Below are 72,089 nucleotides of genomic sequence, written 5' to 3'. Positions count from 1 at the left end.
AAAGATATTCTCACAGGTACATGGAAAGGTCCAGATCCAGTTCTTCGGTGGGTCCGAGGGTCTGTTTGTGTCTTCCCACAGGATCAGCAAACACCAATTTGGATACCTGAAAGGTTGACCAGACTGGTGCATCAAAGTAACGATGAAGAACATCGTGCTGATAAGCGCCCTGCTAATGATGATGTTGACACTGGTGAAGACACGAGAATTATGGGCGATAGTTAAAGCCTGGCCATATCCTTTACCGTTAACTAATACTTGCTCTTTACTTCCTCCATTGTTCACCACCAATGCGGCTCCAGAATTACCCACCACGTCTTTTGATCCAGATACTCATCTATATAATTTTTCCACTTTCTCCCTCCCTGGAACCTTGTGCTTTGATATACCTGAAGATAATGCTATTAGTAGTAATGACTTTAACCCTTGTATTGTTCTCCAAAAGCAGGTACAGGGTTTCTTTACATCCAAGGATTCTCCTGATGATCTACCCCAAGGCTATAATACGTTTGGTGTTCACTTTGGTAATGGTACACAAATAACCACATCAATGGAATATAGGGAAGGGGCAGCCACTTTGATTACAGGACTTATACCTCAAAGATTACCACTTCCCACTAATGGATTTAAAACTCCTAGACTTTTTCCTCCATGTAAACCAAAATTTTCCACACTTCCTACCTGGACAGGTTGTCAAGATGCTGAGCAAGCAGCCCCAGTTCAACATGGATTTTTCTTCACACCAAATTTTACTTCTCAGCGTACTACTGATGACTTTCATGATTATGACGGCAAATTTGGCGGAAGGCGCACTAACCCCTTTGATAATTGGTTGCTATTTACCTCGACTTCAGGATATACTAACTTACAACCCTTTTTTGCTCTTAAAGGAGGTTCTTTCAGACAATGCGAATGGACTTCTAGGAAGTGGACTGGAATTGACAAGAGTGGAGCCAAGACTACTACTAATTGTACTCAAAATCTTTCATTCTTGTCCACCCCAGTCTGTGTGTTCCCTCCTTTTATGTTTTTACTAACTAACACTAATAGCACAAATCTTAATTGCTCTCAATCTAGATGCTACCTTTCTCAATGTTGGAATGCTACCAATTTCTCCCGAGCGGTCATCATGCGAATTCCTACTTTTCTGCCTATGCCAGTCTCTGTTACAGATGATGAATTGCCAGTATTGCTTTCCAGAAATAAGAGGGACTTTGGAATCACCGTAGCAGTCATTACCACCATAGTTGCATCAGCAGCAGGAGCCGCCGCAGCAGCTGTAGCCTTGACGACATCAGTACAGTCAGCAACTAAGCTTAATGAAGTGGTCCAGCAGACAGCTACTGCTCTGTCTACTCAACAAACAGTGGATCAACACCTAAAAGCAGGACTACTTTTGGTGAACCAGCGTGTGGACTTACTTCAAGAACAGATGGACCTTTTACAAGAACTGTTAAGCGTGGGGTGTATTTATCATCTGCCGGGACTGTGCGTTACACCTGTAGCTTATCATAATCTTAGTTATGCAGCAAATTTGTCTAAAATCATATCTACTCAGCTACGTGCCAATTGGTCTTATAAATTTGATAATCTTACTGCCATTCTTAGATCACAAATTGTTAGCCTTAATTCTACTAGAGTTAATGTAGCCCTTATATCTGAAATGCAAAATTGGTTATCTTCTTCCTTCAGTTTTGTAAAGCAATGGGCAGGAATGGGAGCATTGTGTGTGTTAATGATCATTGCAATTATCTTCCTCACACGCTTTATCATGCGTATACGCCAAGTTCATGCCAGAGATCGCATCATTTTCCATCAAGCCATGATGGCCTTAGAGGCTGGCAGCTCTCCTCAAGTCTGGCTGAGCATGCTGGATCGGTAGTCAATGACGGGTAAGGAAGGAGGTAACCGCGTACTGACCTAAGACAGGAGCTGTAGCATGCTCTGCAGTTATCCGATGACGGGTAAGGACGATGGTTGACCACTCCGCCTAAGACAGGCACGATCCCAAGCCAGCATTCTTTTAATAAATAAAAAAGGGGGAGCTGTCGGGGTACTGCAGGCCCCCAGCCCTTCGGCGTGGCCAAGATGGCGCCTGGCAAGGTGCCAAGGAAGTGCTGAGAACAAAACCAGGTACCTCCAGCAGACTAATACTCTCTGCCAACAAGTGGCGTTATTTGAGGAAGTTAATGTGATTGGTTATGGGTCCTCGTGGACACTGCATGATTGCTATATCCACACTGTTGTGCTCCATTACTGTCCATGCTTTTCCCTCGTGATCTATAAGCTGATTGGTTGATGTATGTAATGTAAGGCGCTTGCAAGAGCGGCCAGTGCTGGCCAGCCAGAAGAGCAGACTGCAGAAAATAAAGAACTTGCCCTGATCCGGTTTCGTGTTTCTCTGCGGGCAGGGGACGCGATACTACCTTGTATTCTATGAGATCATAATGGATTGAAGTTAGAAACAAATGAAAGAGTAAAAAAAAGAAACTACTCCAACACCTGGAGATTAAACAATATGCTACTCTATGATGAATGGATAACAGAAGAGATTAAGAAGGAAATTAAAAAATTCTTAGAGGTAAATGAGAACAAAGAAACATCATATCAAAATCTCTGGGACACTATGAAAGCAGTACTTAGAGGAAAATTTATTTCATGGCACATTCAATAAAAGAAGTAAACCTCAACAAATAAATGACCAAACACTACAGCTCAAAGCCCAAAAAAAAGAACAGACCAACACCAAAAGTAGTAGAAGACAAGAAATAGTTAAACTCAGAGCTGAAATCAACAAAATTGAAACAAAAAAAAACAATACAAAAAATTGACAAAATAAATAGTTGGTTCTTCGAAAAATAAACAAAATTGATAAACCTTTAGCCACACTAACAAAGAGAAGATGAGAGAAAACCCAAATCACCAAAATTCGGAAATAACAAGGAAATATCACAACAGACATGATTGAAATACAAAACATAATTAGAAGCTATTTTGAAAACCTGTACTCCAACAAAATAGAAAATTTCGAAGATATCAACAAGTTTCTAGAGACATATGAATTGCCTAAACTGAATGAGGAGGACATACACAATTTAAATAGACCGATTTCAAGTAATGAAATAGAAGAAGTCATCAAAAGCCTACCAACAAAGAAAAGTCCAGGACCTGATGGGTTCTCAGCTGAGTTCTACAAAACCTTTAAAGAAGAGCTCATTCCAATACTTTTCAAAGCATTCCATGAAATAGAAGAGGAGGGAACTCTCCCAAACTCATTCTATGAAGCCAATATCACCCTGATACCTAAACTAGACAGAGACACATTGAGGAAAGAAAATGTCAGACCAATATCCTTAATGAACCTCGACGCAAAAATTCTTAACAAAATTTTAGCAAATCGCATACAAAAACATATTAAGAAGATAGTGCACCATGATCAAGTGGGTTTCATCCCAGGGATGCAAGGTAGGTTCAATATCAGGAAATCAATAATTCACCATATCAACAGACTTAAAGTTAAGAATCACATGATTATTTTAATAGATGCAGAAAAAGCATTTGATAAATTACAGCACCCCTTCAGGATCAAAACACTAGAAAAAATAGGGATAGTGGGAACATTCCTTAACATTGTAAAGGCCATCTATGCTAAATCCATGGCTAATATCATTCCAAATGGTGAAAAACTGAAAGCATTCCCCCTAAAAACTCGAATAAGGCAGGGATGCCCTCTTTCACCACTCCTATTCAATATCATCCTTGAAACTCTAACCAGAGCAATTAGACAGACCAAAGAAATTAAAGGGATGTGAATAGGAAAAGAAGAACTCAAACTATCCCTATTTGCTGATGATATGATTATATACTTAGAGGAACCAGGATCTTCCACCAGAAAACTTTTAGAACTCATAAGTGAATTTAGTAAAGTAGCGGGATATAAGATCAATGCTCATAAATCTATTGTATTTTTATACATAAGTGATGAATCTTCAGAAAGATAAGTCAGGAAAACTACCCCATTCACAATAGCCTGGAAAAAAAATAAAATACTTGGGAATCAATCTCACAAAAGAGGTGAAAGACCTCTACAATGAGAACTACAGAACACTAAAGAAAGAAATCAAAAAACACCTTAGAAGATGGAAAGATCTCCCATGTTCCTGGATAGGCAGAATTAATATTGTCAAAATGACCATACTACCAAAAGTGCTATACAGATTCAATGCAATTCCAATTAAAATCCCAATGACGTACCTTACAGAAATAGAGCAATCAATCATGAAATTCATCTAGAAGAATAAAAACCCAGAATAGCTAAAGCAATCCTTGGCAGAAAGAGTGAAGCAGGAGGTATCGCAATACCAGATCTTCAACTCTACTACAAAGCAATAGTAACAAAAATGGCATGGTATTGGTACCAAAATAGACAAGTAGATCAATGGTACAGAATAGAGGACATGGACACAAACCCAAATAAATAAAATTTTCTCATACTAGAAAAAGGGGCCAAAAATATGCAATGGAGAAAAGACAACCTCTTCAACAAATGGTGCTGGGAAAATTGGAAATCAATATGCAACAGAATGAAACTAAACCCATATCTCTCACTGTGCACGAAACTAAACTCAAAATGGATTAAGGACCTCAGAATCAGACCAGAGACCCTGCATCTTATAGAAGAAAAAGTAGGTCCAGTTCTTCAACATGTTGGCTTAGGACCAGACTTCCTCAACAGGACTCCCATAGCACAAGAAATAAAAGCAAGAATCAACAACTGGGATAGATTCAAACTAAAAAGCTTTCTCTCAGCAAAGGAAACTATCAGCAATGCAAAGAAAGAGCCTACAGAGTGGGAGAAAATCTTTGCTAATCATACTTCAGATAGAGCACTAATCTCCAGAATCTATAAAGAACTCAAAAAACTCAACACCAAGACTACAAATAACCCAATCGACAAATGGTCTAAGGAAATGAATAGATACCTCACGGAAGAAGACCTACAAGCAATCAACAAACATATGGAAAAATGTTCATCATCTCTAGTAATAAGAGAAATGCAAATCAAAACCACCCTAAGATTCCATCTCACCCCAATTAGAATGGCGATTATCAAGAATGTGGGGAAAAAGGTACACTCATACATTGCTGGTGGGGTTGCAAATTAGTGCAGCCCCTCTGGAAAGCAGTATGGAGATTCCTTAGATAACTTGGAATGGAACTACCATTTTACCCAGCTACCCCACTCCTTGGCCTATACCCAAAGGACTTAAAATCAGCATACTACAGAGATACAGCCACATCAATGTTCATTGCTGCTCAATTCACCATAGCCAAATTGTGGAACCAACCTAGATGCCCTTCAGTTGATGAATGGATAAAGAAACTGTGGCATATATATTCAATGGAGTATTACTCCACCATAAAGAATGATAAAATTATGGCATTTGCAGGCAAATGGATGAAATTGGAGGATATCATGCTAAGTGAGATAAGCCAATCTCAAAAAACCAAATGAAGAATGAGCTCACTGATAAGTGGATGATGACACATAATGGGGCATGGGAGGGGTTAGTTTTAGGGTTAGAGTTAGGGTTAGGGAGGGGGGCAACAATGTGGGAAGGAAGGACTGTATAGAGGGAAAAGAGGGATGGGAGGGGTGGGGGGAAGGGAAAAAATAACAGAATGAATCAAACATTACCCTATGTAAATTTATGATTACACAAATGTTATGCCTTACTCCATGTACAGAGAAACAACATGTATCCCATTTGTTTACAATAAAAAAAAATAGAGTGCAAGATTTTAGTTATAAAAATACCATATTCCATTATGTTACTTACAGATGGTGCTGCATGTAAACAGATAAAAGCTATTAATAAATTCTGTCATTAAAAATAAAAAAAAATAAAATTATGGCATTTGCAGGAAAATGGATGAAATTGGAGAATATCATGCTAAGTGAGATAAGCCAATCTAAAAATCCAAAGGACAAATGATCTCACTGATAAGAGGATGATGAAATATAATGGGGAGTCTGAGGGGGCAAGATTGGAGGAAGGAGGGACTGTATAGAGGGAAAAGTGAGGAGGGAGGGATGGGGGAAGGAAGAAATAAAAGAATGAATCAAACACCATTACCCTATGTAAATGTATGATAAAACAAATGGTATGCATTTACTTCATGTACAACCAGAGAAACAATATGTATCCCATTTGTTTACAATGAAAAAAAATGATAGTCTACAGTTTCATCCATTTACCACCAAAAGCCATACTTTGCATTCTTCTTTCTGGCTGAGTAATATTTCATTGTATATATATACCACATTTTATATGCCTTTCATTCATATTTTGAAGAGCACCTGGGTTAGTTCCATAGCTTGGCTATTGTGAATTGTGTTGCTATAAAGATTGATGTGACTGTGTCAGTATAGTATGCTGATTTTAGATCTTGTGATTATATATTGAGGAGTACGATAACTGGTTCACATGGTAGTTCTATTTCTTGTTTTTGTTTTTTTTTTGAGAAAATTCCGTACTGTTTTCCAGAGTCGTTGTACTAATTTGTAGTCCCACTAAATATATATGAGTGTACCTTTTTTCCCACATCCTCATCAATACTTTGTATTCTTGATAATTGCCATTCTGATGGGAGTGAGATGAAATCTCAGTGTAGTTTTGATTTGCATTTCCTGACTGCTAGAGATGTTGTACATTTTTCACATTTGTTGGTCAATTGTATTTCTTCTTTTAAGAAACATCTGTTTAGCTCTTTTGCTCATTTATTAATTGGATTGTTTTTTGGTGTCCAGTTTTTGAGTTCTTGATATATTTTGGATATGCCCTGAGGAGCAGGTGGCATATAGTTTTAAATCATAACTACTTTGTCTAACAAAACATGTAACAAATCATTAATGTCATCTAATATACAATCCATTTCAAGTTTTCTCAATTTTCACAAAAATATCTTTGTAGTTTTTTCCCTACTTGTTTCTTATTCTTAGGAGGAGTTCAAATTTTTAAAATTTAAACTTATTTGTTGATATTATTATCAAATTCAAGTTTTCTTAGATTGTGATTAGAGTGTGTTAAAGAATGTACCATTTCCGTTTTTGAAAATTTATTCTGGTTCAATGTATGCTCATCTGTGTTCTCAATGGGTTCTTGAAAATAAGAAAATAATCTCTGCTTTAGTTTTCAGACTATGATGCCACTTAGGTTGACCTTCTTATTTATATGTGTTTTGTCTTTTATATCCTAACATTTTTGATCTCCTCTCCCTTTACTCCCTCTTTATGACTCTCATACAGCTTCCTCCATCGACTTGCCAGGATTCTGGTGACAATTCCCTTGGACAGATATTTTTGATCCCAAGGCTCAAGTTGGTGATCCTGTCTCTGCAGTGTCATTTGGTCAGTATTCCCCTGTGTTCCAATTAGTTCTGTCTCCTACAAAAATAGCAGTTTTATAGAGTTTGTGCATAAAGTAATGCTAGATCTGACCAGGGGAAGGTTGAATGTGGTTAGGTTTTGGAAAGAGTTACACCTTTGGTCTTTAGATGAGGAGATGGCAAATACAGAAATAGCTTAGGGATATTGTATCACAGTGTTAAAGTCCCTAAGGACAATTTTTATTAAATAGATGTTTCTAGTGACAGTATTATTTTGTAAAGGAATCAATTAAATATTACCTTGCACAAGGGAAGCAGCTTTAGCTGAGCTTAATGAGCAAGCATCAATAAAACAAGAAGAGAAAGGACACAGAAACTGGGATTTCTTTCTTGGTTTTTAGACATTGATATCAATTAGAGGTTGAAGTCAGAAAGGGGGGATTAGAATGTTAAGGAGAAAGTCTTGGAGGTGTGAATAGAACCTACTTGCATTAGTGCTGGAGTTCATTTTGACATAGAGACATGTTGTAGGTGTGCTAAAAACGTAAAAGCCTTAAGGGAAGTGAATATTTTAATACTTCAAAAAGTTCAGTGTGTCCATTGGGCATGATGGGCATACAGTAAATGTTCATTGATTGAGTACAAATTATTATAATAAATACAAAATAAATGATTCAGCATATTTGCAATGATATGTTAATTGAGTCACAAAATGAATTACAGAAAAGAGAGATTTGCATAATCAATGTGAAGAGAGAGCCTTCTACAGGGTATGGAGACAGAGGGCCTTTGCTTCTTTATCCACTCACTAGAGAAGGTAAGAACTAAGTCTCTTCAGTGAAATGCTAAATGGTTCTTTGGGGATCAAGACATTAGCGTTCTGAAAGCACAGTCAGGATGCTCTGAACTGCAGGTAGTGTATGGATTCACATTCTCCTACCATGTTTATTTAAAGAGCCAGAAAAAAAATCATGGATCCATTTGAAGTAGCTTAAGAAACCCTCATGCTTTGAATGTTGGAGGACAAATCTGTCTTCTTTCTCACTTAGATTTGCCCAGAGTGCTGAGAGTAGAACACGGGGCACTCAGAAAGGGTCTAAGGTATGTGCAACAACTGGAAAGTCATAAGAAAAAGCTGTCTATTACATGTTGGATGAGAGCAGCCAGGAGGATCAAATCAGGTCTACCACTCCCTGATCTGGCACCTCACTTCTTCTTGATCTTAATTACTGTTAACTATAAAAAGGAGTCAATAATACCCTTTTTCATGGTTTTCATAGATATCAAACAAGATAGTGTCTGTAAAGGTGTAATTATATCTTACACATGGCGGTCACTATTTTTGTTTTTGTTTTTTATCATTATTTCCATAGATAACTCAACAACCATTGTGGTAGACTGGGGGTGATTCAGCAATTTTTTAAAAATATTTTTTGAGTTGTAGATGGACACAATATATTTATTTTACTTATTTATTTTTATGTGGTGCTGAGGATCTAACCCAGTGCCTCAAACGTGCTGGGTAAGCACCACTGAGCTATGACCCCAGTCCCATGATTCATCAATTCTTTAGTATCATCCCCTCAGACTTGAGAAATGATTTGGTAATTCTTTAAACTTTGATATGATGCTGTATGTTGAACTAGATTAGATCCATTTCTTTTACTGCAGCACAGGTTATGATTTCACTCTCAAGACAGCCCTAATCATCTAGATTCATGGGTATCTTTTATGTTTTAAAAATCCCATGATCATATTACTCATTTGACATTTTTCTTTTTGTCCTGAGGATTGAACCCAGCAGTGTTTAACCACTGAGCTACATCCCCAGCCCTCCATAATTTTTTTAAATTTTGAGATAGGGTCTCACTAAGTTGCTCAGGAACTTGCTAAGTTGCTGAGGCTGGCTTTGAACTTGTGATCCTCCTGCTTCAATCACCAAAATTGCTGGGATTACAGGTGTGTGCTACCATCCTGGGCCTTTTTTTTTTTTTTGACATTTTAAAATAGTTTATTTTATTATTTATTAGTGCAAAAGTCTTAAATGGTACTTCAGGAAGTTCAGAGTGTGCACTGGGCATGATGGGCTTTTAAAAGATGTTTGTTGATTGATTTAAATTGATTCCAAGAAATGACAAAATAAATGATATAGCATATTTGCAATCTTGTTAAATGAGTCACAGAATGAATAGAGATAAGGGAGATTAATTTGAAGAGAGGGCTTTCTATGGGATATGAGATACAGCCAACTGCAAATAAGGGAAAAGATGCCAATATAGTAGCAGTGGAATGAAGAGACTATCAACATTGTGGTGAGCTCCATTACACTAGACTGTGTGTGTGTGTGTGTGATTTGAAATCTATTTATCTTTGTATGGTTGATACAAAGCACTGAATGATAAAATAATAGAAAAGTTGCACTTGAAAGGATTCCTTAACATCACCTGCCTCAGCCCCTTTATTTCACAGATGATGAAACTGGGTTCAAGAAGTGAGTTGAGTTTGGAGGGATGGGAGAAAGAACTTGAGCACTTGAGTTCCCTCAGGTCAGGGTAGGACTTGTTCACATTCTTTTGATTTGAAGTCCGAAGTGCTTTCCATCATTCCAGGAATGCTGGAAAGTTAATGTGGCATGGATGGTGATCTACAAGAATCATTCTTGTGTATTTTTGTTTGTTACCTTGTTTGTACTGCATCCAGGTTTAGATTCTGCATTATGAATCTCTTTTCTGACTTTTCACTTTACCAGAATGCTGTCATAGCCCAGGCTGTGTAATCCCTCTACGCCTTGGACTGAGTGACCAAAGTGGGAAACTTTAGGGCTTCTACATTATCTCCTCCCTCATGAGGAAAAAGGGAATATGATGTGACAAAACATGAAGCTAACCATGAGAGAGTATTAAGGAGAGTGAGAGTAAAGAGATGAGGAAAATCAAGGCTATGAGAAATTGCTGGAGGCTTGGGAACTACATACGCAGGAGTAATAAACTGTGAGGAAGAAATCAGAGTTCATTTCCATTTCCTTTCCCCCCTCATCGTATTATTGCAGAGAATTCCTAATCCTCCCATAATCTTGTGATTCATAATTTTTTTTGCCTAATCTCTTTTTCAAAGGTGGAGAATTTTAGGGAGTCTAGAAGATAGAAGCAGTGACTTGTTTTTGCAGCTATAGGCAAAAACAAGTAGTTTTTCCTTATAAGTTGAAACTCATGTAGTTTTGACTCCCCACAAAGCTTGATTACTTTTTTTGTTACTTTCCTTTCTCTTTCAGGTAATGTTTGAGACAGTTCTGCTCTCTGAGACAATGGATGGAGCCAACCACTCTGTGGTGTCCGAGTTTGTGTTCCTGGGACTTTCCAACTCTTGGGAGATCCAGCTCTTCCTTTTCCTCTTTTCTTCTGTGTTCTACTTGGCAAGTCTTATGGGAAACCTCCTCATTGTGTTCTCTGTCACTTCTGACTCTAACCTACATTCCCCCATGTACTTCTTGCTGGCGAATCTCTCATTTCTTGATCTGGGAGTCTGCTCTATTGCAGCCCCCAAAATGATTTATGACCTTTTTAGAAAACACAAAGCAATCTCTTTTGGGGGTTGTATAGCTCAGATCTTCTTTATTCATGCTATCGGGGGCACAGAAATGGTGCTGCTCATAGCCATGGCCTTTGACAGGTATGTGGCCATATGCAAGCCTCTGCACTACCTGACCATCATGAGCCCACAAATGTGCATTTTAATTTTGGCTGTTGCCTGGATCCTTGGCCTCATCCACACAGTGGCCCAATTGGCTTTTGTTGTAGACCTGCCCTTTTGTGGCCCGAATGTACTGGACAGCTTTTACTGTGATCTCCCTCAGCTCATTAAACTTGCTTGCACGAAGACCAATAGACTGGAGTTCATGGTCACAGCCAACAGTGGACTCATTTCTGTGGGGTCCTTCTTTATACTTATCCTTTCTTACATCTTCATTCTGGTTACTGTTCAGAAACACTCCTCAGGTGGTTTATCCAAGGACCTCTCTACTTTATCAGCTCATGTCATGGTGGTAGTTTTATTCTTTGGACCATTAATCTTCTTCTACACCTGGCCTTTCCCTTCATCTCACGTGGACAAATTTCTTGCTATCTTTGATGCAGTTCTCACTCCTTTTCTGAATCCAGTGATCTACACATTCAGGAACAAGGAGATGAAGGCAGCAATGTGGAAACTGTTCTATCAGCTTGTGGGTTACAGGAAGATGTCCTAAACACTCTTAAAGATAAACCAAAATGCAACTCTGTCCTCGAAGATGATTGGAAAAATAAAGTCATTGAAATTTTTGATCTCTCTTAATGCAGTGCACTAGGTTACATTTAGGTGTGTTACCGTGCTATTGTGTATTCCTAGTACCCTCACCAAGTAAGGGGACTGGAGCTGGTACTGGAGCTTCCTGTGCTTCAGACCTGAGCTGGATGATAAATCTAAATCATTTAATATTCAAGATAACTACACAGTATTTTTACTTGGATGCTTTTTAAACATAACTTAGAAATGCTTTCTGCTCATTCTCCTTATATTTCAATGTAAAATATTTCAAACCAAAGCTGATTTTCACCTTTATTGCACTACTGCCAATATTCTTATACCTCAATATTCTTATACCTTCACAGTGGAAATGAACTAAAGACAATTTTGACTTACCGATGATTTCCATCAATAGTAAAGCAGTGGTGGTGAAGGTGAGTTCACCATTAATGCATTGTATGACTTAACCTTATAGTAGATAAATGATCAAACTGAATTTCTGTCTACCTGTTAATTGATTTAAAATCAGATATATATGAACATACTCTTATAAATGATGGCAAGTCTGGCAACTTGTGTCTTGCAAATTATAGTTTCAGAGTCTTGATTGTGGCAAGAGGGCTTTGGATTTATTCTAAAAGCATTTGGAGATATTTTGGCATGACCAGTATAATTAGAAATATCTCTTAGACTCACCTGTAAAATCAGCATGTCACATTGTCAGAGTTCTTTTGATGAACATTCTTAGGAATGAAGGCTGAGTGATCTGTAGAATGCTCCCTCTCATCTTCATTATCAGTAGTGGTACACTTAATGAATGTTTTCCATATACAAACTTATTGGTTCCTTACAATTCTATGGAGCAGGCACTATTATTTCTTTATTTCTTTTCTTTTTGGGTAACTGGGGTGGGTAACTGGGGATTGAACCCAGGGATGCTTAACCACTAAGCCACATACCCAGTCCCCTTTTGAATTTGTTTTGAGACAGTTCTTGCCAAATTGTTTAGGGTCTCACTAAGTTGCTCAGACTGGAACTTGCAATCCTCCTGCCTCAGTCTCCAGAGTCATTGGGATTATTGGTGTGAACCACCATGCCCAACTTAATTTATTTTATTTTTGTGATAGGGTCTTGCTGGGTTGCTCATGTTGGAATTAAACTTGGTATGCTCCAGCCTCAGCCTCAGCCTCAGCCTCCCACGGAGCTGGGATTACTAGCATGTTTCACCACATTCACTTTAGAAGTAAAAAAAAAAAAAAAAGTATAACTTGCAGAGGAAAAAATAACTTCATCATTTTAATAGCTTATCTGTTATGGGAGTTATATCCTTTTAGCTGCTGTGAAGGGTGGGACATGAGTTATAGTCATCTTTGTGTTCAGGTCAGCCTGTGCATCCCGATGGAGCATGTAACCCATAGATCTGAGATGATGTTACCTGCTGGAATCAAAGTTTTTTTTTTTTTTTCTTTTTAAAGCTTTGAACATTTTCAAAGTGATAATAAAAGTCTGAAAATTGTACATATTAATGAAATATCATGTAGTGTTATGATGCAAGTACATCTTTAATGTTGGCTCTGCCCCTAAATTTTTCTTCCTATAGTACAGATATTACCATATCACACCTTGCTACAACTCCAGTGCCTCCTTATAACCTTCAGGAGAAAGTTTAAGCTCATTAATGTGGCTATAAATCTCTTCATCATCTGGCCCTTATTTAGTCTTGAACTTTATCTTTTCATATATCCGTCCCCCTTTCAACTCTATGCTGTTATTGGAAATCACTGAAAGGTTTCAAGCAGAGGAATGATAAGATGCTGTTGTCAGCTAAGAATACCACTCTGACTTCTATCTGGAGAACAAAGTACTTTTATTTTTTTTTTTTCTGTGCTGGGGATCCAACCTGGGGCCTTATAGGTACCAGGCTATGCCATACCACTGAGCCACATCTCTAGCACTGAAGAAATGATTTAAGGAAGTAAGAGTAGAAAAAAAAAAATAAGACCTGTTTAGGAGGCTTTTGTAGTAAAGTAGGTGAAAATTGGTAGTATATTTGCCTAGAGTTGTAGCCATGCAGATGCTTCAATATTGATAAATTTGAGATTTATTATGAAAGAAGAGACAAATCCTATGAGTGTGCACTGAGTATAATAGAATGGTCATTTATAAAGTGAGCCTACAATTGGGAAATGAACTTTTCTTGAAATCCTGATGAATTTTTATGGCTACAGTTAATAATCATAACTGTCACATATAATAACAAAGAGTAATCATGCATCTCTGTTGTATAAGGTATCTCTGTTGTATAAGTAGGTGCAATACATCAAATCTAAAATGAAAAGATACTGGCATGCTTTCTTCATAGTGTTTACATGAATGATGACTACAAATGATTTTGGCTTAAATGAAGGGTTTTGTAAGTAAAACCTTCCCCATGTTGATTCATTCATTTTGTAAACTTAGGCCTTGAATATCTTTGGGTTGGTAAAGATGAAGAATAATACTTGGAGTAAGCAAAACTATTTATCTAGTTGTTCAACATTTTAACAAATGTTATGCTTCCCCGCACGTTTGAACATAATCAGCACTGCCACTGGCCATGGGGTAGCTGTTCTTCTTTGAGGACACAAACCATCTGTGACACACGGTTAGGGTTACTTAAGCCATTGCCCACATCTCAAGCTGCTAGCTGTGAGTTGCCCATGTCATGCTGCCTGAAACCTTGTTGACTGCACTGGACTGTCAGTTCTTTGCTTGATTTTTGCTTCTCCTTTTGCCCTTTTCAGTTTTGAGTGCCTAGTTTCACAAGACTTTTCTTTCTATCACAGTCTAACCATTCTCCAAGAGTATAGAAAATTGTAAGAGTCTGGGGCTGCGTGGGGAGGGACAGATAGGCTGTTTCAGAAGGTGGTCATGCACACTCTTGCTCTGTTACTGCCTGTTCTGTCACCAGGTCTTATTGCTTAGTGTGGCTTATTCTGCTTGATATCTTATGCTTAACATCCCCAGCCCCTTTTATTTGTTATTTTGAAACAGGGTGTTACTAAGTTGCTTAGGGCCTTGTTAAGTTGCTGAGGCTGGTCTCAAACTTGTGATCCTCCTGCTTCCATCTCCTGAGTTGGTGGAATTGTAGGGTGTGCCATTGTGTCTGGCAAGACATTTTCTTAGATGTATCAAATTTCCCTCTTTTGGAGTTTATATTGTCTATACAAACTTTGTTTATATAAATCTAATCTCATTTGTTGATGGTGAGAATTTTCTTTTCACAGGACCTCAAGCTCCTTTCAGATCAAGTTAAGTAGCTGTGTCTGTATTTCAGTGTTGCTGAACAACTTTGGCAATCAAGACACTGTTCAGCTCTGGGCACAAAAATCCCGTAGGAGGTCATGGGACTGAGTTGAGATGCATGCAGTATCAAGACATAAACTCGATAAGAAAATAAGCAAATCACTTTATAAAAATTAGTTGAATATAAGACAAAAACAGGAATGGAAGAGAGCTGATGCTCCTTTGAGTTAGTAAAAGCTGGAATAATACCACCCTAGAGCTCTGGATAGACATACATCAGGTCACTAAAGCAAACTTTTTTTAACTGAATGGGTGGTTATGGAATCTCTGGTTGCTTAAAAACATAGCTACACTATTTTATACTTCTTTCTGCCAACAGGTGGAATCTATTTCTCTAACTTAAATTTGTCTCGGTGTTGTACCTGGCTTTGACCAATGGAATGTAGCAAAAGCCATGTTTCGTAAGTTCTGGAACTTAGGCACATGTTGCTTTGCAGCTTCCACTTTTGCCCTCTTGTAGCACTCCCCACCACCATATAAGGAAGCTTGGGTAAAACGGCTGAATGACAATAACTCCTTTGAAAGAGAGGCCCAGTCTATAAGCTGCACTGACTACCTTAAACCCAAGTGAGGCTATCTTTAACTTTCCAACCCAGGTCAAGCTGCCAGGTGACTGACACCATTGGGAAACCCAAGTGAGACCAGTGGAAGAACTACCCAGCTAAGCTTAGCCTGGATTGCAGACTCAAGAGCAAGTAAAATGTTACTGATGTAAGCTACTTTGTTATGCACCCATAGAAAATTGATACAGAGTACTCTATATAGTTTATTAATGACCCTTTCATTGACTCTGAATACTTTTTGGGTAAATAAATAAAATATAACCAGAGGTTTTCTATTCTGTTGATATTTTATTTTTACAGAAAAAGAGACCTTAACCTATGAGAGGTTAAACTGTTAGTCATTTCCTGTATCCCAGCTCCACTAGCATTTTGAGTCTATCCCCTTGTGTTGCTCTTCTGATGCCCTGTTCATCTCTCCATATCTCATGCATAATAAAGAACTAAATAAATGTTGACCAGATAGCTGTGCGTCTTACTACCTCTAATTTAGTTATCCTTTATTACTGGGCATGTATCACATTTAGATTTTCATGAAAGGACATTGTTCCTGTTTTACTCTCCCTCCATTCCTTCCTATGGAGATGATATGCTTTATTTTCGCTTTTTGGAAATTATTTATTTTCATTTGTGTGTCATTTCTCCCCTCATAAATGAGAATAACAAACAGGTAAAAGATTTAAAAATATGTAATTTTTACACACACACACATACACACACACACACAATCCCTATTCTTTCCTATTTCCTCTCAAGTGGCCCTTTTTCTGTTTGATTCTGTGACCAAATTTCTGTGGTCCTTGGAAACAATTCCCTTGGGCAAATGTGCTCAAGAAGGCAATCCCAGGATTCTACAACAGCATTAAGTAACTTTTCAGTGCTGCTAATTAACTACTTTCCCTCTATGGAGGTATTACATATGACTTTTTATGCCAGGCAATGATAACATTTCAAAGGCAAGAGCTCTGAATTTTGTGGTTTTCTAAGTCCATGATAATTTCAACGTTGGTCCAGGTAGGTTAGAAGGATGGGAACTGTCTTTGATGGGGATCAGAATTTCAAACTGAAACACAGCTATCTGAGGGAGAATTTGATAAATCTCAAGAACAAAATGAACTCTGATTTAACAGTGGAATTACAGCAGATTTACCAACACTTGAAATGTAGAAGACTGAAGAATGAGTAGACTCAAGCCATGACTTTGTGGTCAATATTGCAGGGCTTATTCTGGGGGTGTTTGCACAGATGTCATGCAGGTAGATCTTTGGGAAAAGAATAAGAGTGGAAGATCTGTCTAGCTGGAATAAATATGAACTTTGGACAATACTAAAGAAACACACACATACATACACTTTTGGTTTTCTTTTTAAAAAAATTTAATCGATAATTGTACAGATTATCACAATGTGATGTTTTGATACATGTCTACTTTGTATAATGATTAAATTGGGATAATTAGCATATTCATTACCTTAAACATTTGTCATTTTTTGTGGTGAAACTTTCAAAATCCTCTCTTCTTACAATTTTATAGATTTGGCATTTTATGGTTTCTTGGGTCACAGACAAGATGCAAAGGTTAGACCAATTATAGCAAAAGAAGATGGTATAGGAGAAATAACCTAGACTGATGAGGCCAAGAGTCAAACATATTAATTCTGGATTTGTCACCAACTAGTTGTGTAGCTTCATCAGAATCATTTCCCTCCATATAGTTTGTTTTACTTAATTCTAAAATAAAAGGATTTCACATTTACTAGTAAAATGTCATTTAGGTCATAGCAGTCTGCAAGTCTTGCTGCGTTGATAGCAGTAAGAACAAATATTTTTGAAGAAAGTGGCTGTGTTTCCAGTTCCCATATATTGTTCTTATAGTTTGAGTAGGTTCCAAACTCTTTCTACTCATCTCAGGAAGAGCAAACTAGTGGACTAGTGGAGGAACTTCTATGATCATCAGACTGAAATGCTTCCTTGCAAATTTTAGTATTACCCAGGAAGTCTTGTTTTAACTAAACTTTGTTAGTAACTTGAGACCAAAGTTTAGAAAGTGCAGGACTACACATCTTTATCTGAATGACTCCAAACACTGTTTAACTTTTTAAAAACTCTAGAATTATCAGTTTTGCTCAATTGGTGGTAAGTTCATGTGATTCATAGTTCATTTCCTCTTTATGCTGGCCTGCATAGGAATGAGCAGACCTGAGCAGAGGAGAGAGTCAACTGCCAGTAGATCTCTCTTTGTCCTCCTTCTATTCTTAGTAGTGGGAGTGTGGGCAGAGAAGGGTGCTCTGTGTTAAAACATAATCCTGGGGTTCAGGACATTGCAAAGGCTATTGGGCTTTAGTTGCTTATCCCTACTAATAACATATTTTCCTTTCATATTACTGATTTAAATAGACAACTTCACTCTATATTCATTGAAAGCTCAGATTCAAACTGTGATTCTGCCTGTGTTAAAAAGGGATACCATTTAGTGAGCACTAATACAAGGTATGGTACTTAGGTTTTTTTTTTTCTCTTTTTGAGATGGAGTCTTCCAATGTTACCCAGGCTAGTCTTAAACTCGAGATCCTTTTGCTTCGGTCTCTTGAGTCGCAGGGATTACAGGTCTGTGCCACCATGCCTGGCTCAAAGTGTGGTAGCTAGAGACATCAAGTTTTTAAAAAATTATTTTTAAATTAGTTATTTGTAGTTACACATAACATTAGGGTTCATTTGGACACGATTATACAAATGTGGAATATATTTGCTTTAATTCAGTCCTAGTACTTCCCCTTTCACTTTCCTTCCCCTCCCCCCTGTTTCCTTTCCTCTACTTTCATGGACATATATAAAGGTGAAATTCACTGTGGTATATACATTTATATACATAGGAAAGTTAGAGACCTCAAGATTTCAATATAAGTAGAACATGGAAAACTGACTAGAAAGCAGAACCACCCAGTATACAAACCTGTTTTCCAAATTTTTATCAACACTAATAATTCATCTAATTTGAAAATCTTTGTTAATGTGATATGCATGGAAATTCTAAGATAAAAAAAGGTTTTGTGTAAAAATTAAAAAGGGTTTAGAATCGAGCTTGAATTGATAGAATAATTTTCAAATTCTAGTGGAGTAATTCAGAATTCAATCACTTGCTTGGATCAACTGCTTCAGTGGGGAGGTTTCTGATGATAACCACCATGAAAAGAATCTAACTCTAAGCCAAGCTGCTCTTTATGATGTGATTGTCATTTATACTGCTATGAGAAAGTCTGAAAAGGACTTCTTAAAGGCATATTGGAGAGCCATTATCTGTAGTAACAGGGAATTCCAAAGGGTCCTTTTTTGGAGCACTAAGAACTGTACTACTATTATTAGTGTTTTTGGTTTTGTTACAGAAATATATGAAAAATTGATGTCCATTTGGTGCACACAAAGGTAAGGGTACAAAGAAGACTTTGAGGAAGAAGGAATTTTGCTGGGTGGGGTGTTGAAGAGAAGAAGAACTAGAGAAGTGCAATGAGGGCAAGTGCGTTGCAGGCCAAGTGGATAATGGAATCGTGGTTGCAGTGTGCGGGATGTGTGTGAGGGAGGGGGAAGAGCCATTCAGGAGCACAGCCAGTGAAGAGGAGTCCGTTTAGCTTGGAGTGTGAGGTGTGAGGAGGAGTGGGGTAACGAAGATAGATTATGGTTATATCTTTGGTCGTTCTGAAGATACGAAGGGTGTAATTTCAAAATTCACACACATTTACCTTGCTGTAAGAATGACATTGGTATAGGCTCATTGCAAAATTTAAGATAGACACAGAATGAAAGGTAAAAGTTCTCTTCTTCATACCATTCCTTAGAGACAATTACCGTTAACAGGCTTTTTTGTGTTGACCTAGGTATTTTCTACCTATTTATTTTATTTGTCTGATTTTATTTTTAAAACCACAAGGCAAAAGGTAGTGTGGGAAACTACTGACCTCTCTCCTGTCTGCCCTAAGTATATTAGGTCTGCCTCAGTGTCATGAATGGCTGCACAGCACTCCATGGAAAGTTATTTTCCTACTCTCCTTGTCTACACATTGCATTGTCGAAGTTTTGCTCTTAAAAACAATACTTGAGCAAAAATAGCAAATACACACTATTTCTTTGCCCACTTTGTTCACACGTAGACAAACAGATATTCAGAAAAATTTCCCCCTTTTGGAAGCAGAACAGCTGAGTTAAAGTATCCCTAGCATGTAATAATTCAGAAGGCGTTTCCAAATTGGCAAATGTTTTACCAGTTTGCTTTTCCATCACCAGGTATGAGACTGCTTTTCTCCTCCCTGCCCCACAATACCCTGAATTTTGTGAAACGTGTAAATAGCTGTCAAACCAATAAGAAAAAAACTTAGTACCTTTTGATTTTAGAATGCATTTATTTCATGAGGTTAAACATCTTTAAATACAAGTAGGAACATTTCTAACATTTCTAACATTTTTGTATTCACTCTTGTTCTCCTTCACTTGGATTTGTGACTCACTACTGTCATTCTGGTTGCCTCTTTTACTTGATAGCTCACATTTTTCCTCCCCTGACCCTTAGTCAGGATCTCCTCCACAGTCCCTATAATTGCATCAGTTTCTCCACGGTGAGTGCCACCATCTGCCATCCTCTGCTCTTGAATTTAGCACTCTCTTCTAAAACAACTCACTTTGTCCACTTTACAAATAAGGGTGATTTACGTCTCCAAAGGGAAATTTGCATCTTAAAAATAAGGGAAATTTATGACTTTAAAAATGCATACAAGGATTTTGAAAGAACTTGGGACAATGGTTATACATATGGTATTAATATATTGAGGAATATCGAAGTTAGGAAACCCACTGTCACTTAAGTATTTACATAGTTAATATATAAAAAGATTTTCATTTGTATTTTTATATGAGCTATGACTATAAAATAATACTTAAAAACACAATGGAAGTTTCCATCCAAAATAAGTGGAATTAGTTATTCTGTGCAATATATTTTTGGCAATAAAATATATAACAGAGGAATATGAATTGCTTTATGATTAAAATTATCTCCAGATGAATAAATTAACCATTGTCTGGTTTTCTGACAACTTTTGAATTGCCCATGATTTCACCAAGATCAGTGTCCTTTGTTCTAAGAGTGTCTCCTTTCCTCTTTCAGGGAACATGAGCGACATTACTGCTGACAGAGGCAATGGATGAAGCCAACCACTCTGTGGTGTCTGAGTTTGTATTCCTTGGACTCTCCAATTCATGGGCAACCCAGCTCTTCCTCTTCCTCTTTTCCTGTGTGTTCTATGTAGCAAGTCTGATGGGAAACCTTCTCATTGTGCTGACTGTGACCTCTGACCCTCATTTACAGTCCCCCATGTACTTCCTGCTAGCCAACCTTTCCATCATTGATTTGATATTTTGCTCCTCTACAGCTCCCAAGATGATCTATGACATTTTCAGAAAGCACAAAACCATCTCCTTTGGAGGCTGTATAGTTCAGATCTTCTTTATCCATGCAGTTGGGGGCACTGAGATGGTGCTGCTCATCGCCATGGCCTTTGACAGATATGTGGCCATATGTAAACCTCTCCACTACCTGACCATCATGAGCCCACGGAGGTGCATTTTGTTTCTAGTTGCTTCCTGGATTATTGGCTTTATTCATTCAGTGACTCAGTTGGCCTTTGTTGTAGACTTGCCCTTCTGTGGGCCAAACGAATTAGATAGTTTTTTTGTGACCTTCCTCGATTTATAAAACTTGCTTGCATAGAGACCCATACACTGGGATTCATGGTAACTGCCAACAGTGGTTTTATTTCTGTGGCCTCCTTTTTAATTCTGATCATCTCTTATGTCTTTATTTTGGTGACTGTTCGAAAAAAATCTTTGGGCGGTTTATCCAAGGCCCTTTCCACTCTGTCAGCTCATGTCACTGTGGTGGTTTTGTTCTTTGGGCCGTTAATCTTTTTCTACATGTGGCCATTTCCCACATCACATCTGGATAAATTCCTTGCCATCTTTGATGCAGTTATTACTCCTTTTCTAAACCCATTCATCTACACTTTTAGAAATAAAGAGATGAAGGTGGCAGTGAGAAGACTATGCACTCAGTTTGTAAATTATAATGAAATTTCCTAAATATATTGATGATATATGAAAAAAACCAAGTATACTTGAATTTCAGATGAACATGTGTTATGTAAGCTGTGTTAAATTTAACTAGAATGCCACCATTTACTAATTTGTATTGTGCTCTGTCTTTTGCTTTCTGCCCATATCTAATTGTGATATCAGTCTGTTAACTGCCTTATAAACAGACTGGAAGATGAACAGTTGTGGCTACTTCATCTCACTAATGGGCTTATCTGTATATAAGGGCAAACAGAGTTACTATAAATGTTAAAGGATCTATTTTTAGAGTCAGTATATAGCTTATTATCTATTTTATATTCTTTCCATTTTAAGTAAATGATCTTATTGTAAATATAAATATTAATTTTTACTGACTCTGATTTGTCTTACTATTTAGCTAATTTGTTTTCATCTCTTCAGTTCATTACTTGGAAGCTGTTTATTTGTGAAACTGATTTTTTTAAGGTCCGGTAAGGAGGCAGACCCATACCAATTTTTTTGAAAAAAGAAATTTTGATGTAAAGAGTTGTTAACCAAGTATAATATTGTACTACATGATATTTGTGGGAAGCCATTGTTTTGGACTAGCTGCCTACACTAGGTCCCAGCAGACAGACCAAACCAGAAAGGACTCATAGTGCTCAGTGCCATGCAATTAAACCTAACTTTGAAATGGACCCATTTTCAAACCAAACCAAACTGACCCAACCCAGGAGATTCCAAATAACCTGAATCAGTGTAACAAGGAAATGCCCTCAGTTCTAATCCTCTAAGGGAAATAACTCTACTTTTTGTCTTTGATTCTGATTTCTTCTAGCCTTTTGCTGCTTATAAAACCAACTTCCTCTGCTCAGCTCATCATACATCTATTCTACTGGAGAGAATGAGGTGTCACCAGATTCTAGAATCACAAATAAAACCCAATCACAGCTTTAAACAAAATTTGATGTAATTTTATCTCTGACAGTTAAGTGGTTATTTGAAAAATAATGAACTCTAAAGTCTTAGATGTAGCATTTGTAGTAAGCAACTTTTGTCTTATTTTTAAAATTTTTTAAGATTGCGTTTTGATTCATTATACACAAATGGGGCACAACTTTTTATTTCTATGGTTGTGCATGATGTAGATTCACACCATTCGTGTAATCATTCATGTACATAGGGTAATGATGTCTGTTTCTTTCAACCATCTTTCAAACTCCCGCCCCTTCCCCCACCCCCATTTCCCTCTTCGTAATCTAAACTTTCTCCATTCTTCTCTTACCCCCACTCTCCACCCCCATTACGTATCATCATCCACATATCAGGGAAAACATTTGGCCTTTGGTTTTTTGACTTAGCATGACATTCTCCAATTCCATCCATTTATCTGCAAATACCATAATTTTATTCTTCTTTATGGCTGAGTAATATTCCATTGTGTATATATACCACGGTTTCTTTATCCATTCATCTGTTGAAGGGCATCTAGGTTGGTTCCACAATCTAGCTCTTGTGAACTGAGCTGCTATGAATATTGATGTGGCTGCATCACTGTAGTATGCTGAATTTAAGTCCTTTAGGTATAAACTGAGGAGTGGGATAGCTTTATCAGGCACTTCATCTACTTCAATATTTTTGGAATCTGTTACTCGAGAGTTATGATCTTTAGGATATGCCACATTCCCTTGTTTTTTCTTATGTTGTGATTTGCACATCTACTAAACATTTCTACCACTTTTATGGGATAGCCTTCATACACAGATTTCTCCTCAGAACGTGTCTTGGGGTGTCAGTTTGTCATGCATTGTTGAGTTTATTTTCAGTTGGGCACCACAATGTAAATCCCCTAAAGCTTCCTCAGCTATTAGTGATTTGGAACACAGTGTGTATTATATTGCAGTTGGAGAGGTCCACTGTCTCTGTGCGATGCACAAGAGTGGGGACTCTAGCACTTCAGGTGGGCGTGGTATAGGCAGCAGAGTGTGTGGGATGCACCCCAGTGGGATTACTCCTACAGTGGGAATGGTGGCCTCTATGGGGAGATAGAGAATTTCCTCAGGCATTGTTGATACTGTCTCTAGCATTGGTTGCTCCAGAAGAAATGAGGAGTCTGAGGCACTTGTCCTTTGATTAGACAACGATGTGGGTCCAGGTGCTTCTTATGGAGAGGCAGGGGCAAGAATCACAATACCCAACTGTGGGCACTCACAACCAATTCCGTCAGTAGCCCTTGAGCAGAGAAGGTGTGGGGGCACCTGACGCTGGTGAACTGCACAGGTATAATGGCATAAAAAGTTGTGTTTTCCTCTCTACTACTGTGGTTGTGCCTACCCAGAACAAGGACCTTCGACTCTCCCTCAGCTTTGCAAACCTGGGGATGAGGCCATGACCAGGGGCTTTTCTTACCCCAATTTTCTCAGTTGTAGTACCCACCAGAGATCTAGCAGCAATGGGTCATTGTTAGAACCAGGCAAAATTCCTCTCCACTGAGCTACTCACAGGTGCAATTGAGAGAGGAATGCAGCTGGCACCAGAAAATTTCTCTCTGGACCTTTTTAGGCTGTTCATTCTGGGGGCAAGATGTGAGCTGGAGTCATGGACGTGGGCAGGGTAGAGGGGAACCGCAGAGTTCTTTCTTTGCCTTGTTAGTGACAGGCACCATGCATGGTGCTGTAAGAGCAGCAGAGGGGACAACATGAACAATTCCTTCTGTGCAAAACTACATTCCACTGGCCATGCCCCCAATCCTGGAGGGCAGGCTCTGATCCCGTAGTTCTTAAGGATGGTGACCTCTGCTCCCCTCCACATAAGAACACCATTTCTCCATAATGCAGCATTCTCAGTGCGTTTGAATAAGAAGTCACTCTGCAGAGCAATGTTTGGTTCATGAAGCAGCTACCCACTGAGCCAGTGCAGTGGATTGTGGGGTCCCAGAGATGGGAACAGAACATATAGGGTTTCTGACCACCCCCCAAGAGGTGTCCAAACTCTGACAGTAGATCCCTTCTCAAGATGGCTCCTGGTTATAACACCCTGAGGGTTTGCTGGGAGGTGAATTCCTTTTCTAAAGACAGAATACTATGTGGTTTTCAAATTTCTTATCTACTTAGGCTATTACACTGTGAATGTTGTGAAACACCCCAATAGCTCGGATTGCCAGTACCTACTCTGATGGATTTTTCAGGGCCTCTTTCACCTTTGCTCCAATACAAGGGAGAATCCTCCTCCTCCAACTGGGAAGCCAAGGCAGTAGGTGCTAACTGGGGTATTTTGTTTCTCTTGCTGTGCTGCGGTCCCAGGTCTGGATTTTATATGGGTTCCATTTTTCTTTTCTTTTTTTGGGGGGGTTGGGGTGGGGGGGTGGGGAGTGGATTCTATTTTTCTGGCTGTTGAATTTCAGTGTTCTTCCGTGGGCACTCACCTCAATCGCAGCTATGCACCTGTTGCTTTGATCTTTTCAGAGAAGCAAATGGAGTGCTTGGTGACTCCGTTCAGACACCTTGCTGATCTTGAGCACTGTTTTACATCTATTCCATAGAAGCACATGTGAGGCATCTAAGAGATATCATATGGGACTGAACTTCAGAACTGACAAGCACTATATTTTATATAATAATTTAAAATGAGGATGTTAATATAAATTAGAAGGGAAATGAAAGATTACTCACTAGAATGGGTTGAAAAAATTAATAAAGTAAAATTGAAAAAACTAGATCCTTTCCTAATTTTCACCCAAAATAATTTTATGTAGATGAAGATTTTGAGAAATACATATATTTGTTAATATTTATTAGGTATTGACATGAAAATGAATATCCTAAGAATGCAAATATGGAAGCCATGATTTAAAACCTCCATAGAGTTAGACTCAAAATTTTAACTTTAATGTATCAAAGTCATAGGGAAAAATCAAGAAGAAAACAACAAATTTGGGGAACAACAAATTTGTTTAAGAACAAAGAGTGAATGTCTTTAACATTAAATGGATATTGAATTCAACATGACAGTCACAAATATTTCACCTGTGAAGAGGAATACTTCATCCAAGAATATTTAATTTATATTTCAAATAAAAATATGTGACTATTTTTCGGTCTGCCCTGAATCACTTTTCCCTTTCACTGATGGCTATACCCCACTTCCTTCATTTGGGAACTTACCCTCCTCAAATCCATGTAGTTCTTTATAGACTGTCAACCACCTGACCTCAGCCCCTCCCCACAAAGGTGGAAATGAGATCCAGACCTGACCCATTAAAGAACTATAGCAATGCCAGTTAGAATCCTTTCATTAGGTTTTAACATGGATGCTAGGAAAATGACTCACTGTTCTCTGAGGTTGATGGCGATGCTGGGATGAATTTAATTTGGAACTATTTGTGCCTCTTGACTCTCCGCATACTACTTATTAAAAATAGTGTACAAAAGAATAAAATTAGACAAAGATACAGAGATTGTTTAAAAGAGTTTAAAATGAGAAAGAGTGAGGAGGAAAACAAAGAAAGCAAGGAGGAAGAGAAAAGGAATGAATGGAAGAACAAAATCCAGAAGTGTGAAATTGAGAGTCCATGGAGGCCAGGAAGCTGACCAACCCTACAACTAATCCAGTCAATTTTCATGTGTGTCTTAGCTAGTTTATGCTTCTTTGGAATAGATTCATTATGAGACTTATAATTCAAAAGTTCTGATCATGTCCTTGAGGGGCTGGCAAGATGGCCAAATAGAAATACCCAAAGCTCAGCTCCTTCCACTCAAACAAGACACAGAATAAAACATGAACAGCTGCATTCAGAGGTGAGCGGCATTGAAAACTCAACAAGGGCAAGATTATCATCCTGCAATTCATGGAGGACTGAGCTGGGGGCATGGAGGTGGAATAAAGTGCAGCACAACCATGAACACAGTTCTCTGGCCAGAAGGAGCCCCCACTGCAGGGGCAAGGATGAATGGAGAGTCCCACCGGGCCTTGAATTTGTGGACACTAACAACCTAACTGCAGATGCTGGCGTCTAGGTCTAGAGCCCAGTTAGGGAAGTATCCTAAAGTCTGCACCATAGCTCTGTTCCAGAAAATGAACTTGTGTTGTCTCTTCTGTCACCCACACAGCCCAAGCTATAGCAGTGCAGGAGACATGGTGGGGAGGAGCCACTGACTACAATTGACCCCATGCCACAGCTGGCCTGAGCTGCACCACACTCCATTCAAGCCATATAGTTGGTCCAAACTACTGCCCTATTCAGCCCAAGATGCTTCTCCAGTTGGCCTGCACCATGTAGTTGACTGGGCCACCAGTGAACATAAGAATGCAACCCATGTTTCACATCCCCATGGTGCTAAGACACCCAAACCACCACTAAGAACAAAGGTCTTCCACCACTGCTGGGAAAATATCCACTATGCTTCACATTTCCAGTGCCACCACTCCAATGTCTGGGATGGCCACAAAATGGACACATCACTTTTACTATTGCATGCATCACACACCTGGACCACTAGAGTATGCATTTCCCCATGTTGTCAAAAACATAAAGAGAGACAAAAAAGGTCATCATATACTGATAAAAATATCGATTCAACAAGAAGATATAATGATTGTAAATGTACATGTACCTAATGCTGAAGCACACGGTTTTATTGAACAAATATCATTAGAGAAATTCAATACAATAATAACGAAGGACTTTAACATATACTATACATGTGATGCAGTTAACCAACATTTACAGAACTTTTCACCCAATAGCAGAATGCACATTATTTCTTTGTAAGTATAGGGAATAAAACCCAGGGGCACTCTACCACAGAGTTACACCCCCCACACACACCCTTTTTATGTTTTATTTTGAGACAAGATCTTGCTAAATTGCCCAGGCTGGCCTTGAACTTTCAATCCTCTTGCTTCAGTCTTCTGAATTCCTAGGATTACAGTCATCTGCCACTGCACCTGTCTACATTCTTTTCATCAGCATGAAACATTCTCTAGATCATAGCCCATATTAGGTCATAAAACAAGTATCAATAAATACAAAAAAATGAAATCATACGATGTATCTTTTCTGACCACAGTGTAATAAAATTACAAATCAACCAAAAAAGGAAATTGAAGAAATCATAGAAATACATAGAGACCAAACAGCACACTTTTGAACCAATAGTGGGTCATCAGCATACTACAGCAATGCAGCCACATCAATGTTTATAGCAGCTCAATTCACAATAGCTAGATTGTGGAACCAACCTAGATGCCCTTCAACAGATGAATGGATAAGGAAACTGTGGTATATAAACACAATGGAATATTATTCAGCCATAAAGAAGAAGATATCATGGCATCTGCAGATAAATGGATGGAATTGGAGAATATCATGCTAACTGAAATAAGCCAATCCAAAAAATCAAAAGTCAAATGTTTTCCCTGATAAGTGGATGACGATATATAATGGGGGTCGGGGGCAGGGGGGTGAGAGAAGAATGGAGGAACTTTAGATTACATAGAAGGGAATGAGAGGGAGGGAGGTATGAAAAATGGTGAAATGAGACAGACATCGTTACCCTGTGTACATGTATGATTACACGAATGGTATGAATCTACATGGTGTACAAACCATGGAAATGAAAAGATATACCCTATTTGTGTACAATGAATCAAAATGCAGTCTGTAAAAATTAAAAAAAAAATTTAAAGAAATCAAAGGAAAATTTTTAACTTTCTAAAAGCAAATGAAACTGGGAAATTTGACATACTAAAATATGTGGGATACAGTAAAAGTAGTACTAATACAAAGGATTTTCATAGCAATATGTGCCCACATCAAAAAAAAAAAATTTTGAATAAGCAACCTAGTGATGCAATTGAAGTAATTAGAAAGCAAGAACAAAGCCCATCAGTTGATGTATACATAATATACAATTCAGGCATGCATAGGAATAAAATCTTCTCATTTGCCTCAATATGACTGAAAGGGCACTATGCTAAGGGGTGAAATGCTAATTATTCAATTTGATCATTAAAAATTGTATACATGTATGGAATTATCACACTGTACTACATAAATATGTGCAATTTATATGTCAATTTAAAACATTTTAAGTTTTTTTTTTTTTAAACAGAAAAGTGCAAAGGAGATTTCAATAACCTTCACTAGAGGAAAGCTAGAATAATACTTAGAATATTAGAATTTTGCAAGATTCTATAATTTTGTAAATTTGTGTTTCTAATTTTTGTTCTAGTCTATTTCACTGAGATGGCTAATCAAAATTTTTTGAAACCACAAAAAATAATAAAAATGATTTTTAAATGGGCAATAAATTTAAATCAATGTTTTTTATGAAAGACATAAAATAGACAACAGATATATGAAAAATGCTCAACATCAACTATTCATCAGGAAAATGCAAATTAAAACCACAATGAGATATCTAACTTTTCCAGTTAGAATGACTATTATCAAAACTCTCAGGTGAAGCCAGGCACGGTGGCAATGCCTGTAATCCCAGTGACTTGGGAGGTTCAGGCAAGAGGATAGCAACTTCAAAGTCAGCCTAAGCAACTTAGTGAGAACCTGTCTCAAAATAGAAGATAAAAAGGGCTGGAGCTAAGGCTCATGGTTAAGCATCCCTGGGTTCAATTCAAGGCACCAAAAATAATAATAATAATAATAATAATAATAATAATAATTCTCAGGTGGTAGTTTACTACTACCTATTTTGATGAAGGTTTTTAAGAACAGATTAACATATAAATGTTTATAGTCCCTTTTCTTCTCCCATTCAGAAAAGTGAATCCTCTTTTTGGTAATTCATCTTTCCCTTTTCCTCACTCTCAGCCAACTGCTTCCTGGAATAGTTCTATATTGCAGATGACAGAACAGAATCAGAAATGAACATATAAGGAATGGGATAGCTGGGTCATATGGTGATTCCAATCCTGATCTGAGGAAACTCCATTCTGCTTTCCAGAGTGGTTGTACTAATTTGCAGTCTCATCAACAATGCATGAGTGTACCTTTTCCATATCCTTGCCAGCAATTATTATTTGTATTCCTAATGATTCCCATTCTAACCAGAATGACATGAAATCTCAGTATAGTTTGAATCTGAATTTCCCAGATTGCTAAGTATGCTGAACATTTTTTCATGTATTTGTTGATCATTTGTGTTTCTTCTTTTGAGAAACGTCTGTTTAGTTCATTATGGTTTGGGTTAATTTTGGTGTTTGGGGGGAGTTTTTGTTTGTTGTTTGTTTGTTTGTTTGTTTGTTTAGTTCTTCATATATTTTAAAGAGTAGTTGGCAAAGATTTTGTCCCATTCTGTATGCTCTTGCTTCCTTTGCTCTTCAGAATTTTAATTTTAAGCCATCCCACTTATTGATTTTTGGCAAACAAGAATGTACACTGTCCCTGCTAGAAAAAACTACAGGGAAATGTCCACCACAAGAGATTAATAGCGAATTGTATTTTCACATTGGGACATTAAATAGAAGTACAAAAAAGCAAACTGCAATGCAACAATATGAACAGAGTTTAGAAACATCATATTGAAGGGGGAAAGCCAAAGCATTCACACAGAAAGAAACAATGTATATAAACCTTGCAAAACTTATTGCTTATGGATATTTACTTATTTAAATTTTTGTTTTCATAAACAAGAAATCCGGGAGGGGGAACTACTGGGTGAGAGACAGTAAAGAGATAGGGCTTCGGAGAGTAGATGCAATCATAGATGGGCTCACACAGCTTATCTGATACTTTTAAACTCAAGTATATGTTTTCTATTTAGTAAATATCTAATATATTGTAACAAAAGTAGGGGAAAGTTTTAATGGATCAACAGACAACATGTTTTGTTCTTCAGAGTTACAAGTATTTAAGCTAATTATATATCCATTGTTTTCAAAGTTGGGAATAACTGGTGCTCTAATTTACTATCAGTGACACAAGTTTGAACTGATCCAACTATTATACAGGACACATTTATAATATGTAATCAAGTCTCACAAATACCTTCTGGCTCAGCAGTTTCGTTTCTATTAAGTTGTCAGGAGAAAGTAATCAAAGCCATCTATATGGGTAGTATGTCAGATGTATTCATAACATGATTGCTCATAACTTAAATTGGAAAATGTCCAGCAATGAAATACTATCTAAAGCAATGTATCTATATCCATAAGATAAGTTATCATATAGCCACCAAGAACCATATGTTTATATATTTATCATCATGAAAATATTTACATATTATATTCTCAATGATCAAGGTTATTATAGAACCATCTGATCTATTTTTCATAATACAGTTTTAAATGCAAAAAGAAAGATCCAAGAAGTATACCAAAATTTCAACAGTTAAATGTGTGAGTTAAATGATTTTCTGTCATTTTTCTCCCTAGAGAATTGGAGAAAATCTTTGCCACCTGCTCCTCAGATAGGGAATTAATATCCAGAATACATAAAGAACTCAAGAAAATTAACACCCTCCCTAAATAAAACCAAATAACTCAATTATTAAAGGGAAAAATAACTAAACAGACACTTCTCAAAAATGAACTACAAATGGCCAACAAATATGTGAAAAATGATCAACATTCCTACCAATTAGGGAAATACACATCCAGACTGCATTGAGATTTCATCAGATTGCCATCAGAATGGCAATTATCAAGAATACCAATAATAATAAATGTTGGTGAGGATGTGGGTAAAAAGTACACTCACACATTGTTGGTAAGACTACAAATTAGTTCAATAACTCTGGGAGGCAGTATGGAGATTCCTCAAAAAACTACAAAAGGAACTACTATGTGATACAGCTATCCCCTCCTAATTATATATCCAAAAGATCGAAAATCGGTGTACTACAGTGATGCAGCCATATCAATGTTTATAGCAGCTCAATTCACAATAGCTCAACCATGGAACCAGCCTAGGTGCTCTTCAGCAGATGAATGGATAAAGCAAATGTGGTATATATACACAACAGACTATTAGCCATAAAGAAGAATGAAATGATGTCATTTGCCAGTAAATGGATGGAACTGGAGACTATTATGCTAAGTTAAATAAGCCACATCCAGGAAGTTGAAGGTTGAATGTTTTCTCAAAATGAAAGAAAGATAAGGGAAGTAGAAGGGGATTGAGGAGGAGGAGGGATGGGATAAGGGGAAAACAGTGGAATGAATCTGACCTAACTTTCCTATGTACATACAAGAATATACCACAGTGAATCTCACCATTATATATATCCATAAGACACTAATTTAAAAAAATAAAAGTAAGTAAATAGCAGAAAGATGAGTAGAATAGAGGAAAGAGAATGGAGGAGGGAGGAGAGGAGGGTAAGGAAAAGTACTAGAGACTGAATTGGAGCAAATTATCTTCCATGTATTTACAATTATGTCAAAATTAATCCTAATGTTGTATGTAGCTAATATGAACCCCAAAAAAACAAACAAACAAACAAACCAGACCTGAATTTTAAATAGGTGCATGTAGTTATCTTGTGAGAACTCAGTCTACTTTTTCAATTTGAAGGCTTGCCCTCTGTTTTGGCAAATTTTCTTTCTTTTTTTTTTTTTTCTTATTTGTTTCTTACATTTTTTCAAATGTGTGCATTATGGTTGCAACATGATAGATTTGTTATCACATGTCTGTACATGCACACAATATGATGATATAATTTGGCCAATACCACTCCCTAGCACTTCTCTACTCCCTCCTTTCCACCCTTGGCCCCTTTCCTCTACTGATCTCCTTTTCATTACGATGAGACCCACCCCCACTTTTCCTTTTTCCTCTCTAACTTCCACATGTATTCGAGAAAATATATATCCCCTCGCCTTCCAAGTTTGACTTATTTCACTTCTAGTACTGGTCTCCAGGTCCATACATTTTCCTGCAAATGACATTCCACTTGTCCTTATGGCTGAATAAAACCCCACTGTGTATAAATACCACAGTTTATTTATCCACTCTTTCGTTGATGGTCACCCAGGCTGGTTCCATAGTTTGGTCATTATAAATTGTGCTGCTATAAACATGGGTGTGCCTGTATCTCAGTAGTATGATGACTTCAATTCTTTAGGATAGATACCTTTCTCTTCTTTATAACTTTTCATAACTCAATCTATGGTTGACCCCATGCATTGATCCTCTACCTTTCTGATATTTTTCTTCTATTTGTCATTTCTTGTTTTTGTTGTTCTGATTTCTGGTTCTATATGAATGAAATAATTTTCAGTCATTTTTTCCTCCTCATCTATAAATAATCTAAAATGTATTTTAGACTCAAATTCAGTTGATCTTAAAAAAGTTTAACATTTTGTTCTAAATCTACCAGGTTTCCTATCCCTTGAGATACAGAAGGAAAGAGTTGTTTCTTTCTCCCTCTCAGTTATTGTTTACTATTGTTATTTGGACAATAACAAATAACTCTTGACTTTCCCCTCTAGGTACAATGAACAAGAAATCATGGTTTCTGGTTTTATGGAACAACACAGTCCTGTACAGAAAAACAAAAAAATTATCAACTACATAATAAAAAGGTCTTTCCAATAAGGGATAAGAAGACATTAAAGTACAATATAAAGACCGGAGTAGGGAGGCAAGAGGGAAGTGCTTTAGAACGGAGTCTTTCTTGGAGTTCACACTCGGGCTCAAACTTGAATGAAGACAAGGAGCCAGTCCTGCATACACCTGGGTAATGTGCTCTGCAGGCAGAGGACAGAGCCAGCATTCAGGCCTCTGGAGACTCAAGGCACCATAGCAAGGAGAGGAGAGAGTGAAACAAAAAGTTATCGAGGTCGGCAGAGTCAGATCTTGTCAGGCTCTGCAGATACTGGCTAGCCACGGGGTGAAGCAGGGTCCAACCTCCCAGCATGCCTTGAGGCTTCAGCACTTTCCATGAGCTTCCCTTCTCTCAGGCCATGCACTAGCTCAGAAGAGTAGCCCAGTGATGTCTAGTCCTTTCCACAGCACCCACAAGTCCATGAGTCCCCTCTCTGTAACACCTTTGATTAGTCTGCACATGTCATCCCTTAGTTATAGTAATTGTTTGCTTCAGAGACCCATTGTCCATTCCTGTGATTGTGTTGTGTACTTCTTTTTTTCTCTTGTGCCTCCTCTTTCCCTCCTATCCCCCTTCCTCTATGCTACTGACTTTCTTTCTATTTTTTAATTTTTCAATTGGTACTTTATAGATATAGACAAGGGTGGAATTTTATTGTGATATATTTATACACGTACATAGCATCTTTCTGCATTTCCTTCCCTTTCCCATCCCTCCTTCTTCCGCCTCAATCTCCTTCTTCTATTTCACTGATCTTTCCTCTATCCTTATGACATTACCCCTCCCCTGTTTTTCCCCCTTACTGTACTCTCATTTGACCCTTTATTTTCTAAGTCTGGATTATTTATTTAGCATTGAAATGGATAAAGAAACTGGTATATATGCACAATGGAATACTATTCAGCCATAAAGAAGAATAATATTATGGCATTTGCAAATAAATGGATGGAATTGGAAAATATCATGCTAAGTGAAATAAGTCAAGCCCAAAAAACCAAAGGCCGAATGTTTTCCCTGATAAGTGGAGGATGATATATAATAGGGGTGGGGAATGAGAGAATAATGGGGGAACTTCAGAATGCGTAGAAGAAAATGAGAGGGAGGGAGTATGAAAAATGGTGGAATGAGAGAGACATCATTGCCCTATGTACATTACATGAATGGTATGAATCTGCATTGTGTACAACCATAGAAACGAAATTATGTACCCCATTTGTGTACAATGAATCAAAATGTAGTCTGTGAAAAATTAAAAGCTAAATAAAATTTTTTTTAAAAATGTAGCATTGAGTTCTCCAGTTTCATCATTTCTTTTTCTTTTTTTTTTTTTTTTTTTTTTTTGGTACTGGTGATTGAACCCAGGGGTTTTTAATCACTGAGCCACATCCCTAACCCTTTATATATATAAAGGGTGTGTGTGTGTCTGTATATATATGTGTATATTTTATTAGAGACAGGGTCTCTCTAAATGCCTCCCTAAATTGCTGAGTCTGGCTTTTTGAACTCACAACCCCACTGCCCGGGGCTCCCCAGCCTCTGGAATTACAGCATACGTCACTGCACCCAGTTTATCCATTTCTTTCTTCCTATCTTCCTTTCTTCCTTCCTTCCTTCCTTCCTTCCTTCCTTCCTTCCTTCTTCCTTTCTTTCTTTCTTTTTCTTTCTTTCTTTCTTTTTTCGGTTTACCCATTTCTAATTGATGTGGGACATGCCAGAACATCTCTTCTAAAGTTGCTGTACTTCACAATGTCTAATACGGGGAAAGAGGTCCCCAAATTTGGAATTTCTCTGGACTTTGTAGTCAGCATCTACCATTGGTAAATTCATAAGTCTCGAATTTTGAGGTGGCTCTGGAGAAGGAAAGGCTTTGTGGATTGGGCTCAGACTTCTATGGTTTTCTATCCCTGCAACATCTCTATTGGTTTTCCAACATGGAGTTATTTTTTTGTGACCAATTAATGATGCAGGACTCAACCTGAGCTAGGATTATGAATGGATGTATGTGTAATGCTGGCCCTACCTGGCAGGAATAATCACCACATAACCCAACTCAGGTGCCCAATTATTAGGGAAAAGTTTGGCTTCTAACCCACAGTGGGGACCAGGAGTGTTGATTCCAGAACCAGGATACATTGGTGTGCTTCCTGGTGCTCCTCTGCGCAGTTGTTCTCACCAATGGTAAACAGTGACATCCCAATAACAAGGTATCACCTCAAGACTCGTATACTACTGGAAGGACCTTTGTTTACCCACCAGGTTGAGCACCCTGTGCAGCCTAGATCCTGAAGGAAGACAAGGTGATCTGAGGGAAACCTCGTTATCAAAATAAGCCTCAGGACCAGCTACAGAAATGAGGGCTTTTGACAACTCCCCTCTCAGAGGGGAGATAATTCATGTGAAGCGCACTTCAGAGGATAACATTTTAGGTTTATACCACTCTGCAATGATATAATAACCATTCATCTATGATGCAAAATTTCTTCTACCCTGATTTATTGTCCAACCTTGTTTGTCCCTTGGATAAAAGAGGACGATGAATTCAGACAGTAAAAGAATAAGTTTTGCCTTAGTTCTGTTTGCAACCCTTTTGTGCCCTACTTGGTGCCTTTATTAAGGTCTTCTCTGGGTACCTAATTTGAGTGTGTCTGGCAGGTCCCTGACTGATACAAGTGTACAAAATCAAAAGTCAAGACACTTGATTTTTTTTTTTTGTTACTGAAAAGTTCATTGTGTTGAAGTATTTACTGAAAAAAATTATTGTACATGTGTTCAGCTTCATGTAAGCATATAAGTTCAACAACGTACTACATGCTATTTTGCTATATACATTGCTAACGGTGTATTGTGGTTATCTTTAACCACAACAGAGTTGAACTCGCTTTTTAGTGACTGAAGAGAATTTAACCGAATGGATGTAACATAATTGACTTAAAATCAATTAATTGATTTTTTAGTTATTTTATTCACTTTTGAGCTTTATTCTCTGAGTGAGCTACTATATAGCTAAATTTATTTACACATTCTTAATTACATGATATAGTATTGTATAAAAACAAAGCCTTCATAAGATTCTAAAAATCTAGCAGTCTGTCTTTTTTTTAAGAGTTAAGCGTTTGTGGTATTTTTTTGTGTTAATATTGACCTATTTGGGGGGAACTGATTGTGATGTATTACTATCAAATTTATGATAAAATAGCACAAAAATGCCAAAACATTTCCACTTTTGTTTCCCTCTCTCTCATATTTTATTATGAGTTTTTTAGATCCTTTGGTCACACAGACTTAAAAAAAAAAAATTCTCTAGGGAAAAAGTCCCTGAACCAGGAGGTATCATGTTTTTGTAGTATCACTTGGTCACTGCTTCTTGTGGTATATAAAATTAGCTTCATATCTTCCTATGGCAGGATATTATATGGACCTTTACGTTAAAGAGCACAGGAAAATCTGAGTCCCAGAAGATGTTCTTCTCTTTACACAGGTAAAATGGATGTATGGAAATAATTTTAATAATTTTAATAAGCATGGTTTTAATTTGAGACATGATTCTGTTGTTGGAATTGCTATGAACATTAGTCAGATCCTAAAGGGCTTGAGTGTATCCTAAAGTGAAAGAGACAGTGTCCAGGACAAGGAATTGAATAGCACAGGAGAATAGTTGTGAAAAAGCCTATGGACATAGTGGAAAAGGCTAGCTGACTTTGAGCTAGAACTGAACCACATTGTGCCTAGAGAAATGTGAAAAGCATTAGAAAAAAGTACAGTTTTGTAATAGTTTGGATTCTGCATAGGTTGCAATTAATCATTCTGTTATAAGGTGACGATTACTTTCATGATCTCATCTTCTACCACTTGGTAAATAGGCAAAAAAAAGTGACACATGAAAATTAAAAACAAAACAAAGGTTATATATTTTCTCTCCACTGACTTTTCAAAAGATGGATGTATACTGATCATCTGGAAATAGATGTAAATTGATTAGGAACATATCAAGTTTGTCAGATAGAAAAGAGTCTTGTAGACACCTGAACATAAATAAAAATTTGACATGGAGACCAACAACCCAAAGTTGAATAATTTACAACGTAATGTCATTTTGGAACGTGCTATCAAGCATGTGAAGAGAAAGTCTGCAGATGACAAAAATTTCAAAACCAAATAATAATTATAAATACCAGGAATTAATATTTTTGTGTTTTTCCCTGCAGTTTATAATTAGAGCATTTGTATCAATTTAATCTCTGAACTGTAAGAAGCATAGAGAAGAGTGTTAAAAGTATTGTCAAAAGGAAATTTTTCTAGGGTTGAGGGTACCTGAGAAAGAAAATCAAAGAGTAAATGTAAAAGGTGTTGTTCTTTGAGACTTGCAAACTGAAAGCTATAGGATAACTTTGTTTCATTTAAGTAAAAAGACATTTATCCAAAAAGGATGCGCTCCCAGAGTAATAAGTAAAAGTACAGGTGTTCTTAAAGTACAGGGGGGTAGACTTTGCTTGGGTATAAAGAATGTTTTGTGACACTTTGAAGAGTAAAAACACAGAAAGTTTGAACTGAGAGAAATAACGAACTTAGCAGAGGAAATACACTTGGATGAAGGCTTAGATGAGACCTAGATGTCCATAGGTCCCATTTACCTTGATGACTCTATATTTGGAACCCTGTTACCAAATATTTCCTTCATTCATAAAAATTAAATGTCTGGTCATCTGATTTGGAGGATTTCTAAATGTTATGCAGCTCAAGAAAAAAGATTAATCACAACACAGGGTAAAGAGGTCTTGTCTTTTGCATCATGGATATAAAATTAGTTTAAATGAATATAATTAATGCATTTAAGAAAAATTATTTCAAGGACAACTGATTTATAAGAGAAGATGATTTTAAAATATATCCTTCAGGAGTTTCCCTGAGTGTATTTATGACTTCTAGGTGAATAAGCATCAGGTCCTTGAGTCTACATCTAGAAACCTTTCTAAGACCTTTTCTCTAGAATGAGATTTGAATCCTGACTCTATGCCAAGTGATTTTAAAGCTATAATGACTCTAACTTTATGAGTTTTTATACTCCTGACATTTGCACGAATAGTCTCATTCATTTGGTACATCTACATTCCATAGTTACATCTCATTTTATTTTAAACTCACTTTAAAGAAAAATTTTAGTTCTTGTCTAGTTCATGGGATCAGAGATCCAAAAGACGAGTGAATATATAGCTGATGAAAACTGATGGAGAAACTCTTCTAAGAACCTTAGTACTTAAAGATTCCTAGAGATATACTATAATTTATTTATAACTATACTGTTTCTAAAAAATGGGTTAAAAAAGCGTGTACAGCATATCTTAGAAACTCTCTTAATTAAAAATGAGCTTTTTCCTTCTTCTCTTCTTTATTGTACACATATTTTCCAAATTTCATAGTCCTTTTTGGATTTTCCTTTAAGTCTTTTTATTTCATATTTTCTGCAATTCTTGCTCACTTTTATAATGCTTTATTTTATATTTTCTCTGTCACTTCAGAACTGTGGTCTGCTTATCTTCTTTATATAATTAAGCATATTTTAATATGCCTTTAAATAATCCAAATACACCTTTTTCTGTCTTTCAGAGAATACTTACTCATTCCCATCATGTACCTGTTGTGATTCTAAGTTTTGGGAAACATTGGAGAGAAGACAGATATAGTCCTTAACTTTATGGGAATCGTGGTCTAATTAAGAGAACTTAACAATGAATTGTATTTGTACTAAGCACTATAAAGAAATACATTTAACTTACATTTAAAAACTTACTTGAGATCACTAAAAGAATGAATATTATAATCTATTATTGAGTAGAATGAGACAGTATATTTTGAAATATCTTTTGGACATGGTGATTTGATGTTCTCTACTTGTCAATACCATCTCTCATTTTTATTCACTTATTTATCTCATGTACTAAGCATGATAATGAGCAAGTGAAGAAAGGGAAATATTAATACTGAATACCTACCTATGGAATACAAACATACTGAAAGCATGATTATAATCTTTAATGATCTTATCCTTATAATGTACCATAAGAAGTCAATATTTTAAATTTGTCCATTAGATAAACTGAGGAGTAAAATTTTAAGTACCTTCCCCAAAATTAACTTGTCAGTGGCTGAACTATAGGATACATTTTGGTTTTCTAAACCCAAAGTCCTTTTTCTTTCTACCATGTTATATTGCTTCTCTAAATAAAGTTAAAATTACAAAGTAATGTCATAAGTCCTTTCATAGATATTTGAGTAAAACACTGTCTTCTATGCCACAGTGCCCTCGTAGGATTAAGCTTTCAGATCCTGTGCTACTCTGGGGCAGTGATTCTCACATTACCTTATTTTTCTCCCCCAGTGTTTCACGGACTGATACCTTAGCTGAATGCAAATCCAGGCTTTTATTTTTCATTGTAATGTCAAATTGCTAGAGAAACTTCTATGGTGCTGGGGGAATGAACCCAGGACCTTGTGCTTGCCAGGCAAGCACTATACGAACTAAGCTATATCCCCAGCTCCATTTCTAAATATTTACTCACCATTTCAGTCTCTAATGTGATGCAAATTGGTCATTGACAGTTCATGGACCTGCACCTCTCTGTGGACCACTTTTTCATTGCATCAGAGAATCCGAATAATATTAAGTAAGACCTTCTAGCTATGATAAACATTTAATAAACTTTGAAGATAAATGTTTTCCAGAGGTGCGGAGTAGGAAGGAAGGGCTTATTTGTCAGAATAATCCTGTGGTCTTGGTGGAGGCACCAGTTGAGAAAAGGTACACAGTGCTTTGTGACTGAACCAGGCTGTGTTTTGAAGGAAAAATTAAAAGAACTTGGGGTAAAATCATAGGTTCCCATGTTGACCAATCTTCTATCTCATGAGGAACATCACTGCAGCTTCTCTTGGAGAAAGCAAAAGGATATTAAATTCAGAGACAATCCTTCATGGAATAGAACAACTCTATGACAGCCACCTACTTCTCTGTGTGGTTACAATTTCAAATCTCTGGGCATAATACGTGGATTGCCCCTTCCAGTTTCATTAAGATATAATTGACTATACATATTAAGTATATTTATGGTGTACAATGTGATGTTTTGATATATGTACACACGTTGTGAAATGATTGAATAAAGCTATACTTATTTGTGATGAGAACATTCAAGATCTACTGCCTGAGGAATTTTCAAGTATGAACTACACATTTATTATAAACCATAGTCACCACACTGTATAATAGATATCCAGAAATTAAGGATGCAAATTGAATAACTGATGAATATTCTCCCATTACATCTCCCCACCCGACCCTGTCCACCCCTGGTCAACCATAATAATCTCTGCTTCTGTGAGTGTGACTTTTTTTCCTACTCATAAGTGAAATCTTTCAGGAAATCATGGAAATTGTCTTTCCATGCCTTTTTAATTTCACTTGGCACAATAACTTCCATTCTCATTTATGTTGTCACAAAACACAGATTATCCCTTTCTAAGGAGAAGAATGGGTGTGTGTGTGTGTCCTACTCAACTGTCAAAAGGACACTTAGGTTGTTTCCATATATTTTACTCTCCCAGGATATTGTGAAAAATCCTTCAATGAACATGGAATATGTCTTTCAAGTATAATAATGTCACTAATCTTCAGATACAGTCCTACAAGTTGTATTGTGGATTATATGGAAGTTCTATTGTTAATTTTTTCTTTCTTGTGATGCTGGAGATATAATCCAGGGTCTTGTACATGCAAAGCAGGTACTCTACCACTGGGTTATATACCCAGCCACTATGTTTAATTTTTTTGACAAATCTCTGTACTATTTTCCTTAATAGCTGTGCTGACTTAACCTCCAATCAACAGTGTACAAGTAATTTCTTATTTGACATCCACCCCCAACTTTTTATATATTGACTTTGTGATAATAACTCTTTTAACAAATGTAAATTGATATCTCATTGTGATTTTATTTGATACTTCCCTGATGTATTAATGATGTTTAGCCTTAGTTCGTATGCTTATTGATCTTTAAGTTGGTTTTAATGCGAAAGTAAAACTAGGCTTTTATAACTTTGACTTCTCTCCTCCTGGTCTATTAACATAGTTGTCATAATTTACATTTTCTCCTGTTGTTCTTCCACAGGCAGCACATCCAATAAAGCCAATGGAAGGAGCAAATCACTCTGTGGTGTCTGAGTTTGTGTTCCTGGGACTCACCAACTCCTGGGGTATCCAGCTACTCCTCTTTGTGTTCTCCTCCATGTTTTATGTGGCAAGCATGATGGGAAACTCCCTCATTGTGTTCACGGTGGCTTCTGAGCCACATTTACATTCTCCCATGTACTTTCTCTTGGCCAACCTCTCCTTCATTGACCTGGGTTTTTCTTCGGTTGTCTCCCCCAAGATGATTTATGACCTTTTCAGGAAGCACAAAGTCATCTCCTTTAGAGGATGCATCACCCAGATCTTCTTCATCCATGTCATTGGTGGTATGGAGATGGTGCTGCTCATAGCCATGGCCTTTGACAGATATGTGGCCATATGTAAGCCTCTGCACTACCTGACCATCATGAGCCCAAAAATGTGCATCTTCTTTTCAGTGGCTGCCTGGGTGGTTGGCCTTACGCACTCAGTGGTTCAATTGACTTTTGTAGTAAAGTTGCCCTTCTGTGGCCCTAATGTGTTGGACAGCTTTTACTGTGACCTTCCCCGGTTCATCAAACTTGCCTGCACAGACACCTACCGACTGGAATTCATGATCACAGCTAACAGTGGTTTCATCTCTGTGGGCTCCTTCCTCATACTGGTCACTTCCTATATTGTCATCATTCTCAGTGTTCAGAAACACTCTTCTGCTGGTTCCTCGAAGGCTCTGTCCACACTTTCTGCTCACATCACTGTGGTCGTCTTGTTCTTTGGTCCTTTGATCTTCTTCTACACATGGCCATCTCCCTCCACACACCTGGACAAGTTCCTAGCTATATTCGATGCAGTCATCACGCCTTTTCTGAATCCTGTCATCTACACACTAAGGAATCAAGAAATGAAGGTGGCAATGAGAAGAATATGCAGACAGTTAGTGAGTTACAGGATGATCTCTTAAATGATTGAATTGTGAACAGTCTTCTTTGAACACAGAAGTTCATTGTTAATGATAAAACTCAAAGAAAAGTCTTTGACTACTCTGATTTGCTTATATATGCTGATATTGAGGCCATTTTGTCTTCTACTTAGGAGGAAAGGAAAAATCTCTTCTACCAACAGAAGGATTTACATAGAAAATTTGTTTTATAAAGCATAGATTATAATAATCCTGAACCTCAATTCCTAAGGAATAATATTTAAATGAAGTAAATTCTTAGACATATGGAAGAGGGCAGGCTACTTTAAAGCCTTTAGAACAGGAAAAACTTTCTTTTTTTTTTGAACAGGAATATGCCTCACATACAGGAATTTCTGACTGTACTCCAAGAGGGGACATTAAAAGGGGCTTCTTTTGGGCTGGGGTTGTGGCTCAGTGGTAGAGTGCTTGACTAGCATTTGTGAGGCACTGGGTTCAATCCTCAGCACCACATATAAATAAATAAACGAGATGAAAGTCCATCCACAACTAAAAAAGAATTTTAAAAAGGTGGGGGGGGCTTCTTTCTCTTTCTTGCAACTTGCAAACACTCTACTCCCTTTTGTCACTCTGCCAGGGTGGGCAAGGAGGTTAGAATCTTGAGAGCACTCACATGAGTCTAATGGATGCACACTGTTTGATAGAAAGGTCAAAGTTGTGTGAGCTATTTTTAGAATGTCAAGAAGAAACTAAGAAAACATCACCACCTTTCTTGATTAGCATTAGGCTACCTAAACCCATTCAATTTCCATTACCCTTTTGAGCCTATTTCCTCATCTACCTTTTTGCTTCGTATATTTCTGTGTATGAATTTCACCACAAGAAAAGTTTGTGGGAATTTTGGATGTGGAATTGAAGAAACATTCACTTTTGGTTTGAAGATGTGTTCAGGTACCAAATCACTTTTCACATGTGGCTTCTGATGGGCTGGCTCACCCTAATGGTGTGGGACAGCATCTAGGCCTGCGGCTCCTACCTCCTAGTGGCTCTCTCCCTTCAGTTCCTCCAAGTCCTGAGCCAGATGCAAGAACGTGATTATGATGAAAGTCCCCAGGTTATGCAGTTACCTTCATCATCAAAATTGAAAATATTCATTTTGCACCAGTCCCCAACAAGTAGGAATTGGGCCCTGGGAAAACGCTGAGGGTGCTGATCTGTTGGGGGAAGGTGACTGTAGCCATATGGAAGATTAAATATGAGTTTTTCTGTAAAATGTCCATCTGAGATTTTTACATTTAATATTTTCAAAACAGTTTAAAGAACAAAAAATGTTATGTGTATTCTAATTGCAAAGTATGCACACATTTTGGATGGCTTTATTTTTATTGTGTAAAACTGTTGGACACCTGACTGTGATGCACAAATTCTTTACATGTAAGGAGTCTATGCATTTTACAGTAACTTATTTTATAATTGGGTAATGAGACAGTTATACTTTAAACTGCCATTATTTTTATTAATTGCTTTCATTTTCTTTAGTTATTACGAAGTTGTATTTATTTTATACAGAGGGATTTTCATTTTCCTGATGCCGTAATGTTTACTTCAGCTTGTTTGACCTTTCTTGTGTATTTGCATGTTGTAATGTATGATAAGAATGAATGTAAATGCTGTGGCAACTGTAATTATTTTTGTAAAGGGCTGGTCACACATGGATCTGGTTTATGAATGCATTTGGAATGATTTTAATAACCAGATCACCTTTTCAGAAATTTAGACATGAACACCAAAAGAAGCATTTTTCTCAGCAAAAATTAATAGCTGCTTCTATTTTTTTTAACCTAGAGAAAATAAAGCTGATTCTTTCCATGTTAAAAAAAAATTGAGAATATTGAGCTGGGCACAGTAGTACATGCCTGTAATCTCAGCAGTTCAAGTGGTTGAAGCAAGAGGATCAGGAGTTCAATGCCAGCCTCAGCAACTTATTAAGGCCAAAAGAACCTTAGTGAGACCCTGTCTCTAAATAAAATATTAAAAAGGGCTGGGGATGTGGCTCAGTGGTTGAGTGATCCTGGGTTCAATCCCCACTACCAAAAAAAATTAGAAGTATTGAGAGACACACACAATACTAGTTGACCTTTGGTCTCCACTTCATGTCTATTTGCCCTTCTGTCAAGCCAAAGCACACTAATACCAGTGCAGTGGGATATGTTGCTGAGAGACCAAAGAAAATACCCAAAGACTATATGAGTCATAAGGCTTTATTGGGGAAATGCTTACAGGGAAGGTTCAGCAGATAGCACCTTGGTCCTTTATGGAGCTTTGCCAAGAAGTACCTTGTCTGTCTCATGGCATTTCATTCAGTGTTGACTGGCTAGATGAGGGACACCTATCCTTTCCATAGTTCCTTCAGTTCCACACCTGTCCCCACTCAGAGAGGGGTTTTACATGTTAGGCTGCAGAAGCAGCAACATCATCAGCATAAGTTTGCTTTGTTTACTTGTATGACCAGCATCCCATGGAGCAACTCTCCTGGTGTACATGCAAAAAGCAACTTTTTACAGTAGCTTTCCATAGTTCCCAGAGTGCACGTCCTTCAAGATATCCTTCAAGATACCTTCTACTCATCCTGGCCTAGGCACTCTCTTTCTTCATTGACTTCATTAGGTTCTTGGGAACTCCGAGGAGCATCTCAAGACCATGGTGCTTTACTGTCTTCCTTTTCTTTAAGGATGACACATCTTCCATAATGTTGGCTTTCCTGGCTTCAGACCTGGCGTGAGGCTCGGTGGTAACAGACTTATATGGACTGCTTAATGGTTTCCACCATTGCACAAAGTCTAATTCCAATAAGTAATATCTTATTCTCTAACACTGTAGTGATACTATTTCTTTGACCAAACCCTGAGTGATAAACATTCAACACTTCTTTCAGCCTAATCATCTGTGGATTTATATTATAAAATAACTTATCAATTCATATGATATCTATGCAACATTGTGTCTCAACAAGGGACACATGAGATAGCAAATGAAGTATAATAATGAGGTTACAGTACATGGAACCATTAGTCTACCCACATGCCCCACCACTTACAAGGAACTGACTGATTGATCAGAATAGTCTGCTAAGGTTCGGTTTCAGTGCTATCTGGAGCACCACACCTTGGGATGCTGGGGTGGTCTCGTGGGATGCAGGAAAAGTCTGTGATAAGCTACAGAAGCAGGCTGTGTTACTCACAGAAAAGAGGGTGACACCCTCTTCTGCTACTGTAGCTTACTTGTGTTAATAGAACTTCCTTTCTTCCCGTAGTCCTGTTGGCGTAAGTATGAGAAGAGCTCACTGCTTTTGATAACCCTCAGTTCCTTTTCCATCTCTTATTGGTTCTCATAACCCTACCCAAACTATTGTATATACTGCTTGCAATCAGTTATCTTCAATTTCACATTTGAGTGTTGTATCATAAAGAAAAGGGAGAGAGTAAAGCACCATGTCCCTGAATGTCCTCTTTCTGATCTCATAAACCTAGCCACATTAAGGAAACACTGAGAACAAAACTGGGCTTGAATATCCAGACATATTTTATTTTGAAAGACAGTGGTTTTTTTCTCATGCACACTGGGAACTAGGGAACATTAATTTTTTTCTGTAGAAAGTCGCCTATTATGATTACTTTTTCAATGTACATCACAACATCGCCCCTTGGGATGCCGGGTACACAAGCAAAACAAGCAAGCTCATGCTGATGATGTCACTGCTCCTGCAGCCTGACATATAGACCCCCTCAGTGGTGACTGGAGAAGAACTGAGGACCCTGTGCAAAGGTTATCTGTCACTCATTCAGCCAGCCACCACTGGAAAACATGCCACGAGGGACAGAGGGCACTGCTTGGCAAAGCGCCACAAGGGCGGAGGTGCTACTGGTCAGCTATCACCCCTGGAGCTTCCCTGTAGGCACTTCTCCACTAGAGCCTAGGTCTCCCATTCAACCTCCAGGCACTTTCTTTACCCATCCCCTGGCACGACTGGGCTGTGGAGCTTGGCAAGTGTGACATCTCTTCTGGTCTGAACCTTGATTAATTCCCTACCTTTTTTTAATCTATAAAACAATGAAAAGAAATTAGAGTCCTATACGTTTACAATGTGAAGTACACTAACATGTAAAACACAAGGAAGGTCTGGAAGAATACGACCACGTGCTGTTATCCCCAGAGAGGCCGGAAGGCGACCTGGATTAAGGGTCATTATCAAAGGGTCTTTGATTTTCTTTGAGATGTTCTACTTTTCAAATGAGAACAGACTCACATACTCTCTGTGCAATTATAAATTACTTAAAAATTAAAAGTTGTGATCTTTGCTGCTATCAAGTCATTCTGTGATACTTTAAACTGGATTTTAAGTTTTCAAAGAATCATTAGTTAATATTAAAGTTACAATTTTCTTAACTCTAATTCATTAGATATATTCTCTCTTTTTTCCAGTTAAAAGAATCTTGAGTACACTGTTTGAATTTGCTGTGCTTTAGACTTTAAGAGCAATGTATTTCCGAGCTGCCAGATCACAGACCTGCATTCCAAAGCATTTTCTCTTTGTTTTCCTAGGCTTTTTGGAAAGGAGCTTGTGGGTCACAGATGTGAGCAACTTTGGAGAGACATTGAAGGAGGTCAGGGGCTCTTCCTGCTTTGCTGACATGGGAAGTCTTTCTTGGAAAGCGGTTTCAGCATAGACATTGTTAAGAATTCGGTAATTTGCTTATTTTTCAACCTTTTTTTTAAGGTCTTCTCTCTAAAATTCGTAATTATTTTTGCAGTGATGACAAGTTTTATTTAGTGATATCCATAAGCTTATGGATGTGAAATGGAGTTCTATTGTTTTTTTATTTTTTTTTATTTTTACAGACTGCATTTTGATTCATTGTACTTACCCTATGTACATGTATGATTACACAAATGGTATGAATCTAAAATTCATAATTTTTAGACCATCGTACCATGATTTGTTTCTTATTTTAATCATATTTTATGATTTTATTTTAAAATTATTTTTACTCTTTTTTTACATTTTTAGCTTTGGCTTAATTTTATTCTTCATTTTTCAGTTTTGCTCGACTAAACAAATATTTATAGACTGCCTTTATTTATGGCAGAAAATACACAAGGTAATGGACAGTGAGAGAAAAATAAGGCAACATTCCTGCCCTTGAGATTCTTCCACTCTGCTGGGTAGATAGAAACAGTTTCAATGTCATGAGGTTGGTGTAGTGGGAAGTTGTACTATGAGACTACGAAGAGGAGCAGAGAGCAGAGCAGCAGCTTTAAACCAGAGTAGCACATCAGAATTACCTGAGGCACTTTCAAAAATATTGAGAGTCTTGGCCCATCTCTCAGAGAGTTTGATCCAAACAGTCTGGATCGGGTGTGTTATTTTGTAAAATCTCTCCTACCACTCTCCACCTTGAACTTATTGTCCTGTTATTTCTAAACCACATAGTTTCTCTGACATGCTAAACTTACCATACCTCATTCTGCAAGTTGTTAATTCTTGGAATTTATCCTTCCCATCCTCATCCTGGTCTCCCGCTCTCAAGTCTCTTCTCAAGTGTCACTTCCCCTGGGAGGTCTGCCCACATCCTCACAGGCAGATTTAAGGGTTCTTGCTTCTGTGTTCCTACCCACTGCATGGATGATGTCCTCAGTAGAGCTATTATCCAGAATGGATTAAAATGCTTTGTGGAGCTCCAAGCTACTTGGGCTGGAACTAAAGTATTTGTATAAGAATGAGCTGAATGAATAAACTCCATGTCTAGACCTAGCTTTTAAGAGAATTGCAATCTAGGGGGCCTTTTTGAAAAAAAAAATGGATTTTGGGGCTGGGGCTATAGCTCAGTTGGTAGAGTGCTTGCCTTACAAGCATAAGGCCCTGGGTTCAATCCCCAGCATAGAAAAGAAAGGAAGAAAGAAAAGATGGCTTTTGGTGTTATTTTGGATCCTATATCGTAGGCTACTTTTTTGATGCAAAAGAAATTCAAGTAAAATTTTCTGTTTTGCATGATGTGTACTTAAGCTGAAGTTTACAATGAAATTCACATGAATTTAACTAGTCACGCTCATACTTCCCAATCTGCCTCATTTTAAGTAACAAACCAGCACATCAGAATTGACAGACACAGTTGCCATAAGTGATATTTTTTTGGGTGTTGGGGATTGAACTCAGGGCACTTTAACACTGAGTTATATACCCAGTCCTTTTTTATTTTGAGACAGGGTCTCACTAAATTGCTAAGGCTAGCCTCAAACTTGTGATCCTCCTGCCTTAGCCTCCCAATCTGCTGGGATTACAAGTATGTACCACTGCTCCTTGCAAAGGTAATACTTTAAAAATGCTTCGTTTTGTTTCCTCTCCAGTGACTCATTGCAAGGTTTTTCTTCTGGTTATTTTTACCAAACTAATTGAGTTCTAGGGACAATTCCCCTGACCACATGAAAAGCTGGCAAATCCAGGTTTCTGCAGAAGTACTTTGTTATTCTCCAATGCTGGCAATTACCCACCCTTTGGATTATATTAGTTGTTTAAATAACAGTCACGCAAGTCGAAAACTTAGCTACTCAGGGAGCCTAATTACCTGAAGATGCTGTGGTCTGGAAACAGGTAGGTGCAAAGACAGAAAGTGAAGATAACAACAGGAAAAATTTGGACTTGATATATCAAATTCACTTACAGAAAAATAGTCTAGTGGTAGAATCTGCATTTGCAGATGTCAAATAACTTTTTGGTTATGGACAGGTAGGTAATAATATTGGAAAAAAGGAACAGATCATATTAGGAAGTACAGATTGTGTTAAAAGTAAATAACTGACTTTGACTTTTACCTTGTAGTAAAAATGTATCTTGGTTTCAAGGGTGATACCAAAGCTATAGGGAGACCCTAGGTCAGCAAATGTGAATCTTCGGCATAAACAGGGCATTTGGGAGTTCAAGAGATGCTTTAGTAAAGGATGTATTTATTTTACATCTTTAACCATTTCAATAGGAATGAAGGGAAATTAATAACCTAGAGGAGTACAAAGTTAGGACTACTTGCTTTGTTTTATTTCTGTCTTTTCTGAAAAGTTGAAAAGGGGGAAAGTTCACACAGTTTAGTACTCTGTGGCCTTTGTTAGAATTAAAACCAAAGAGCATACACAGAATTTGGAGGACTGACTGGTAAGCTCTCTTTATTGAGACACCCCACCCCACCTGCCTTTCCTGAATGCCTGTTTATAGACCCTCATGATCATTTCCAACTGTGACACAGAAAAGCTGTTATAATGGTATTCATCGGGGAGGGGGTTCATCATTCTGCTATGACCTGTGTCTGTTGGGCATTTAGGTGTTTTTATTCTAGAAAAATCTAATTTTGGTCACCCTGAGGCAAAGTAAATGAAAATGAGGTTCAGGAAAAATAACAAATTCAGGAATCCAGGGGCATGGAAATGAGCCTTAAGAGGCAAAGTGAAAGAAAGGGTAACTAAATTGGTTACTTAATTCAAATAGAATAAAGATTTATTGAGAGTTCCTGATAACATTTTTATTTTGACCAAAAATGAGGCAAATGGACATAGGTTTAAAACAAAGAACCAAAGTCCAGCTGGAGCTGGGAAGAAGTTTTGGACTGTTGAATTATAAATCAGAGGGATGGTCAAAAAAGAGTGATGCTGCGTTCTCAAGTAGTATGTCTTAAATAATTTGTATATGCCTCTGATATTAACTGGACTGGAAATTTTTTCATATATTTCATTCCTGGTATGGTACCCATTTTCTCCACATTCTACAAATATGATCTTTAAAATGGATAAGAATCTCATCTGGGAGCCTGACCAAATCCATGTAAATTTATTTAAAAAATGGATGGTATTTAGAAAGTAAATATTAAAGAATTATAGTTTGTAACTTCAATGACCTTTCATTAAGAAGAGAGAAGGAAAGAAAAGAAGAGTCAGGGAAAACAAAGTGTGTCTCTTTTGCTAGAGAACAGAGATTGAACCAACTCAGGCAACTCATCGTTTCTCATTATCTGAAATCTTGCAGACATCAATATGTTATTCCCAAGATTTATTGTTCGGATATCTGGGAAATTTCTGATTTTGTCAATCAAATTAAAGAATGCATTAGATATATGACCAAATTTTTTGTTTAAAGATAGGAATTCTTCCACAAAGTTTGTATTTTTATGAAGTATGGTCATTATAGGTTCCTAGTGTTCCTAGCAGTAGTTATCAGATATTCACAAACATTTTTTCCATTAAGTTGCATTTGAACTTTCCCTTCCTCTATTTATCTGTCCATGTATTTATCATCCATCCATCCATCCATCTTCCTATTTACCTATCCTTACATCCACCCAATCACTTATTAACTGCTCTAAAGGATATTAATTAGAGAGAATCATGTAAGGTAGTATGACGAATAAATTGATATAAAAGTGATGTAAAAGACTAATTTTCCCTAGAGAAGCTCATAGTTTAATGCATGACCTTGGCAACATTGACATTAGGGCTGGGTAATTCTTTGTTGTGGGGAGACATCTTGTGCCCTCTCCTCCTTCTTTGCCTTGTTGTAACAACCAAAAATATTTCCAGAATGCCAAATGTTCCTTGGTGGGTATTATGTCCTTGGTTGAGAAGCACTGAACTAATGAGAGAGGCTTAACAGGACATGTTCCCTGCATTGATATGGGTCCTACAGTAAAAGCACACACAGGGATGCATAATGGATATATTCTGTCTCGGACTCCCACCTCTGATCATTACTAATATACTTCTGCAAGGTAGTTATTAGTTAAATAACAAAAGGAGATCTTATAGTTGAGGAAATTATTCTTTATAACTGATGACTTCTTTTACTTCACAGTGACTTTATTCCACATGACAGCAGCTAAGCAGGCTTTATGGCTGCTTTTCATTCCCTGTAGTTTCTGTTAAAATAACTCCCAGAGGACCTCCAATGGAAAAGCTCCTTTCAAAAATTCATTGAACACTCAGGTATTGAAAAACGGACTGGCTTATAGAATGGAAAGAGAATAATTGAAATTTGTAATTAAATTCATTAAAATGAGTTTTTGTTTTCAAACAGCGAAGAACCTACATTTCTGTTTTTTACAACAAATTTTTATTAGTGTTAATTGATGCCAATATATATATATATATATATATACTAACTTCTATATTAGTATTTTATCATTCATGATGGTTTATGTCACAAAAATTGTTGACAATAATTAAAATAAGTGATATTAAATTTAACTGGATATGTGGTAGTTTTACTAACTTGAGATTTTTCTGGTTAGAAGAAGAACCTTGTTTTTCTATTAATCTATTATTTTGCCCTTTACTTGCATTATAATTTTCTGGGGTTGATAATTTCATTCTACTTTATAGAAAAGTCTATGTGTTAACTTTTTTGTAAAGTCTGACAATATGGAGCTAAAGTGACCCAAAGAGAAGATGACTATAACTTTCTTGGCTTTAGAAACTATCTTACTTAGGAAAATAAGTGTAAAGAGTTCACTGTAGTGGGCTGGGGTTGTGGCTCAGTGGCAGAGTGCTTGCCTGGCATATGTGAGACACTGGGTTCGATTCTCAGCACCACATATAAATAAATGAATAAAATAAAGGTCTATCAACACCTAAATAAAATATTTTTAAAAGAGTTCAGTTTAATTGATCAGAAAACTAAATACTTCAAAAAGGAAATACAATCCACATAAACTCTCATTCCAAATATGGAATGGAAAATGCAAAATATTTTGTCCTTTCCACTTCAAAATTTCTACAACACTTTCAACCTGAATCATTACTTGTGCTACTGAATTTCATAGCTTTCTACCGGCTGTGTAGGGGATTGTTTTTTATTTGCCTCAGGCTCCCCACTTTTTTGGGTAGGGGAGGAGGTGCTGGGGATGGAAACTGGGGCCTTGTGCATGCTTAGTGCTCGACCACTGACCACACCCCAGGCTCCTTCTTGAAGCTTCAAAGGTCTCCTTATTCTAGAGTCCTCATTAGATACTGGCGATTGAATGTCATTTTCTGTATCAGTAATGTTCATATTTTCTTGGGTAGGTTTGGGGGTTTTTGTTCACTTTAATGTGAAAATTCTCCTATGGAATGCTGTGTTTCATAGTCTCCAAAAGGCCACTTCACTGTGTCATCTCAGTATGTCCACAGTCTACCCTTCCCTGCTGCTCCCTCTGCCACTGTGTTCGGAGCAACATCATCTCTTGTCTCATCGTTTGCTCAAGATTTAAAAAATGTGTTACAGCCTGTCTTCCTGCTGCTATCTTTGAGACTTTGAAGTGGATTCACAGTGCAACCGTCAGACTGACACCTTAATGTGAGCCAGAATTTTTTTTGGTTCTCTATTCAAAATCCAGTTGTTGGTTATCTCTTACAGAGTAATAACCAATGTCCTTAGGATGGCCTATAATGACCTACGTGTTCTGTGTTCCCCTGACTTCTCAACCCTGTCCACACCTGTTGCTGGCACACTCTGGCCCAGCCTCTTTAATCTCCATATAGTTCTTCAGACATGGCTCGTGAGCTCCCATCTCAGAGATTTTGCTCCTGCTGTTTTCTGGGCTTGAAATGATCTTTCCCCAAACACCTTCATGTCTTATTCATTCATTTTCTTAGATTTCTAGTCAGTAAACTGGCCAGAAAGAACATTCCAGTCAATCTTATTTTATAATATCACTCCCAATACTCCCATACTCTTCCTGGCTTAATTTTCTCCAGAGCAAATTTGTCATCTGATATTCTTTATATCTTTCTTTATGTATCTACTTTTTAATTGTCTGCCTGTGTAAAACTATAAACTTATGAGGATAGGGACTGTTTCCTGCTTTACTTTTGTCTCTATTCCAGTGTTTAGTCCCTGGCTCATAATGGGATACATTAATAGGAACTATTTCATTCCAATCATGTATGGACTTGAAATACGTTTTTGATCACCTAGTATTTTCAAGGCACTGGGGAAACTATGGAAATAAAAGTTGAAAGAATGATGATTTATAGTTTTGATCAGTTTATAATCATATGGGAAGAAGAGACACATGACCACAAGTACAGTAAGTAAATGTGGACATACAAAAGGGTCATGAGGAAGGGGTGACAGACGAGTTGAATTTTTATTTGAGTATTAAAGCATGAATAATGTCCTTAGAGTGCAAATTAGAGAATACAATTTCTGTCGTGAGCAACAAAATCAGTCATAGAATCCTACACCTCTCCACCATGTGACAGTCCTCTTTGTGTGTCTGGAATACGCGATTGGCTACTCCTCCTCCAGGGGAGGATGGTTAGCATTGATCACACTGTCACAGTGAGTTAATGTCAGTGCATTTTGAGGTTTTATCAGGTGCCACTCCTGTGCCAGTCCACTGGACTGCTCGCATTCCAGGTGCTAGCGAACCCTGAGGAAGCTCATTGACTGACATACCTAACAACAGCATTTAGTGGTCAGCAGAATCTTACATTTTTGTGAAATGCTCAGGTAATATTGGCACCCATAATTTATATACTTTTCCACAGAGGAAAATAATGTAATACTAATAATTTTAATTTTCTCATTCTTTCCTTTAGGAAACATGAAAGTGAACCTACCCAATGAGCCAGTGAATGGACCAAACCACTCTGTAGTGTCTGAATTTGTGTTCCTGGGACTCTCCAATTCCTGGGAGACCCAGATTTTTCTTCTTTGTTTTTCTTGCCTCTTTTATGTGTCCAGTTTGGCAGGAAACCTCCTCATAGTTGTCACTGTGACCTCTGACCGTTACTTGCACTCCCCCATGTATTTTTTGCTGGCCAACCTCTCTGTCATTGATCTGATATTTGGCTCCATTGCAGCACCCAAGATGATTTACGATCTCTTCAGGAAGCAGAAAGTCATCTCCTTTGGGGGCTGTGTAGCTCAGATCTTCTTTAGCCATGCTGTTGGGGGCACTGAGATGGTGCTGTTCATGGCCATGGCCTTTGACAGGTATGTGGCCATATGCAAGCCTCTGCACTACCTGACCATCATGAGCCCACGGAGGTGCATTTTGATTTTTGTGGGTGCCTGGACCATTGGTCTCATTCACTCATCAGCCCAGTAGGCTTTTGTTGTTAACTTGCCCTTCTGTGGGCCCAACGTATTGGACAGCTTTTACTGTGACCTACCTCGGCTCATCAGACTGGCCTGCACGGATACTTACAAACTGGAGTCCATGGTCGCTGCTGACAGTGGGCTCATCTCCCTGGGTGCGTTCTTCCTGCTCCTCCTCTCTTACATCTTCCTCCTGGCTGTTAGGGGTCGCTGGCTCAGTTGTGTCTGGCCAATAGCTCCCAGAAAAACGCTCCGCAGACATGAGATCTCACGCAAGAGACTTTATTTATGCAGACGATTCATGTCCCCTGGGGGCAAAAAGAAGGGAAAAAAAGAGAAAGATGGCGTATGGCTTCTCCCAGATATTGGAATCTCCTGGGCTGGAAGGAACCAATTGCGGAGGAGAATTTTTGCAGGCTGACTGATGAACCAATAGCATGTTAGGACGTAATGTGGGAGGCAGGAAGACGGCCACAGCATAAGCCGGAAATTCCTCTAAGTAAGAGGCGGGCACAGCGCAGATTGACAGGTGGTTGGGAGGTGGGAAATTCCTGTAATGGGAGAGGCGGGCGGCTTTATACCTTACACTGGCTGCCCTCCAGAAGCACTCCTCATGAGGCTCTTCCAAGGCTCTTTCCACTCTCTCAGCTCATGTTACTGTGGTGGTTTTATTCTTCGGTCCATTGATTTTTTTCTTGTGTGGCCTTCTCCTTCAACACGTCTGGACAAAATTCTAACTGTGTTTGATGCAGTTTTGACTCCATTTCTAAATCCCGTCATCTACACATTCAGGAACAGGGAGATGAAGGTAGCAATGAGGAGAGTGTTCAGTCTGCTCCTGGGTGTTCGAAAAATCACCTGAGTGACTTGGTTGAAACAAAATCAAAGTGACTGTTGAAAGTGCATAATAGCCAATCCTCTTGAGGATGAGACTTTCTGCTAGGCATTATTGAGTGTTCACAAGCATTCGTCAACTGTCTGGTGCGTCTGTTTTGTTCCCATGGAAGAAAGGGTGCCATTCTTCTTGAAGAGAAAGATGGATTTTATGTACCACATAGAAATCAAAGGTTATGCTATATCAAATATTATATTTAATTCCTAAAGAATGGTGCCAATAATAGCTTTCACCTATATTAATGGTGTAAATAAGTTTGTTTTGCGGGACATCTGAACTACTGCTTTTCAGGTGTCCTGCCCTACTGTTGGTGTAGTTGTTCACAGCAGGCTTTCCTATCTGTGTGTCCTACATCTCCTCTTCACCTGTTCTGCTCTATTATCTTAGTCATGAGCAAACAGTAGCAATCATCTTTAAGATTTGTGATGACTTACATATACTATTGCACATGTCTTGCTTCCACATTTTTGTTACATATATTCAAGAGTGTTTTCCACTTTATCTTTAGTCAAATAGATCAGGGGTTGGCAAATGTTCTGCAAAGTGTTACATTGTTAGAAGTTTTGGCTTTGTGGGCTACACAGCCTGTTTCAGTCACCCACAGTTACTGTTGTAATGTGGAAATGGCCACACACAACTCAAACATTAATGGAGATGGCTCAGGTCCAATAAAGCTCTTCACAAAAAAAGCAGCAGAGCAAATTCAACCAAATGGTTATGGTCCACCAACTTCTAAGTAGATTATGCCAAACAGGTAGATTTACTCATTCTCCCAAACATCACAGTCTTTATCTCAGCAAGAGTCTAAAATGAAAGGCAAGGTCTTAGGACACAAAATTTGCAGTTTAATTACAGAGATTTTGATCATAATAGCATCAAATAACTTGTGTTATCTTAACTGACTTATCCCCTCTGAAATTCAATTTTTTAAAGGTGGCAATAAAACTCACAGCTTTATGGTGATAATGAAGTCAAATTGTATTTGAAAAGATTTTATCAACTTAAAAATTACCACAGCTTCTTTATCCATTCATCTGTTGAAGGGCATCTAGGTTGGTTCCACAATCTAGCTATTGTGAATTGAGCTGCTATAAACATATGTGGCTGCAATACTGTAGTTCGCTAATTTTAAGTCCCTTGGGTATAAACTGAGGAGTGGGATAGTTGGGTCAAAAGGTGGGTCCAGTCCAAGTTTTCTGAGGAATCTCCATACTGCTTTCCAGAGTGGCTGCACCAATTTGCAACTCTAAAAAATAAAAAAAGAGCAGAATTTATAATTTTATGTAGTGCAATTAAATTTAAAATTGAAATCTGATACATGTATCAATAAAAGTTTTAGGTATATTTGGAAAAAAATTACCCTGCCTTCCTTCCCTGGGCTGTAATTATTTCCTTGGAGTCTATCAATTTGAAATTAAATTTCCTTTTATCTTCTAATTTATGTATCACACATTAACTTTATCTTCTAGTTTATACTCTTTCTGTCTCACAGATATACAAAAGTATTTTGTGATATATCTCCATGATCTTGGCTTTCATTTTATTCTGGCGCACACATTCTTTTTTTTTTTTAATTTCTTCTAATTAGTTATAATGACAATAGAATACATTTTGACACATCATACATAAAGGGAGTATAACTTCTCATTCTCCAATTGTTCGTGATGTAGGATTACACTGGTCATGTAATCATAAATGCACATAGGGTCATAGTGTCTGATTCATTCCATTATCCTTTCTATCCCCATGCCCCCTCCCATCCCTTCATTCCCCTCTGTCCAATTCAAACTACCTCTATTTTTCCCTAGCCACCTCTTATTGTGATTTAGCATGTGCATATCATAGTAACCATTCAGTCTTTGATTTTTTGAGATTGGCTTATTTTGCTTAGCATATTATTCTCCAGTTCCATCCATTTACCAACAAATTTCATTCTTCCTTATGACTGAGTAATAATCCATGGTGTATATATACCACATTTTCTTTATCCATTTGTCTGTTGAAGGACACCTAGGTTGGTTCCATAGTTTGGCTATTGTGAACTGTACTGCTGTAAACATTGATGTGACTGAATCACTGTACTACAATGATTTTTGATCTTTTGGATATATAATGAGGAGTGAGATAGCTGGGTCATATGGTGGTTCCATTCCTAATTTTTTGAGGAATCTCCATACTGCCTCTCTGAGTTATTGAACTAATTTGAAGTCCTAACCAACAATGTATGAGTTTACATTTTACCCCATATCCTCACCAGCACTTATTATCATTTGTATTCTTGATAATTACCATTCTGACTGAGGTGAGATGAAATCTCAATGCAGTCTGGATGTGTATTTCCCTAATTGCTAGAGATGTTGAGCATTTTTTCATATATTTGTTGACCATTTCTATTTCTTCTTTTAAGAAGTGTCTATTTATTTCTGTTGCCCTTTAATTAATTGGGTTATTTGAGGAGTTTTTTGGTGGGCATTAGATTTTTTGAGTTGTTTATATATTCTGGATATTAATGCCCTGAGGAGCAGGTGGCAAAGATTTTCTCTAATTCCATAGGGAGAAAAATGACAGAAAATCATTTAATTCATACATATAACTGTTGAAATTTTGGTATATTTCTTCTTGAATCTTCCTTTTTGCACTTAAAACTATATTATGCAAAATAGATCACATGGTTCTATAATAACCTTGATAGCTGATAATATGTAAGTCTTTTCATGATGATAAATATACTAACATGGTTTTTGGTGGCTATATGATAACATATATGGATATAGATACATTGCTTTAGACAGTATTTCATTGCTGGACATTTCTTTCCTATTTAAATGATAAATAATAATGTTATAACACACTTGACACAATTCTTTATATATAGATTTCTTTGATTACTTTCTCCTGACAACTTAATAGAAATGAAACTGCTGGGCCAGAAGGTATTTGTGAGACTTGATTACATATTATAAATGTGTCCTGTATAATAGTTGGATCGATTCAAACTTCTGTCACCAACAGTGAATTAGAGCACAAGTTGCCCCCACCTTTGAAAACAATGGATATATAATTAGCTTAAATATTACTAAACCTGAAGAACAAAATAAATTACCTACTGATCCATTAAAACTTTCCCCTAATTTTGTTATGAAATATTAGATATTTAGAGAGCATATGCTTGAGTTTAATTATCAGATAAGCACTGTGTGAGCCCATCTATGATTGCATCCACTCTCCCAAGACCTATCTCTTTACTGTCTCCCACCCAGTAGTCCCTCCCCTGGATTTCTTGTTTTGAAAACAAATTTAAATAAGTGAATATCCATTGCAATGAGTTGTCGAATTTCCCAAGATTTATAGACCTTGTTTCTTTCTGTGTGAATGCTTTGGCTTATCTCCTTCAAAATGATGTTTCTAAAACTTTGTACATATTGTTGCATTGCAGTTTGCTTATTTGTACTTCTATTTAATATTCCATTGTGTTCTTGATAGTAGTCACTCTAATTGGAGTAAGATGAAATCTTAGAGTTGTTGTAATTTGCATTTCTCTAATTACTAGAGATGTTGAACACTTTTTCATATATTTATTAATTGCCTGTATGTCTTCTTCTGTAAAGTGTCTGTCCAGTTCCTTGGCCCATTTATTGATTGGGTTCTTTGTATTTTTGGTGTAAAGTTTTGTAAGTTCTTTATAAATTTTGGAGATAAGTGCTCTATCTGAAGTGCGTGTGGAAAAGATTTTCTCCCACTCTGTAGGCTCTCTCTTCACATTCTTGATTGTATCCTTTGCTGAGAAAAAGCTTTTTAGTTTGAGTCCATCCCATTTATTGATTCTTGCTTTGATTTCTTGTGCTTTGGGAGTCTTATTGAGGAAATCTGATCCTAAGCCAACATGATGAAGATTTGGGCCTACACTGACTTCTATTTTGTGCAGGATCTCTGGTCTAATTCCTAAGTCCTTGACCCAAACAATAATAGATGTTGGCACAGATATGGGGAAAAAGGCACACTTTTCCCCACGATGAAGTTGCAAATTGGGGCAGCCACTCTGGAAAGCAGTGTGGAGAATCCTCAGAAAACTTGGAATGGACCCACCTTTTGACCCAGTTATCCCACTCCTCAGTTCATACCCAAAGGGCTTAAAATTAGCATATGACAGTATTGCAACCACATCAATGTGTATAGCAGCTCAATTCACAATAGCTAGATTGTGGAACCAACCAAGATGCCCTTCAATACATGAATGGATAAAGAAACTGTGGTATATATACATAATGGAATATTATTCAGTCATAAAGAAGAAGAATATTATGGCATTTGCAGATAAATGGATGGAATTGGAGAATATCATGCTAAGTGAAATAAGCCAGTCCCAAAAAAACAATGGCCAAATATCTTCCCTGATAAGTGGATGATGATATATAATAGGGGTGGGGGGTAGGGGTGAGAAGAATGGAGGAACTTTAGATTACTATAGGGAAATGAGGCAGGGTATGAAAAATGAGACAGACATCATTACCCTATGTACATGCATGATTACACGAATGGTATGAATCTACATCATGCACAACCATATTTGAAATGATGTACCCCTTTTGTGTACAATGAATCAAAATGCAGTCTGTAAAACTAAAAAATAAAAAAAATAAAGAAGCCATTATGCCTGTGGTTGAAAAGAATCCACTGGTTACATAAAAATTGAAAACAACAAAACTTATGAAAAAACTTAGGGAAAAAAAATCCCATTGTGAAAATACAATTCACTATTAATCTCTTGTGGTGGACATTTCCCTGTAGTTTTTTCTAGCAGGGACAGTGTACTTTCTTGTTTGTCTCCTGATGTGCATGTTTCGGGGTCCTTCAGGACACAGTCACAAAAATACAGAAATAAAAGCTTTTAAGACATAGGGAATGAGAATGTTCAGCCTCATAAAATAGTATCAAATTGTATTTCAGACTGGTTGCATTAATTTATATTCACAGAGATTGCTCCATTTTTGCCAACCTTTTCCATTGTAAAGAAATTCACTTGCCCATCAAGTAAATATAAAATGGTATCTCATTGTGATCCTAATTAGTATTTTCCTCATTATTAATAAATATTTTCTTTGTTAATAATGATCTTTTGTCGGGGTTCACAAACCCCACCCTAGCCTGGCACTGAGCCGGGGCGACCTGGTTTGCAACATTTCAGGGACTTCAATGTGGCGTCTGGCACTGAGCCGGGGCGGCCTCGTTTACAACATTTCAGGGACTTCAGTATGGCACCTGGCACTGAGCCGGGGCCCCTGGTTTGCAACATCAAGGACTTCAGTATGGCACCTGGCACTGAGCCGGGGCCCCTGGTTTGCAACATCAAGGACTTCAGTGTGGTACCTGGCACTGAGCCGGGGCGGCCTGGTTTGCAACAAACAGCTGACACTGCTTAAGGAAATCGTTCTGATTGGATGAGGTGACTCATGCTCGCTGCGTGCTCTCTTGATACCCCTATTGTATTATATTGTAATCATGCTCTCCCCACATGCTCTGTAACCTGATTGGCTCATGATTCATATATAATAACCATGACTTCCTTGTAAAGGAAAAAAGGAGAAAAGGAGAATGAGAGGAGAATAGAAGAATAAAAGAACAATAAAGAGCTCTGACGAACAACCAGTGTGTCGTGTCTCTCTCTGCGGGCAGAGGGAATGCGATAAGTGGTGCCGAAACCCGGGAATCAACAAATCAGCAGCAACTACCTAGGTAAGTTTTAGAGATTAATGTTAACCAGTTTGTCTATTGTAAATAATAAAATAGGAGTAATAAAGGCAGCCTTAAAGTTCGCGGTAAAGCGACTATCAGGACTCACGGAAGGTGGTCCGGGGACACGCGGAAAGTGGTCCGGTTAAAGTGAAAGTATAGCAGTAAAGTGACTATATCGCGGTAAAGCGACTATCAGGACTCACGGAAGGTGGTCCGGGGACACGCGAAAAGCGGTCCGGTTAAAGTGAAAGTAGGCACGCGGAAGGCGGCTGCTATAGCTAAATCATGGGTTCTAAGGTGTCTAGAGTTCGCATGGAAGGTCTATTAAAGGCTTTATTAAAGGCTAATGGAGCACCTTTAAAGGTTTCCTCAGCTAGGAAGTTTTTAAAAACTGTAGAAGACAAAGCCCCTTGGTTTTTAGATAAGGGCTTGTTGAATCAAGAGAAACTATCACAAGAGACAGAAAAAGGCCCCCCCCCTCCTGATCCCTTCCACGCAGCTCCATGGCCACCTAGGGAGGGAACACCCGTGTCCTTGAAGCAGTCCTCCCCCTAGGCAGAGAGCTCAGCAGCTCCATTCCTTAAAAGTAGTAAGAAATAATGTTTTGTGATTTTCTGAATTCAAACCTAACCTGATTTCTCAACCAGGAAGAAAAAAGGTTAAAAAGTCCTGGGTGATCCTCCCTTCCCCCTGCCTGGCCTTGCTGAAGCCTGCATTGGAATGTAAACTGCAACAGTCTCAGCGGGAAAGGGGGGTAACCTGAAGATAAGAAAAAGAAAACAAAAGGGTGTCTGTTTTAAACTTCTGGGTTGCTACACAGAACTAACTCATTTTCCAGGATTCTTGTTTTGTTTTGTATTTCTTTAATGCTGTATTTTTGAGCTCATAATTTTCATCCTGCATACCTAGGTTAATGATTTTTTTTTCTTTTTGATCAGCTCTATTTTTTATTCAACTAAAGTTTTTGAACATCTGTTATATTGCAATGGAGATTCACCTATAAAGTTACAAGGCCTTTGATTTTGTGTTATTTGTATGTCATGCTGTCTGGTGTCATGTTTTGTCTGTATCAAAACTGAGCACTCCTAAAATTAAAATTTAAAAATGGATCCAAATACTTTTATTCACGTGATTTAAAAAGGTTCAATTTAAATTGAGTAAACTAATAAAAGTGAAATGTCTTTAAAAATAACTTGCAAGTCTCTAGGTTGTCAAACTAATGCAATGTTGATGCTAAACAATGTCTAATATCAATTGTTTCTAGGACTTTTTCTTCAACAGGAAAGAAACAACAAATACTGTTCAGGACACCTGCCTGCTTTCTTGGTTTTTACAGAATAAGTGAATTAAAGTTAACATATATGGGATTACTCAAATGTGTTTGTAGAGACATCTGATTAATTTACAAAGTTAAAATGCTAATTGTTAAATAACATCAAGTACTCTTAACTCCTTAAATTCCATGGAGTATCATACTTAAACATTATTGGTGTTTTCATAGGTTGGTAAATAAAAAGGGTCTGGGTATGGAAATATATTTAATAAAAAGGAAAAGAAAATGTTTCTGGGTAAGAAAGTGCCTATGTGATGCAATACATGAGGGTCTAAGTAAGTGCTAAGAAAGTCTGTGTGTAAGTAAAGGGCAAGTTTCAACAAGTCTGTGTGTAACTAAGTTGGTTGTGTGTATGTGAAACAGCTAAAGCTATTTAAGGTTTTTCCTAAGGTGAAATACTAATGTTCTGATATAAGCCAAAGTTTAATCTATATGGTAAAATGACATGGTAAAATAACAAGGATTTCTTAGAAACACTAATTACTCTTAACTTTGTGTCTATTAAGTTTTATTCTTTAAAACAATTAGTCTTAAAAATTGGGGTTTATACAATTATGATTAAACAACTGTTAAGAGTATTGTACTATGTTACAGAGTCTAAATTTTTCTTTAAAAACTAAATTTAGTAAGATTAAAGTGTCAAGGTAATTGTGAAATGGTCACTCCTTGTATATTAAATGTATTCATATTTTCCAAGTATACAAGTTTTAAAGCAGGGTATTTATCAAGCTGCTATTCTCCAAACTTCTCTCTCAATGTTGGAATGCTTCTAGGTTCTCATGAGCAGTCTTAATGCCTATTCCTACCTTCCTACCAGTCCCAGTCTCTGTTACAGATACAGAACTACCAGTACTATTATCAAGAAACAAAAGAGATTTTGGCATCACAACAGCTGTGATCACTGCCATTGCAGCCTCTACAGCAGCAGCCACAACCGCAGCAGCCGCGTTGACAACTACAATACAGACAACAACTACAGTTAATCATTTGGCAGAAAACACTGCCACTGCCTTACAGACTCAAGAGACCTTAAATCAACATTTAAGAACAAGCATCCTCCTAGTAAATCAAAGAGTGGACTTATTACAAGAACAAGTGGACTTGCTACAAGAACTTATGGGTCTGGGATGTGTTCTTTCTTTAAGAGCAGTTTGTGTTACCCCTATCACTTTTTATAATGATAGCCATGCAGCTATGTTGTCTAGAAATCTTTCTCACTATCTTACTTGTACTTGGTCATATGGGTTTGACAATTTAACCCCTCAACTAAGAGCTGAAATTATGAGAGTCAATACCACCAGGGTAAATGTGGCACCTGTATCTGAAATGGTCAAATGGTTCTCTACTGCTCTAGGTTTTGTAAAACAATGGGCAGGCCTTGGCTCCCTAGGACTAATATTTTAGGTGTTTTATATCTCATTTGCTTAATTTATCTATTATGAGCACCCAACAGAGAGATCGAATCATCCTTCAACAAGTCATGACAACCTTAGAGGCCGGCAGTTCCCCCCATATATGGCAAATATGCTAGACCGGTAGTCAACGACGGGTAATGTAGGAGGTGGCCATGTACCAACCTAAGACAGAAGCTGTAGCATGCTCTACAGTCTTTGATGACGGGTAAGGACATGTGCTGGACCCCTCAAACTAAGACAGGCACGGTCTCAAGCCTTTTCTTTTAATAAAAGAAAGGGGGAGCTGTCGGGGTTCGCAAACCCCACCCTAGCTTGGCACTGAGCCGGGGCGACCTGGTTTGCAACATTTCAGGGACTTCAATGTGGCGTCTGGCACTGAGCCGGGGCGGCCTCGTTTACAACATTTCAGGGACTTCAGTATGGCACCTGGCACTGAGCCGGGGCCCCTGGTTTGCAACATCAAGGACTTCAGTATGGCACCTGGCACTGAGCCGGGGCCCCTGGTTTGCAACATCAAGGACTTCAGTATGGCACCTGGCACTGAGCCGGGGTGGCCTGGTTTGCAACAAACAGCTGACACTGCTTAAGGAAATCGTTCTGATTGGATGAGGTGACTCATGCTCACTGCGTGCTCTCTTGATACCCCTATTGTGTTATATTGTAATGATCTTTGTTGTAGATTTTTAGTAGATATCTCTTTCAGGTTATGGTGATTTCCTTATATATCATATTAGCTAGATTTTTTAATTTTAAATCATGAATAAGTGATGAATAGTCTCACTTACTTGCTTCATTTATTTATAAGATGATCAATTTTTCCCTTTGATTACATTACTTAGATTAATTTTTTGGGGGGTGGGGTACTGAGGATTGAACTCAGGAGCACTCAACCACTGAGCCCCATCTCCAACCCTATTTTATATTTTATTTAGAGCCAGGGTTTCACTGAATTGCTTAGCACCTAGCTTTTGCTGAGGTTGGCTTTGAACTACCAATTCTCCTGCCTCAGCCTCCAGAGTCACTGGGATTATAGGCGTGTCACTGCACCTGGCTATATTTTTTTAATTGTTCTGTTTTAAAATTTGTTCTAATTAGTTATACATGACAGTAGAATGTACTTTGACACATCATACATAAATGGAGTATAACTTCTCATTCATTTGGTTGTACATGATGTAGAGTTACAAAGGTCATGTAATCATATATGCACATAGGGTAGTAATTTCCAATTCATTCCACTATCAATCCTACCAACTTGCCCCCTTCCCTTCCTTCACTCCCCTCTGGATAGTCCAAAATACCTCTATTCTTCCCCACATACACAGTGTGAATTAGAATCTGTATATCAGAAAAACATTCAGCCTTGGTTCTTTGGATTGGCTTATTTCACTTAGTATAATATTCTCCAGTTCCACCCATTTAAGGCACATGCCATAATTTTATTCTTCTTTAAGACTGAATAATATTCCATTGTGTATGTATAGTACAGTTTCATTATCCCTTAATCTGTTGTAGGGCACCTAGGTTCGTTCCATAGGTTAGCTATTGTGAATTGAGATGCTATAAACATGGATGTGAGTGTGTCACTGTAATATGCTGATTGTAAGTCCTTTGGATATAAATCTAGGAGTGGAATAGCTGGGTCAAATGGTGGTTCCAGTCCAAGTTTTCTGAGGACTCTCCATTCATCTTTCCATAATGGTTGCACCAACTTGCAGTCCTGCCTTTGACTGCAGTGTATGAGTGTACTTTTCCCCCCACATCCTTGCCAACATTTATTATTGCTCTACTCTTGATAATTGCCTTTCTTACTGGAGTGAGATGAAATATTAAAGCAATTTTGATTTGCATTTCTCTAATTGCTAAAAATGTTGAACATTTTTTCACATATTTATTGATTGATTGTATTTCTTCTGTGAAATATCTGTTCAGTTCCTTAGCCCATTTATTGATAGCTTTATTTGTTTGTTTGGTGTTAGGTTCTTTGAGTTCTTTATATATCCTGGAGAATAGTTCTCTATCTGATGTGCACGTGGTAAAGATTTTCTCCCAGTCTGTAGGTTTTCTCTTACATTATTGATTGTTTCCTTTGCTGAGAAAAAGTTTTTAGTTTGAGTCCATCCCATTTTTTGATTCTTGATTTTACTTCTTGTGCTTTAGGAATCTTGTTATGAAAGTCAGATCCTAAGCCAAGATGGTGAAGATTTGGGCCAACATTTTCTTCTATTAGGTGCAGGGTCTCTGTTCTAGTGCCTACATCCTTGATCCACTTTGAATTGAGTTTTGTGCAGGGTGAGAAACAGCGGTTTAGCTTTATTTTGCTGCATATGAATTTCCATTTTTCCCAGCACCATTTATTGAATAAGCTATCTTTTCTGCATAGTGTTTTTGGTGCCTTTGTCTAGTATGAGATAACTCTATTTATATGGGTTTGTTTCTGTGTCTTCTATTCTGTACCATAGGTCTAAGAGTCTGTTTAGGTGCCAATACCATGACATTTGTGTTACTGTGGCTCTGTAGTACAGTTTAAGGTCTGGTATTGTGATGCCTCTTGCTTCACTCTTCTTGCTAAGGATTGCTTTTGCTATTCTGGGTCTCTTATTTTTCCAAATGAATTTCATGATTGATTTTTCTATTTCTCTGAAGAATGCCATTGGGATTTTAATAGGAATTGTATTAAATCTGTATAAAGCTGTGTTTTGTCAAATGCTTTTTCTGTGTCTATTGAGATATTCATATGATTCTTGTCTTTAAGTAGTTGATGTGTGATGTATTATGCTTATTGATTTCCATATGTCGAACCAACCCTGCATCCCTGAGATGAACCCCACTTTATCATGGTGCACTATCTTTTAAATATGTTTTTGTATGCAATTTGCCAGAATTTTATTGAGAATTTTTGCATCTATGTTCATGAGGGACGTTGGTCTGAAGGTTTTTTCCTTGATGTGTATTTGTCTGGTTTTTGTATCAGGGTGATACTAACCGCCAAGAATAAGGTTGGAACGTTTCCTTCCTTTTTCTATGTCATGGAATAATTTGAGGAGTATTGGTGTTAATTGTTCTTTGAAGGTCTTGCAGAACTCGACTGAGAATCTGTCTAGTCGTGGGCTCTTCTTGATCTGTAGGTTTTTGATGGTGTCTTCTCTTTTATTGATTGAAATTGATTTGTTTAAATTGTGTGTGTCCTCTGACTCAGATTAGGGTAGATCATATGTCTCTAGAAATTTTTTGATGTCTTCAAGATTTTCTATTTTATTGGAGTAGAAATTTTCAAAATAGTTTCTAATTATCTTCTGTATTTTGGTAGTATTTGTGATGATATCTCCTTTCTCATCATGAATTTTAGTAATTTGAGTTTTCTCTCTCTTTCTCTTCATTGGCATGGCTGAGGGTTTATCAATTTTATTTATTTTTTCAAAGAACTAACTTTTTGTTTTGTCAATTTTTTAATTGTTTCTTTTGTTTCAATTTCATTGATTCAAGCTCTGATTTTAATTATTTCCTATCTTCTACTGCTTTTGGTGTTAATTTGTTCTTTTTCTAGGACTTTGAGATTTAATGTTTCTTCATTTATTTGTTGACTTTCTATTCTTTTAATGAATGAGCTCAATGCAATGAACTTTCCTCTTAGCACTGTCTTCATAGGGTCCCAGAGATGTTGATATGTTGTATCAGTGTTCTCATTTACCTCTAAGTATTTTTTATTCCACCTCTAATTTCCTTGGCTATCCATTTGACATTCAATAGTGTATTATTTAGACTCCAGGTGTTGGAGTATCTTTTATTTTTTACTTTATCATTCATTTATAATTTCATTCCATTATGATCTAATAGAATGTAGAATAGTATCTCTATTTTCTGGTATTTGCTAAGAGTTGCTTTGTGGCATAAGATGTGAACTATTCTAAAGAAGGATCACTGTGCTGCTGAGAATGTGTGTTCCCTCATGGATGGAAGAAATTTTCTATAAATGTCCATTGAGTCTAGATTGTATTATTTAGTTCTATAATTTCTTTGTTTAGGTTTTGTTTGGAAGATCTATCCAGCAGTGAGATTTTTGTGTTAAAGTCACTCTGTACTATTGTCTTGTGTTCTATTTGATTCCTGAAATTGAGAAGGGTTTATTTGATGTACATAAATGCTCCATTGTTTAGGCATAAATATTTAAGATTGCTATGACTTGTTAATGTATAATTCCTTTAAGTAGTATGAAATGTCCTTTGTCCCTTCTCACTAACTTTGGCTTGAAGTCCACTTTATCTGTTATGAGAATAGAAAATCCTGCTTGCTTACACAATCCATGTGAGTGATGATTTTACCCATCCTGTCACCTTCAATCTATGGATATCTTTGTCTATGAGGTGAGTCTTGTGGAGACAGCATATTGTTGGGTCTTGTTTTTTTTATCCAATCTGCCAGTCTAGGTCTTTTGATTGATGAGGTTAGGCCACTGACATTCAGGGTTATTATTGAGATATGATTTGTATTCCCAGTCATTTTGGTTTATTTCTGGATTTTTAATTTGACTAGTTTCTCCTTTTTATTGACTTTTCCTTTAGTACCGTTCCTCTCTTTGTCAATTTATACTTTTTTTTTATTTCATCCTCATGGAATATTTTGCTGAGAATGTTCTGTAGTGCAGGCTTTCTAGTTGTGAATTCTTTTAACTTTTCTTTATCATGGAAAGGTTTTATTTCGTCTTCAAATCTGAATCTTAATTTTGCTGGATACAAAATTCGTGGTTGGGATCCATTTTTGTTCAAAGCTTGGTATATGTTGTTCCAGAACCTCCTAATTTTGAGGGTCTGGGTTGAGAAATCAGCTGAGATCCGAATTGGTTACCCTCTATATGTAATCTGATACTCTTCTCTCACAGCCTTTAAAATTCTATCCTTATTCTGGATGATAGACATTTTCATAATGATGTACCTTGGTGTGGCTCTGTAGTAATTTTGTATATTTGGGGTCCTGTAAGCCTCCTGTAGTCAATTTTTCATTACATTTTTTAAATTTGGGAAATTTTCTGATATTATTTTATTGAAAAGACTGTGCATTCCTTTGGTTTGTATCTCTATGCCTTAATCTATCCTAATAAATCTTAAATTTGGCCTTTTCATGTTATCCCATATTTCTTGGAAGTTTGTTTCATGGTCTCAACATCTTCTCTCCATGGTCAACATTGTTTTGAATTTATATATTTCATCTTCATTGCCTAAAACTCTGTCTTCCAAGTTGTCTAGTCTGTTGGTGATGCTTTTAATTGAATGTTTAAATTGGTTTATTGATTTCTTCATTTTGAGGATCTCTGCTTGATTTTTTTCAGAATCTCTCTTTTTTAAAGTGATCTTTTACTTCCTGTATTTTCTCTCTGATTTCACTCCTTATATCATCCTTTATCTCACAGATCAGTCTAACACTGTACATTCTAAACTCCATCTCTGACGTTTCTTCCACTGTGGTGTCCATGGATTCTGTTATTAGAATATCTTGGTTTGTTTGGGACGATTTGTCCCAATTTGTTCCCTTGCTTTTTCATGTCGTTTGTGTGTCTACCCAGCTAACAGTATGGATCTGAGGCAGTAGAGTTGCTACTCTGTGGACTTACAGTGTCCCTGAAGGTTTACAGTGCCTCATCATTTAGGGAGAGACAAAATAACAACAACCAATTTGGACAATATACAGCATTAAACCAAATAGTTCCTACTATGATATCTACAATGTTAATTGTCAGGATAAACAGAAATAATATGATCCATTATTGCCCACAATAAAAACAGTAAGTTTGCAAAAGACTTTATAATTTGGAATGGTGAACAAAGAGAGAACAGAAGTGATATAGGATGATTATGAGGAAGGAGGAGAGAAGACAAGTAAAAATTAAAGGAAGGATGAAAGAGAACAATAGAGATTAGCTCCTAGCAGAAGAAAAGTGAGAAAGAGAACTGAGGGAAACAGGTTAAAGAAAAATATATATATAAAGTAAAATTTGTAAAAAAAATAAATAAATAAAAATAAAAGAATACAAAACAAAACTCAAATATACTAATCAAACATCCTAGTCCTCAAAAAACTGATCCATGAAAAATAACTGACTTCTACTGTAGTGATACATGCATACCAATGTGTATATCAGCACAATTCACAGTAAGTTATAGAACCAATATAGGTGCCCATCGACAGATGAATGAATTGATAAAGAAAATGTGATATATATATATCACATTTGCATATATATGTATCATATATATATGTATATATATATATATACACCCACACACACAATGGAGTTTTACTCAAAGTAAAATGAAATTATGGCATTTGATGGCAAATGGATAGATGGAACTGGATAACATCATGCTAAGTGAAATAAGCCACTCAGAAAGCCAAGTGTCAAATGTTTTCTCTCATATGTACAAGAAGGGAGAAATAGCGACTGTGTAAAAAGGGAATCTCATGAAAATAGAAGGAATTTACAGCTTAGTAGAGCATAAACAGGGGATTAAAGGGCAGAGATGATCTGAGGAACAGTGGAATGAGGCTGATCGAAGTATGCTGATAACTATTGCACAATCTCTCTTACATGTGAAATCTAAAATAGCCTAACTCATAGAACCTGGGAGTAGAACTGTGGTTACTAGGAGCTGTGAGAAAGAAGAAACTGAGAGACAGTGATCAAAGGATACAAACTGACAGCAGTAAGATGCATAGGTTCTGGAGATCAATATCAAACATAGCAACAATAGTTCATAAACCAGTACCTTTCACTTAAAATTTGATAAGAGATCAGATTCTAAGTGCACTTATCATACACACACACAAGACATATTTGGGAAGAGTGTCATAGGAGCAAGCACTTTGTAAGAGCTTTATGTCATTATTTCCTGCAATGGGGAATTATCACTTGGACAAAAATTCCACTATTCACACCATCTCCAATCTTCCAGCCTAGTAAAAAAGATTAATGGAATTCTAAAATTAAAATCAGTCAAACTTTCAGAAACATGGAACTTTCCTACTCAGTCTTTCTCCCTATGAAATAAAATACTTAATCACAATATTACAGGCTCCTTTAAATTTTTCCTGGGTGTAGAGATAATAAGGAGGAAATTTACAAATACTTGGTCAGAATGGATGAGGAACAACTCTAAAAATGCTAGTTCATATCAGCTTAAAGCATCGTAGTAATAAATGCCATACAACAGATTTACACCTCTGGGTAACACATAATAATATTGATTAAATGACTACTAGGAGATGAAAATATAGGTGTTTAGGCTGAACACAGACCTAAGGACTTTCAGAATAATCTGTCAATTCCTCTCACTAATGAGCTATTCCCTTGGCTATATCAAAGATTTTAGAAACATGTAATCTAATAAATCAGCATTGATTTATATCTTGATCAAACAGCATAAGGTCAACTTGCCTTTATTTCTGAAAAAGGCAGGAAGCCCCTTTCCTATCTCAGTCTTTCTGTTTCTTCCATGAATTTGTACTAAAAATATAAAATCTTTCTTTCTCCAAAGAACCAGTATCTTTTGGTTGTAAATATCCAAAATTGAGGGCAGTGTATGGTATTTCTATACCTATAGCATCTATGCATAACTCATTTTAACATTATGTGTAATAACTAATTGACATGAATAGTTAACATAGACCAAAATACTACATCAGCTGTTTTTCTCTTGGTAAATTATGTTGTATTGACTACTTAACAAAAATGCTATCATTTACAACTTTACCATTATCTCTTATAAGACCCAAACCCAGTTTCTTCTATCATCAATTGCTCCAAGGTCTCTTTCCAGGGTCATAATAATCTGGAACAGAATATCCTTTAGCTAGAATTTGGATTATGTTTTTCTACACTTGAAAGTTTAGATTACCTTTCTTCCACTTGTCTATAAGATGATCATGATTTTTCTTCCTTTAGGAATTAGGTATCATTCCTCTAAAATGACTAAGGGAGTTAATGTATAAAATGTCTACTTTGTTTTTATGGAAAATATATTATGGGCTGCCATTAACAGTGATGCCAAGGACAGCAATTTTTTTTCTATCTTTGAATGTGAAACTTAATAGATGGTAGAGCATCAAAATGGAAAAAAAAATACTAAGCAATTCTTTATTTAGTGTGACTGGTTTTCAGTTCTTATCTCTAAGTCTAATTTACAAGGTGTAGGCAGTATTAAAGGAAACCAAAAAGGAATGGTAAGGTATCCAGGATCTAGATACAATGGGAAATGATTACTATGCCCAAGCTGAGGGTTCTTGGGA

At 37.2% G+C, this 72,089-nt stretch overlaps 2 protein-coding genes and 2 pseudogenes across 2 annotated transcripts; all 4 read left to right on the top strand.

The window, feature by feature from the left end:
* The first annotated feature begins 10,681 nt into the window (after positions 1-10,681).
* LOC124977297 (olfactory receptor 4F15-like) lies at positions 10,682-11,632 on the top strand. Its single transcript, XM_047540751.1, has one exon. It carries the CDS (start codon positions 10,694-10,696, stop codon positions 11,630-11,632), a length of 939 nt encoding a protein of 312 aa, XP_047396707.1. The 5' UTR covers positions 10,682-10,693.
* Positions 11,633-20,751: 9,119 nt separating this feature from the next.
* Positions 20,752-21,701, top strand: LOC124977400 (olfactory receptor 4F6-like; annotated as a pseudogene).
* Positions 21,702-41,418: 19,717 nt separating this feature from the next.
* Positions 41,419-42,357, top strand: LOC124977283 (olfactory receptor 4F3/4F16/4F29-like). The gene has a single exon (XM_047540731.1). The coding sequence runs from the start codon at positions 41,419-41,421 to the stop codon at positions 42,355-42,357; it is 939 nt and encodes a 312-aa protein (XP_047396687.1).
* Positions 42,358-53,936: 11,579 nt separating this feature from the next.
* On the top strand, positions 53,937-55,295 carry LOC124976407 (olfactory receptor 4F15-like; annotated as a pseudogene).
* Positions 55,296-72,089: the final 16,794 nt, after the last annotated feature.

This window comes from Sciurus carolinensis, chromosome 2 (genome assembly GCF_902686445.1).
Source record: "Sciurus carolinensis chromosome 2, mSciCar1.2, whole genome shotgun sequence".
Classification (NCBI taxonomy): domain Eukaryota; kingdom Metazoa; phylum Chordata; class Mammalia; order Rodentia; family Sciuridae; genus Sciurus; species Sciurus carolinensis.
This window is presented reverse-complemented; position numbering and strand designations above follow the sequence as displayed.

Bases quoted from the DNA above. Each gene is read 5' to 3' on its own strand.
- LOC124977297 (XM_047540751.1), top strand. From the start codon at position 10,694: ATGGATGGAGCCAACCACTCTGTGGTGTCCGAGTTTGTGTTCCTGGGA.
- LOC124977283 (XM_047540731.1), top strand. From the start codon at position 41,419: ATGGAAGGAGCAAATCACTCTGTGGTGTCTGAGTTTGTGTTCCTGGGA.